This window comes from Salvia splendens, chromosome 14 (genome assembly GCF_004379255.2).
Source record: "Salvia splendens isolate huo1 chromosome 14, SspV2, whole genome shotgun sequence".
Classification (NCBI taxonomy): Eukaryota; Viridiplantae; Streptophyta; class Magnoliopsida; order Lamiales; family Lamiaceae; genus Salvia; species Salvia splendens.
The window spans coordinates 18,445,467-18,517,555 of NC_056045.1; the positions used below are offsets into that span (position 1 = coordinate 18,445,467).

Genomic DNA, 72,089 nt, shown 5'->3' on the forward strand with positions numbered 1-72,089 from the left:
CCCAACATCTAAATCATTTCATGGATCCCCATCCTCTCCCAACAAGTCCAAGCTTATAAATAGTGAAGAGATGAGAGATGGGAAACCCTAGAGCACACCACAATACACAACTCACTTCCTCCAAACCCTAGCCGCCGTCGCCGGCCTCTTTCTCCCTCTTGCCTCGATTTTCATGCCCTAGCACGTGGGAGATTAGGGTTTTGGTTTTTGTTCTTGTTCTATCCTAATTCATAGGATTAGATAAAGACAATCTCGTGTTTGTGTTGGTTTTCCCTATATCTCATATCACTTTTATTTGATTCTTCAAGATCTGCCCACACGGATGAATAATCAAGGACGTGGGAATAGAATGGAAGATTCTTAGTCGATAAATCAAGGATCTCCGGGTGGTGCAACTAGCAACGTCAATCCTATTATGGATCAAGAGGTAACAGTCTTATGTACGTCAAAATTGCATGTTGTATGTGTTTTGATGCGTTTCATCTATAGATCTAGATTAATTGCATGAAATTAGAATCGAATGCATAATCACATGTTTGTTTTCCGTGTCTTCTGTTGTGGTAGTCCCAACACATAACGCACTCGATGACCCGTGTATATTTTTCTTATGCAACGGACTCGCCTTTATTTTTGCTCAAGTGAACGTCGAGTTCAATATGAGTCTTAATCGGCGCGTCATCATAGGCATTGAATTTGTTCAACATTTTCTCAACATAATGTGATTGTGTTAAGATGATTCCGTCAGATGTTCTTAGAATCTTCATTCCAAGAACTACATAGGCTAGACCCATGTCTTTCATGTCAAAATTTCTCTTTAACATGGAAATTGTATCGTTAATCACTTGAGTGTTACTATCCAAGATTAACATATCATCAACGTATAGACACACTATAACATGACTGTTATCGGTGCTCTTAATGTAGACACATTTATCGTATTCGTTGATTTTTAAACCATTTGATAACATCACATTATCAAACTTCAAGTGTCATTGCAACGACACTTGTTTCAATTCATATAGGGACTTTACGAGTTTGCATACATTTTTCTCTTGTCCAAGTACTACTACAAACCCTTCGGGTTGTTCTATATAGATTTCATCTTCTAATTCACCATTTAGAAATGCAGTCTTTACATCCATTTGATGAATCTCAAGATTGTGCAGAGTAGCAATCGCGAGAAGCACTGGGATAGATGTAATCCTTGTTACAAAATAATAGATATCGAAGAAGTAGTGTCCTTCCTTTTGTTTAAAACCTTGTACCACCAGTCGGGCTTTATATTTATCAACTGTTCCATCGGCCTTAAATTTCCTTTTAAGGACCCATTTGCATCCTAAAGGTCGCACCTTCTAGTAGATCAACCAACACTCAAGTGTGGTTTAGCAAAATTGAATCAATTTCGCTTTAAACAGCTTCTCTCCAATGTAACCCGACTGGGCCAGCAAAGGCTACTTTTATTGAGTTGGTTCTTTATCTAACATAAAAGCAATGTAGTCAGTACCAAATGTTTTTGATGTTCTGACCCTACTACCACGTCTTAGTACTGTATCATTTGAATCGGGCCTTGCACGCTTGTGCGATTCAGGTTCTTCATCCACTAATTTAGAACTAGTGGCTTCTTCTTCAATTAACAAAGTGTGAGAAATAACAAACAAAGTATAAAGTTTGTGAAATTAAGACTAGTTTAAAGTTCATGGAAAATACTAAAATTTGGCCAAAGTTTATGATTTTAGAGACCAAAGTCCCTTAGTTTTACACTAACAAAAGATTTATTATTTTTTGTTGTTTTCTGGATTATAAGAGATAAATCGGGCGTAATAGAACTCAAAAGAAGGAATACAGAATAGAAAAACCGAAACTGAATTACAATGAAAAACGAAGCAAATAAACTGAGTCCTCTTTCCACAAGACGAGATACACCCCGGAAGTACTCTCGGATTGGCGTTTCGTCCCCAAAGATAAAACGACTACGTCTCTGGTGAAGCAGCACCGCTATCAGGCAGAGCTCCGTTGAGCTGGATGGAGGAGAGAGCAGAGCTTTCGACAAAAAAACAATGCAGGAGAGGGAGAGAGCTTATTATGCAGAATGCTTGTGATTTTTTTGGTGTAGGAATGCAAGGAATGGCTAGCCTATTTATAGGCTCGGGTCACGCTGGAGAGGATGTAACAGCTGAGCGTTACAAGGCGTTACAAACCGTTACGAGAGCTGGAGAGGCTGATCCTGGACGGACGTATCAGGACACGCTGCGCGTCTAGGTCCGTTCACGACGTGGACTTCATCATGTGTAAGCCATGTAGGCTTTACCGCATCATACTGACGAGGTGTCATCCTGCTTGGCTCGCTGATGTGGAAACGTTAGTGCTCTAAAAAGAACTACACCAACTAGCCTTGGGTCGAACCCAAGCACCGAGCCCCACGACCACCCAAAGACCAATTGCCAAGATCCAAGTCCAAGTCCACAGACACGAGCACGATCTCGGGCTCGAGCTCCAGGCTCGCGGCTCGCGGCTCGCAGCGGGCTCTACAGTCCATCTTAGTCCACTAGAATTATTACATGTAATAATCATTCTTATTAAATACTTATTTACTAAGCTTGTTACTTTCAATGTCAGATAATTAGTCTCATTATAGCTCATTTAATTAGCTCACAATTTTGCGCAACTTTAATCCATTATTTCTCACTCACCGGGAATCGGATTTGGGAAAATGAATATACCACGGTTATCTACTCGGAACGTATATCGACACTATATCATTTAATTTCAAAAAATTAAATGTCTCGTTGGAATTAATAGAGGAAAAGGCCATAGAAACTGGTCATATAGGATTGGTATGGATTTTAATGTGCAATTGGTAAAGTAAGAGAAAATAAGAAAAAGTAGTTAAAATTGTGTAGTAAATGATGTGGCCCATAAATTATAAAGTAAGAGAGAAGGTAAAAAGGGTTATCATAAATGGATATGGATTATTTCTATGCGACAGACAATATAGTAAATATGGTTTATTTCTATGGGACGGAAGGAGTAGTTAAAGCGGAGATAAAGTAATGTAACAAAGAGAATAATATATTCCCCCCGTCCCATTATAAGTGATGGATTTCTTTTGGACACGGATATTAAGAAAATGATATATTGAGTTAAAGTAGAGAGTAAAGTATGAGAGAGGAAAAAGTAAGAGAGATAAAGAGAGAATAAAGTAAGATAGAGACAATAAAGTAAGAGGTGATTGAAGTTTTGTTTTTAGCTAAAAAAGAAAATTGATCACTTGTGGTCGGACAATTCTGCATTATTTCTCTCTTACTTTACCTTCTCTGCACTTTAACTACTTCATTCGCCGCACAATAAGAGACCTATTTCACTTTTATTATACTCCCACCGTCTCATAGTAGATGTCACACTTTCCTTTTTAGTTTGTCCCACAAAAGATGTCACATTTCTTTTTTTGGAAAAAAGCTCTCTCTCACATTAATATAAAATATACTATTTTATCTCTCCATCTAACACACAAAATAATATCTCCTAAAATCATATGTCATTTCCCAAGTGTGCTATCTATTATGGGACGGAGGGAGTAAATAATAAGCAAGCCCCATATTCCACCAACTTATCCTACTCACATTTTATTACTCCACCCGTCCCTCTGTATTTGATTCGTGTTCATTTTTGGGTTGTCACACTGTAGCTAAGTCGTTTTCTTTTTTGGCAAAAAACAACAATTTTTACTCTCTTTTACTTTACTCTCTCTTACTTTATTCTCTCTTTATCTCTCTACCTTTTTCCTTTTCTACTTTATTATTCATTTACTTACCTCACTTAACACAACTTTTCTTAATTCTCGTGCCGAAAAGAAACGTCTCTACTACAGAGGGATAAGGGAGTACAAAGCTAATACAGTATATAAATTGGACTCACATTCCATTAACTTATTCAATCCATTTTTCTTCACATTTCTTAAAACTCGTGCCAAAACCAAATAGGACTCCTATTGTGGGACAGAGAGAGTATTTATTGTTGGGGTTTGGTGCCTCTTGCATAGTGGAAGACTTGTACAAAACAAATAAATCAGATAAAGATATGTTTGACCGATTATGCGATTAATCAATTCATATGTTAAAAAGATAATTGCATGCTAGAACTAGGGATGTCAATGTAACCCGGAACCCATGGGCCGGTCTGAACAACCCGATAAAAATACAAGGTTAGGGTTGCAATTTAACAACCCGAATTTGAAATCGGGATATTCGGGCTGACCCAGTCGGGTCGCCGGGTTGGGCGGGCTGGCCTGGTCGGGTTACGGGTCGGCCCGTCGGGTTGAAGGCTTCTGGACAGCGCGCAGTCTTTGTAGCGGACATAACTTTCTCTACAAAGCTCCGATTGAAGTGTGCAAGATACTCACGCGAAGCTCTTTCGAAGACGTAGAGAATGCTATGCATTATAGGGCTAAAAGTGGATTGTAGAGTATTTCGTATACAAGCAAGATTCTATTCTTGCTCGAAACATGCTTTTTCAGTATACCAAACCTAACATTTATTACTCCCTCAGTCCCTGCTAAGATGACATATTTCTTAGTCGGCATGAGATTTTAGGAGTTGTTGGTTATTGTGGTTAATTGGAGAGACATAGAGTGTATGGAAGTATTAAATGGAAAGAGAAAAAGAGTTGAATATTTAATTGAAAAGAGAAAAAAATAGTTGGTTATGTTAATTAGAGAGAGAAAGTTATCAAATAAAGAAAGTGTGTCATCTTAAATGAGACGAATGGAGTATTATTTTTCCAAAATAAGTGTGAAAAATAAATGTGACATCTAAGGTGGGACAAAGAAGTACTCCCTACGTCCCTCTGTAGCTGAGTCATATTCCTTTTTTGGTTGTCCCACTGTAGCTGAGTTATTTCATATTTTGGCAAAAAGCACCAACTTTTCTTCTCTCTTACTTTACTCTCTTTTACTTTATTTTTTCTTCGTCTTTCCGTTTTTTTCCTTTCCCACTTTATTAATTCACTTTTAACACAATTTCTTAAATCCCGTGTCGAAAAGAAACGCCTCTACTACAGAAGGACGGATGAAGTATATTTTAATTATTATTATTATGTTATTATTATTATTATTATTATTATTATTATTATTATTATTATTATTATTATCGCCTAATTTTAAATTATACTGTACTAGTAAATTTTGTTCTTATTATTTATAATACACAGTGTAATTAATATTTTGACATATTGATAATTATAGTTTACCATTTACTAAATATTACTCCCTCCGTCACACGTTACTTCAGACGTTTCTTTTCGGCACGGGATTTAAGAAAAGTGTATTTAATGAGTTAAATAAAGTAGAAGAGAGTGTAAAGTAAGAGAAAGGAGAGAGGGTAAAGTAATAGAAAGAATAAAGTAAGTGTGATTAGATGTTTTGTTGTTAGCCAATAAAAGAAATGACTCAAGTAACTTGGGATGGATGGAATATATTTTTTAGGTATTTTTATCTAAGTTTATTAGTAATTCTGGTTTAATTATATTTTTATATTATTACTTCGTCACATATACTTTTTGAAATAGTATGAACATTTTTTACTTTTATATTTATATAATACTCCATCCGTCCCACAAAAATATGCACTCTTTCCTTTTTAATCCGTCCCAAAAGAATATGCATTTTCTAATTCTAGAAAGTCTTTTCTCTTTAATGAGGTGAGATTCATTCTGCACTAACGATACTTTAATTATTTTTTATCTCTACATCTCTCTTACTTTACCCATTTTACATTAAAACTCATGCCGTCCCCAAAGTGTATTTTCTTTGGGGACGGAGGGAGTAATAAATTTTTTATCTAAACTAACTAATTATCTATATATTATCATATTTAGTGACAATTAAAATTTAATTAAAGTTTATTATTCTTTAAGTTTTAATATTTGAATATTTTTTATATTTATTTTATACTCCCCCCGTCCGCCATTAGGAGTCTCATTCCTTGACGGCATGGGTTTTAAGAAATGTTAAGAAAAGTGGGTGGAAAAGAGTTAGTGAAATATGAGTCCCACTTGTATATATTAGTTTTAAATGAAATGTGAGTTGAATAGTTAGTGGAATGTGGGACCCTATTACTATTTATGGTAAAAGTGAACCGGGACTCCTATTCGCGGATGGATTAAAATGGAAAAACGGGACTGCTATCCGCGGACGGAGGGAGTATATAGTTTAAACTTTTTTTCTTTCTATATGGAGTGTAAATTATGGTGTATATAAGGGATTTTTGAATTTTAATCTATACTCTCTTCTTTTTCTAATTATTTCTCTCATGAATTAACCAAACTACCCCTACTATTTTCACCACAATTTTAATATTTTTACCCCAATTCTATTTTCACCTCAAATCACCGTCGCCTCACCCTTCTGCTCTGACAAGCTTGAAATATCATAGCTAAAAAGTCTTTCTGAACTCGAGCATATTTATAGAGAGCACAACCCAATGCCTGTCCGTGTCTCTCCACAATACTCTAGATTAGTTGCTGAGATTCAAGAACAACAGAGCCTGCTGATGACACATAAGGTCATGGTGAATAGATTTCAATTAGAGTAGCAGATCTAGGATTCAATCAGAAACGAGGAAACTTGAGAAGAATCTGAAGCTTAGGGGCTTATGAATGAAAGAATCATAAGGGAGTAGTGATGAAATGGGTCAGTTTTCAGTGGATTTATCTCCTGAACTTTTCAGGTCAGCTGTATAAGCTGCTTCCTGGGCATCCATGATCTCTCCAAGCCATTAATCAACATATTAAAAGCAGCTGGGTGGGCTGCAGCAAATTCCATTGAACCAAACAAACATTGTTTATGCAAAAAAGGGCTCACAAGAAATATGCTTTTGAATCTCATATCTGTCAGAGAATGTTTATTGGGTTTCAAGGGAGGAGTCGGCGGTGATTTGCATAATGGGTGAAAATAAGATTGAAGTAAATAAAATCAAAATTATGGTGACATATTAGATGGTAATTTGGTCAGTTCTTGGCGTGAGATAAATTATAAGAAAAAAAAGTAGAGAAAGTAGATTAAAATTCCAAAATCCCTTCGCATACCACAATTTTATATTTGGAAAGGTGTGCGAATTTAATCCTAAATTCTGAAAGACTTAGAGCACCCACAACCATGCTCTTGCCAGCGAGCACAATTATGGGCCCGACCCCACTTTTTCTGCCTACTCTCTGGCAAGAGCACAACACCCATAGCTGTGCTCTTCCGCAAGGACGAGCACAATTCAATTTAAAATTCAATTAAACAAAAACATTTCCAAAAATTTAAAATTCATTAAAAAACCACAATAAATATTACAAATTACAAATAAAATAAAAAAGACATAATTAAAATCCTAAAAATTAAAAATTACATATACTCCGGGTGCGTCCGCTTCTCCTGCCAAACGTTGAGGTACTTGAACGACTTGTAGTTCATGGATTGGTAGGTGCTCAACGCGGCAGTGATGATGTCGACCTCGTTCCGACCGCTCCCTGCATTCCGCTCTTCTTGGAGGAAATAGCCATTGAACTTGCCAATTTCATCTTTGGCTCGGTAGATGGCGTTGTGCACCATACTCTCGATGCGCTCGATTGTTCCCGGCGGCCGGTTTTCATTGTACCGGCGAGCGATGCGCCACCAAAAGTGATCGCCGGATTGGTTCTTGCCAACCACCGGATCTTCGGAGATTTCCAAGTACGCCGTGAACAATTTATCCATCTCCGCCGGAGTGTACAGTGTGCGGACACCGCGAGTAGGAGGAGTCGGAGTTTGGGAGGGGGCGGTCGGCCTAGGCTCTGGTGTCCACCAATATCGCCCTTCGTGGGCACCTTGGTGGTCGATTGGGTATGGCCGGTAGCCACCCTGAACGCCCAAACTTTGGGTTTGAGGAGGGGCTGAATATTCCTTTATCGGACTAGGAAACAGTTGTGAACCGAACCATTCGGGGTTCTAACCGTGGGAGGGCGGGGGGTCATCGCCTTGGCGGGACATTGTTATGTTGTAGGAGTGGAAGAAAGATTGGGAATGGATATGAGAGAATGAAGATGAGAATGAGAATGAGAATAGAAATTAGAGAGTGTAGATGAGAATTGTGTAGTGTGGGGTGAATTTTTGGGTGCGAAAGTCGGGTATTTATAGATGAAAATGTGTATTTTTGGGAGAAAAAAATTTTAAAAAATTTTGAAAAATGATGGAAAACGGTAAAAAACGGATATATTTTTTTTGGGAAGTGGAAAATTTTTTTTAATCGGTTTTTTAAATAAAAAACTGATTTTTAATTAAAAAAAATTCAAAGGCAATGGCTATGCCGTTGCCCAATCGCGTGCCGCCACGTCAGCTGCTCGCTGGCACGGACGTGCTCGATGCATCGAGCAGCGCCGTGCCATCGGTGGTGGAGCTCGTCCTTGCCAGGGGCACGGACGGACGGACGCCGTCCGTCCACCGTTGCAGATTCTCTTATGGAGTCCCCTTTTTCCGAAATCTTTTGAATCAAAATCCAGCTCTAAGAGCATGCACAACGGTGGCGCCGGGCCCCGCTTCCGTCTGCTGCTCGCTCGCTCGCCGCCCCTTTAATTAAAAAACCGATTAAAAATTAAAAAAAAATCACTTCCCAAAAAAAATATATCAGTTTATTATAGTTTTTTACCACTTTTTAATTTTTTTTATTTTTTCCCCCCAAAAATACATACTTTCATCTATAAATACCCCCACTTTCACACCCAAAAATTCACATCAAACTACACAATTCTCATATTCATTCTCCCATATCCATTCTCATCTTCATTCTCTCATATCCATTCTCAATCTTTCTTCCACCCTACAACATAACAATGTCCGGCCAAGGCGATGACCACCCACCCTCTCACGGTTGGAACTCCGAATGGTTCGGTTCACAGCTGTTTTCTAGTCCGAAAACGGAATATTCGGCCCCTCCTCAAACCCAAATTTGGGCGTTCCGGGTGGCTACCGGCCATACCCAATCAACGATCAAGGTGCCTCCGAAGGGCGATACGGGTGGACACCGGAGCCTAGGCCGACCACCCCCTCCCAAACTCCGACTCCTCCCACTTGCGGTATCCGAACACCGTACACTCCGGCGGAGATGGATAAATTGTTCAAGGCGTACTTGGAAATCTCTGAAGATGCGGTGGTTGACACGAACCAATCCGGCGAGCACTTTTGGTGGCGAGTCGCTCGCCGGTACAATGAAAACCGGCCGCCGGGAACGATCGAGCGCAACGAGAGTATGGTGCGTAACGCCATCGGCCGAGCCAACGATGAAATTGGCAAGTTCAATTGCTATTTCCTCCAGGAACAGCGGAATGTCGGCAGCGGCCGGAGCGAGGTCGACATCATCACTGCCTCGCTGAGCACCTACCAATCCATGAACTGCAAGTCGTTCAAGTATCTCAACGTTTGGCAGGATACGCAGACGCACCCGAAGTATATGGGAGGCGTAACATCCTCCTCTAGCGGATACTCCAAACGGTCAAGGTCGGTATCCTTATCCGACGCCGGCTCCGAAGAAGTGGCTAGCCAACTCGCCGGAGCTAACTTGGGTAGCCCCGACGCCGGACCGAGCGGTTCCCAACGCCGACCGCAAGGAAGGAAGAAGGGGGCAGCCAACCGCCGTCGCGCCGAACCCGCTCCCTATGCGCCACCTCCACCCCCGAACAACTCGTTGTGGATGCTCTTAGGCCAACTCAATATGGCCGATAGGTCAACTATAACCCCCACGCAACTTCAAACGCACGAGGCTATGATATTGGGTCTCCAAAAACAATTGGGGTTAGTGCCGCCGGATCAGTAGTCTTCCACGGGTAATATTAGCCAATAATTATGTAATTTTTAATTTTTAGGAGTTTAATTATGTAATTTTTAATTTTTAGTATTTTAATTATGTAATTTTTAATTTTTAGGATTTTAATTATGTCTTTTTTATTTTATTTGTAATTTGTAATATTTATTGTGGTTTTTTAATGAATTTTAATATTATGGAAATGTTTTTGTTTAATTGAATTTTAAATTGAATTGTGTTCGTCCTTCCGGAAGAGCACAGCTGTGGGTGTTGTGCTCTTGCCAGATAGCAGACAGGAATAGTGGCGTCGGGCCCACTAAGGTCAGGGAAAAATACCGAAATGTCGAAATACCGGCCTTATTGTACCAAAAAAAAATCCTGAAAATACCGAATTTTTGGTATACCGTGATTTTCGGTACGGTATGATACCTTACTGAAATATTTCGGTAAGGTAAAGGTATGGATTTTTATATACCGCGGCATACCGAAATTCGGTATATACCGTAATTTAGGGTATATACCGTAAAATATGAATATAATAATATATAAAGTATTTTATATATTTTAAAATTATAAAATTTATTGTGAAATATAATATAATACGAATAAAATATACTAGTATTTAATACCCCGTATATTATTTAAATTACTATAAAATATAAATAGTATTCTAAAAACTCAAATATTCAATTTTTATTGATATTGAAAGTAAGGTATACCGCAAAAGTATGGTATACCGAACTTTGGTACGGCATACCGAAAATGAGGTACGATATCGGTATGAAAATTCTCTATACTGAAAATAAGGTATACCGAAGTTCGGTATACCGAAAATTTTGGTAAGATAAAGGTATGATTTTTTCGCATACCGAATTTACGGTAAGGTATATGATATGGTGGTTTCGGTAAGGTATACCGTACCTATCCACTCCTAGGGCCCACAACCGCGCTCGCTGGCTAGAGCACGGTTGTGGACGTTATAAAAAAGAATTTCTTAGAAAGAAGAAAACAGAATCACATGCTTCCGCGCTTCTCCGGCGCCATAATCATCTCCATCCAACTCACTCTTGCGCTCTGATGATTCCGCGAATTTCTGATGTTAGTAAATGCAGGAAAATACAGATCACGACACAGAGAATTTTACGTGGTTCGATTTACTGAGGTAAATCTACGTCCACGGGGAGAAATGGGGGCAGGTTTGTATTGCTTGATCTGCGAATTACAGCTTACAACACAGACTTGCTATATGATTATTTCTCTAGAGAGATTCTAACCCCTTTCTATCAGATCTAAGTTCTATTTATACATTGAACTAAGATCGTGGCTTACATCATCACTCTAGGTCGTGGAGGTCGTGTAGGTCATGGCCTAAGATCGTGGCCTGAGTTGACGCCACGTGGTAGTGGGTATGTTGGAAGTCGTGGAAATCCTGCATGGGTCCACTAACTCCTTGTTCGGTCGAAAACTGAGACCGAACTGCTTTGGTTGCCGATCTGAGAGTAGAGCTTGATGCCGACCTAAGAGCAGAGCTTGATTGGTTGGCTTTTGCCGAGCTGTAGGCTGAGGCCGAACTCTTACTGAGACCGAACTGCTTTGGTTGCCGATCTGAGAGCTTGGTGCCGACTTGAGAGCAGAGCTTGATTGGTTGGCTTTTACCGAGCTGTAGGCTGAGGCCGAACTCTTTGGTAATGCCGAACTCATACTCTTCCTTGGGCTTTGGGCTGATGGGCCGTCACTGCTGTTGGGCTTGTTTAGTCCGTACCCCATCACTACCCCCCCCGAAAGACGAAGTGAATCACTTCGGCGAAGCGAGTCACTTCGGCATTCTGGATAAAGGTACGGGGGAGGCTGACGTCAGGGGACGTGCCGTGCACGTGACTGCATTAAATGCGACAGTAAAATCCGGCCGTTGAATCCTGAAAAGGTGGGATTCGAAACGGTGTGACGATTTTGAAATCTTCGCCGAATCTGATAAATACCTCCCTTCTTCATCGTTTGAACACCTTTGCTATTGGCTTCTTCTGCACTCTCTATCTTTTGCGTGAAAGATTTTCTTCCGCTTTCAAAAATTTCCTCAGATTTTGCAAAGAGTAAGGACCATGTCTGCTTCTTCTTCGTCTGAGTCTGGTAGCGGTGGTGAAGGGGGTAAGGGGTCTTCTAGCCGGAAAGAATCCGGGGAGAAGACCGTAGAGTATTTTCACAGTATCTTGAGTAAGGATACTGTGATATCCCTTCACGAAAAATACTCTTTTCCTGGGGGGAAGGTTGCGATTCCTGACGACTTTTATAGGGCGGACTCGCCGCCGGAAGGTTACGCCACCGTCTACGAAGCCAGCTTAGAATGCGGGCTTCGTTTCCCCCTTCCCCTTGCCTTTGTAGAGTTGCTAGATTTTTTTCAACTCCCTTTAGGTCAGGTGACTCCGAACTCTTGGAGGCACTTATCGGCTTTTGCTGCCGAACTGCGTAGGCTAGATAAGGATCTGTCTCTGAGGGCAATCCTTAATTTTTTCCAGTTTAAAAGGAAGGGATCTTGGTTTTACTTGGTCCCTTTACAGCCTTTTAGGGCCTTTTGTAAAACCAAATGGCCGAAATGGCAAAATCGCTTCTTTTTTTATAATAGGACTGCGGCTCCTAGTTTTCCCTGGAGAGGGCCGAAGTCCGTTATCCGTCATCCTCGGCCTGAACCGTTGGACGAGCTCGATGGCGAGCTCAACAAGATTCCCATAGTTAGGAAACAATACACGGAGTCTGAGCTCGTCAAGGGCGACGTCGTGTTCGACATCTCGTCTTCGGACGAAGAGGCCGAGGGTGAGGATTTCTCTTTATCTTTATGCTCTACTGCTTTAACGAAGAAAACTAACCTTGCTTTCTTGCTTTTTGGCAGTGTACATGCTGAACAAGGCTACCCGAAAATCTTCGGAGTCCAAGGAGCCGGAGAGAGAGAAGGCTACCAGCTCGGCGCCTGATGCCGAGAAGAATCCGAAGAGGCAAAAGACTTCTTCGGGTCCAAAGAAGCCGGAGTCGACTTCGGCAAGTAGGAAGGGGAAGACCCAGAAGCCCCCGAGAGCGCCAGAGAAAGACGTGGTCTTGGCGCCTTCTTCGGAGCATATTTGTGAGCTATTTTTATGGCCCACGGACTTCGCCGAGGTGAATTGTCTTCTTGATTCTTTGGCTTGGCTTCTGTCCTGTATTTTTGGTGCCCTCTGTTGACTTTTTTCCTTATCCATTTTCAGAGGAACGATATGCTCTCCAAGCTCGTCGCCGTCGAGCTCTCCAAAGCGTCCAACGACTATGCTGAGATGCAGAGGAAGTTGGCGGCTGCTTGTCACCGGGCCGAGCAGGCTGAGGCAAACTTTGAGAAAGCCAGAGCTGCTAGGATTTCGGCCCAGGATGAAGCTCAGTTTGCCAAAAACCAGCTCGTCATCCAGCGAGAGCCGAGAGATAGCAGCTCGGCTTCAGAATCTGCCGCTCCTTGAGGAGCTCGCTTCATCCTCGGTCCTGCTTTCTGCAGACCGAGTCCGGAGTTGTCGAGCTGATCGGGACGAGAACCTGGAGGCTATCTTTGCCTCTGTGGGACCCGTTTCACCCGCTTCGACTTACAACGGAGAGGGTGAGGCCGAGCCGCTGGAGCTGGAGGCCGAAGTCGAGCGGGCCGGGCATCCGGAGAAGGAGGCCGATCAGGAGGCGGAGGCGAGGCCGGCAGGAGGCGAGGCCGAGGCTGAGGTAGCCCAGGAGAAAGAAGCTGTACCAGACCGAGGAGCCGGAGACGAAGCTGGCGGAGTATGATTTCGTCTCCCTTCTCTTAGTCTAGTTTCTTCCTTGTAAAATGGCCTTGAAGCCCTAGTGTAAAAAAATTTTCCTTGTGAATGAAAAATTCTCTACACTTGTCTTCGTATAGCTTTTCGTACTCGCCTTTATTCCTGTTGTATTTTACTATCTGCTCGGTACAGCTGCCGAACTAATATAGCTGCTTTGTACCCAAGGAGATGGAGATACTTCACTGGAAACGGCTGTACTCTTCGGCTTTGGACGAAGCTGAGAGAAGAGCTATAGCCGATCAGACGAAGAATGACGAGCTTCTGGCTCGTTTAGTGAAGCTGGATGCCGATAATAAGGACTTAGAGTCCGATAAGAATGATCTGGAGGCCGAGCTGAATACGACCATTGCTGAGAGGGCTGCGTACGAGGATTACATCCGTGTGCGCGGGGGAATGACCATATCAGATGTTCAGAGTCGAGCTGACGAACTGTGGGAGGAATATAATGTACTCCGGAGGAACAATGCGCTGGAGAGCTCGGCTTGCCAACAAGTCGTGACATCATTGCGGCGCTGGGCCTCTCGGTACGACATAGTTCTTGCCCGGCGTCCCTCAATTGAGAGATTCCTCCGGCATTTCCCGCCAACAGATGCTAGTACTCCAGCTCAAACCTCTGATTCACTTGCTCAAAACCCTACTCCAAGTCAGCAACGAACTCAGGGACAACCGGAGACGTCAAGTCAAGGACGGGCTGAAGTTCGCAGAAGAGCTGTGGTTATGAGTGAGCAAGATCGGCAAATGCTTCGTGAAGAGACTCTTCGCCGCCGAGGTGCTAGGGCTTCCCGGGCTCAGAGAAGAGGTGGCAGGCCGATTAGAGCATCTCGTCGACCTGCTTATTCTGCGGCTGCCTGGAACGCCCGAACTCAGCTTCACGAGGATTTTGTGAATAGATGGCTCAACTTTAGCAACCCTGGACAGTAGAATAGTCCTTTGTAATAGCGTAACGCCATCTCGTAGGGTAGCGGAGTTGTGTGCCGAACAAGATTTGAAAAATGAAATTTTGTTTTCGCTTCTAACACTGTATTTACAGCTTAGCGAAAAATTTCATCGTACTTGTCCTCGGTCTTATGAAGTAAACTTCTTTGACCGGACTTGGTCCTTGGTCTGATGAAATAAACATCTTTGACCGGACTCGTCTTTGGTCTGATGAAATAAACATCTTTGACCGGACTCGTCTTGGGTCTGATGAAATAAACATCTTTGACCGGACTCGACTTTGGTCTGATGAAATAAACATCTTTGACCGGACTCGTCTTTGGTCTGATGACATAAACATCTTTGACCGGACTTGGTTTGTGTTCTAATTTGGCGATTTTTGTCGCCGGGATCGAACTTTCCCTTGTCCTAATTCGGCGAGTTTTATCGCGTGGATCGGACTTTCCCAGTTAACCGAAGTGGTCTCATGCAGTAAACCTCTTTGACTAGACATGGTCGTCCTCGGTCTTATGAGGTAAACTTCTTTGACCGAACTTGGTCGTCCTAATTCGGCGAGGTTTATCGCGTGGATCGGACTTTCCCTTGTCCTAATTCAGGCAAGTTTTATCGCGAGAATCGGACTTTCGTTGCAGTTCGTTTCAGACGAAGTGCTTGATTTTTAAGCCGAATTGTGGTCTTGTATCCTCTTTAGAAGCTTGGACTTCACAATCGTTGGCTTATTGCAGCTCGTTTCAGACGAACTGCTTGTTTAAGCTGAATTGTGGTCTTGTATCTTCTGTAGAAGCTTTGACTCACAATCGTTGGCTTATATATGTTCTAAGAAGGGGATCAGCCTTCGAAGAACAAGATACCTCAGTAACATTTGTAAGAGACGACACGCACCGAAACAGACAAAACACACAGACAAAACGCACAGAGACAAATAAAGACCAAGCAAACCAAAGAAAGCACATTGACCGGACTGTCTCTTACAAATGGAACTTTTTGAGGTTGGAAACGTACCATGTTCGGGGTACTTGTGCTCTTGACACGTGAGTCAATTTGTAAGACCCTTTGCCGAGGACTTCTGACACCCGATATGGACCTTCCCATGTGGGTTCGAGTTCGCCCAGCTTTTCTGCTCGGCTTACTTCGTTGTTTCTCAAGACGAGATCTCCCACTTGAAATTGCAGCTTCTTCACCCTTTGGTTGTAATACCGGGCTACTTGCTCCTTGTACTTGGCTGCTTTTAGGCAGGCCAATTCTCTTCTTTCTTCGGCAAGATCTAGTTCGGCTCTCAGTCCGTCACCATTCATTTCTGAGGAGAAATTGAGTTCGGGGACTGGGTATGCCAATCTAAACCGGAATCACAGCTTCAGTGCCGTACACCATTGAGTTCGGCTCCGGTATGACCTCGGTCATTTCGCCTGCCTCTGACTCCGGCTGCTGTGATTGCTATGCTTGATGGTGCCGAACTGATTGCTCGGCACTTTTAAGCGCAATCTGCGAACACACTTGCTCTTTTTCGATCACCTCGGATGACCGCTATCCCTCCTTTGGTGGGGAAGGTGTTCGGCGAGGAAGCCTCTGATCGCTATGATCGGGCGTCTTTTCGTCTCCTCTAGATGAGCTGTCTTAAGACCGTTTTCGACGGTCTGCCTCATCGGCTCGGGAGAACTGGTCCGCAATGTCCCACATCTCTTGAGCTGTTTGCGGACTGCATTCCACGAGCTTTCTGTAGAGAGCTCCGGGCAGGATTCCATTTTGGAATGCCGAAATGACAAGTAGATCATTGAGATTATCTACCTGTAGGCATTCCTTATGGAATCTCGTCAGGAAGTCGCTGATCTTTTCGTCGCGACCTTGACGTATAGAAAGCAGCTGAGCCGAAGTATTTCGGGCTTCCGCTTTCTGAAAGAACCTCCTGTGGAAAGCATCCATCAGATCTCGGTAGGATCTAATGCTGCCTTGAGGAAGGCTGTCGAACCACCTTCTGGCGTTCCCGATGAGCAGCTCGGGGAACAGCTTGCACATATGGACCTCATTGAGACCTTGGTTCGCCATATTATACTGATAGCGTCCCAGGAAGTCATGAGGATCCACGAGTCCGTCATAGGTTATCGACGGAGTTCGGTAGTTCTGTGGAAGGGGAGTTCGGGTGATATCATCCGAGAACGGAGTCTTCAATGCTCCGTACATGGCGAACCCGACATCTCTTCGGTATGGAGGAGATGGAGATCTCCTGTGATTCCGGTACCGAGGAGGAACAGGAATGTGTCGGGGTTGAGGATTCTTCTTCCTGGAAGACACGGCACTACTGCGGTAGTGACTTTCATGTCTGGATGAGGAAGGAGAATCCACCGTTTTCGTCTTCGGCTCTTGGCTCTTTTGCAGGAAGGCTAAGAACTCATCCTGCTTCTCAGCCAAGAACAGCTTGACAGCCTCATTCAAATCAGGCTGCTGGGAAGACTCAGTGGGACGATTTTTGGAGCGGCTTGTTCCTTCGCCATGAGAACTGGTGGTGGATTTATCCCTAGGCTGTTTTCCAGACCTATGGGATGGATTGGCTTCCTCCTGGTTCTCACGGGCAGGAATACGGGTACTCTGCGATCTGGTATGCATTTTTTGGGTGGAAAAAATGGATCAAAAATTCGCTTTATCACAAATTTGGTTCTCTGTTTCCCACAGACGGCGCCAGTGATGATTCCGCGAATTTCTGATGTTAGTAAATGCAGGAAAATACAGATCACGACACAGAGAATTTTACGTGGTTCGATTTACTGAGGTAAATCTACGTCCACGGGGAGAAATGGGGGCAGGTTTGTATTGCTTGATCTGCGAATTACAGCTTACAACACAGACTTGCTATATGATTATTTCTCTAGAGAGATTCTAACCCCTTTCTATCAGATCTAAGTTCTATTTATACATTGAACTAAGATCGTGGCTTACATCATCACTCTAGGTCGTGGAGGTCGTGTAGGTCATGGCCTAAGATCGTGGCCTGAGTTGACGCCACGTGGTAGTGGGTATGTTGGAAGTCGTGGAAATCCTGCATGGGTCCACTAACTCCTTGTTCGGTCGAAAACTGAGACCGAACTGCTTTGGTTGCCGATCTGAGAGTAGAGCTTGATGCCGACCTAAGAGCAGAGCTTGATTGGTTGGCTTTTGCCGAGCTGTAGGCTGAGGCCGAACTCTTACTGAGACCGAACTGCTTTGGTTGCCGATCTGAGAGCTTGGTGCCGACTTGAGAGCAGAGCTTGATTGGTTGGCTTTTACCGAGCTGTAGGCTGAGGCCGAACTCTTTGGTAATGCCGAACTCATACTCTTCCTTGGGCTTTGGGCTGATGGGCCGTCACTGCTGTTGGGCTTGTTTAGTCCGTACCCCATCACGCTCTTATCTCTCACGCAACACTCACCACTTCCACTTCCACTTCCACTTGTGATGCAATTGTTTCAACTTTGACGCTTCCCAGCCATGGCAATTCCGACCTCTCTCTCCCTTCTCCCCGTTTCCCTCTCTATTCATCCGAAGCCCTTTCTTCACAATCACAATCCTCCCACTCCCAATCGCATTAGGGCTCAATTTCAAAATGGGGCCAGCTTATCGCCCGGTGAAGATTTACCATCCGACTACGAGACCTGGATGCCCAAGCGCGATGCCAAGACTCGCCGCAGGGCAGGCATTCTGCTCCACCCGACGTCATTTCCCGGCCCTTTCGGCATCGGTGATCTCGGCCCCCAAGCCTTCCACTTCGTCGACTGGCTTCACCACGCCGGCTGCTCTGTTTGGCAGGTTCAATAGGAAACAACTTGATAGTCTTCTAAGTGTAAAAAGACTTGTTTTTTTATCAATGTTTTTGGTGTTGTAACAGGTTCTGCCTCTTGTTCCTCCCGGGAGGCGGGCTAATGAAGAGGGATCTCCATACTCAGGACAGGTTTCACAGTTTCATTAGAATATTAGTATTTGAAATTTTCACAATTGAAGGGGTATACATACTACAGAAAGATGACATTTTTCCGATTGTTCAAACTTCATTTAGCTCATGTTCTCACATTTTGTTATGCTCGTATTGTTTCAGGATGCTAATTGTGGCAATACACTTCTGATTTCCCTCGAGGAGCTTGTGAAAGATGGTCTACTGTCAAAGGAAGATCTACCCAAACCATTGTGAGAATTAAGTTATATCGGCCTTTTTTATACTCCGATTTTCTTCTGTAATTTTTGTCATAATTCTTGCAGAGATACAGATCGTGTAAATTACACAGCTGTGGCTGATGTCAAGGAGCCTTTGGTGGCTGAGGTAGAACATTGACTCTCATCTTTTTTAGCCAATGATATATTTGAATTTTTAAAATTAGTTATAAGGAGTACATAGTTATCTATGTTAGTTCAAGTGGATTTTGAATAAGGATTTCCTGAAAGTTGGTCCACCCATTCAGAACTTTGGGCAACAATGCAACAATTGAAATGCATAACTAGTCACAGATGTATATAGTTTAGATGAAAATGTTGAAGAAATTCATGATCTATTGATGAGTGAATCTTGTCTACATCGTTAATTGGACAATGCCAGTGATAGTTTATGAGTTTTCGGATTTCATATCTGATATGCCTGAGTGTTTAATCTACTTGAAGATGATGAATATTCCTTAATCCTTTCTCAAACAAAGTCAACTTTTGTTAGTAAAATTGAACTGAAATCAGCATCATGGCTGGTTTTCAATAATCAGCATCATTCCTTATTATCTTTTATAGCCATTCATTATCATAAGAGTACACCATTGTTTCCTTACATTGTAGGCTGCAAAGAGGCTTATATCAAGTGAGGGAGAGCTAAAGAATCAACTTAATGAATTCCGGAAAGATCCGAGTATTGCAGGTGAGAATAGTCACTCTAGTAAGGAGGTAATTAGAATATGCACCCACCACCTCTTCTATATTTCTTCATGGTTATGTTGCATGCTTATTACTTCAAGAGCCTTGACAAGTTGAAGACACTGGTCATGGTTGGATACAAGTGTCCTTCCTTAAATTAATGGATCTCTTATATCCACTTAAGAAAGGTCATGTTTATCATCTGGACATACATTTTGCTTAATCTTGTCCATCCATCCTCGGTTCAGATTTTTTTCATCTTACTAAATGTTAGAAAGATACATCGTTTTACTCTTTCAACATGCTGTAACTATCTAGTAAAAACACTCACTTGTCCTTATGTATGGTTTTTGTGTCTTGTTCCTGAGAGAGTCTCATTGCCCTAACGGTTGTGTGATTGTGCAGGTTGGCTTGAGGATGCAGCATACTTTGCTGCTGTGGATGATGCTATGAATACATCTAGTTGGTATGAGTGGCCTGAACCCTTAAAACACCGGCATGTGGCTGCTCTGGAAGAAATCTATCAAAGCAAAAAGGAGTTTGTAAGATCTCTTGACCCTTTGGCTCTTTTGGCATGCTTCTTTGCTTTTTTGAAATATGCTTCTCTTCTGCAGATAGACATTTTCATCGCTCAGCAATTCTTGTTCCAAAGGCAATGGCAGAAAGTCCGTGATTATGCTCAGATGAAAGGAATAAGTATAATGGGAGATATGCCCATATATGTAGGTTATCATAGTGCAGATGTATGGGCTAACAAGAAGCAATTTTTGCTGGTGAGATTACCCTTTATTGCCATGCTATATCTTATGATTCAGTGCTTCTATACCAACTTACCATCTATGGTTCCACCAGAATCGAAGTGGCTTTCCTCTTCTTGTTAGTGGTGTTCCTCCTGATGCTTTCAGCGAAACTGGTCAGCTTTGGAACAGGTCGATGCTCTTCTAGAGATTAATATACATAGAATTCTTATTATTTTAATCCTTTGCATGTAACTGTGAGTGAGTGCTCTGGTAACACCCCTGCTATTTTTTTATGCACAATACCATTACCAGCCATATTTGGTTAACTTGGGTAGTTGAATACTGCTTTTGATTTAAAACTCAATCAAACATTTTTGTGCTCTTACCCACTTGAAGTAATGTTTGTACACCCAAGCTATAATGACCGCAAATTGCTGATCAGAGTCTGTGATGAAAATGATCTTGTGTATGACTTTTAAGTATGTTTCATATTGGTGGAGTTGATAGCCTCAAGATACGATCTTCACTGAAAAATTGTCATCTAAGTTATTAAGGTTTCTAAATCCTGCAGCATTGCATGACTTTTACTGTAAAGTTATCTGAACTGGGATCTGATTTTATCTTATTCAACATTATCAATGTCAGTGGAAAACAAAAACACTTGAACTGTATATCAAAACTTGATAACTAAAGGTGAAGCATATCGTGTAATGACTTATTGACTGAACCCTTGTTTTGTTAAAAGCCCTTTATATGATTGGCAAGCTATGGAAAGAGATGGATTTTCATGGTGGACACGGCGTTTGAGACGGGCTCAGAATCTGTTTGATGAATTCCGGATTGATCACTTCAGAGGATTTTCTGGCTTTTGGGCTGTTCCTTCTGGTGAGATGACTACAATTGTAAAAAATTACATGATCCTATTGTTAAAACAAACAATAACATTTCATTACTTCTTTGTTCAGAAGCGAAAGTTGCTACAGTAGGCCGATGGAAGGTGAGATTCATCATTTCACTATTTTTCCAGCATCTTTGACTATCAATATATGGAAAATTAAATAATGTTTTGATTGACAGTAGGTTGGACCTGGAAAGTCTCTCTTTGACGCCATCTTCAGAGATGTTGGAGAGATCAATATTATAGCAGAAGACTTGGTATGTTTGACCAATAAGAAGTTAAAAGTATCATGGTTTTGATTAAAGTATCATGGAATTTCAAAAATTTATTTGAAAATTGAAATACGTATTTTGTCTCCCTTGAGAACTCAATTATTGCTAGCATTTCATCTTACCCTTGGTTCACATTTTGCGTGTATTTCTGCAGGGTGTGATTACTGAAGATGTGGTTGCGCTTAGGAGATCTATCGGAGCACCTGGCATGGCTGTTCTCCAGTTTGGTAATTTGTACTCTTCATTCTTATTTTCTATTTTATTTGTCAGCATGCCATAGGTTACCCCTGATTTATTTCTTGGTTTGGTTTGGTTTCTGTGGTTGGATTCCAGGCTTTGGAAGTGATGCTGAAAATCCCCATTTACCTCATAATCATGAAGAAAATCAAGTGGTGTACACTGGCACTCATGACAATGACACGGTAGCTTTATTTGTGATTCGAATCGCCCCATATCATCATAGCAATTGATTTACAAGTATTTGGTCTTTGCACTAGTTGACCGTTTTCTTTGGATAGAAGCCTTGATTTTTATTTCCAAGTTTCTAACACCAGGAGAGGTTTCTCTTTTTGAGGTCGGGGGAGGGGTGCTGGGGTTCTTTTTACGGTTGTGGGTAGCATTTCATGTTTCAGAATGGCCAAAAGATATTGTGTTTAAACAATTATTTCATGGAGTTTTTGTTTTACATTACATTTTTGTTTTCACTAATTTGTTATTTTCACAGATTCAAGGATGGTGGGATGTCTTGCCAGAAGAAGAGAAATCTAATGTGAGCAAATGGATGAATTCTGTCAACCAAAACTTTGAATGTGGAAAGTTGATAAAATAAGATCTTGTTCTTACATGCTTCTGTGATTTAGGTGGTCAAATATCTTGGTCATATAGTTGAAGAAGATGTCTCATGGGGGCTAATCAAGGCAGCACTTTCTTCGGTTTCACAAACTACCATTATACCAATGCAGGATATACTGAAATTGGGTAGTTCAGCTCGAATGAATACTCCAGCCACTCAGGTAAAGGATGCTTCATCATCATATGCCTGCATCTGTGTGATTACTCTTATGCTATCGTATTTTCAGTATACTTTCCTCAGAATTTACTACTAAAAACATGGACTATGAACAAATAGATAGAGATCTCATGGGCTAGGGTCAGAGAGACTGCTGTAAACTCTCTTAGCTTATAGAAGTGTGAATTTCGAGTGGAAAACTTTCCATTAATAGGGCTGTAAGGGGAAAATTCGCATATACCGTACCCTTGTTTTGTTTCAGTATTAGGATGGTTCCTGTACCTTGAAGGAGGAATAGAAATTGGTTTACGGGAAATGTTGCATCACTCAGAGGAGCAGCTTAACTCGACAAGGGAAAATAGGAATGAAATCAACAATTGAGGGTCATACATTACCTTTGAGACACGCATGAATGATATGACTTCGTTTTCAATGTGCAGTTTGGAAACTGGAGTTGGAGGGTACCACAGTCCACGAGCTTTGATAGCATGTCGTCTGAAGCAGAGAGACTTAGAGAGATGCTTTTGTTGTACGGGCGGATGTAAAAATTGAAGACAGGTAAGCATTTCATAGTTCACCTTACAATGCAAGGAAATCATAATCCGGTAATTGTTAGTACCTTCTCAGAATTCTTTCATCCGGCCTGCTTTTCGTGTCTTTCGTTCCAGGGGGTTGCGGATTCTATATCTGCCACAACAGCTTCAAAACTAGCGAAAGTCAGTAAACTCCTCTGCCGTGACGACATAATTTATCATAAAAGAAGCCCGTTGAGCCAGGTATGTCGTTATTCAGGCCCTTGGCACACAAAAATATGGAAGCTAAAACTGTTTCTACAAGTTTTCTGTAGAATGTAACTCGTGTAATCACATCTTTGTTTAATTAAATTTCTTGCCTCAGCAGATCGGATGGTTTAATTATCATGCAACTAAAGTATACTCTCAAATCAAAATATTATGCAATCTTTACTATTGAGTTTTTCTAAAATCTGACCTCTTATCAATGAAAGTATGAATGTAATCTTAAAATCATAAATGTCTATTTGTATTTATTTGGTTGTAAAATAGGTGCTGTGTGGTATAAATATCACATACTACAATACAACAAAGGTGGCCGATCTCTATTACATAATCAATCATAATACCAACCATAACAACTTAAATTATAGGAAATTACTTTCTCTATTTTTTTCTTTTTCCCCAAAATCATTTATTCCTTTTCTTCCTCTAGTTTTTTTTTCTTCAGAATTTCTTCCAAGTAACGAACTTTATCATCTTCCTGTGCAAGTAATGTTAAGGGTATATACTTAAAAACATATTTTATGTTGCATTTGTCTTATAAACCTAATTTTCTGTAATTTTGGAAAGATTTATTTATCACATGATTTGTCATTTATACTCATTTATTATTTATTTTGTCCTAACTAAAATGACACAGTTTTCTTTTTAATTTGTTCCAAATATAATAATATATTTTTATTTTTGAAAACAACAAAATAACTGTCTTTCTAATTATTTTACTATCTTTTTCTCTCCATATAATACTTATATCCATTTTTTCTCTCCAATTAACATATTAATCAACAATTTTTAAAATCATTATGATTACAAAAAATCTTTTGGTGAGTACCTTGTAGAAGTATAAGTCATTCGTAAATTCTTCCATAGAAGAATGCATATTCTGCAATTGCTCAATATCATGAGTGTTTTTAATAATTTCTATCCAATCTTCAAATTTCTGGGTACTCAAATATGCAAATCCACCAAATAAAGTAGTATCAGCTTAAAAAGGGTCGGTTAATTAGGTGAAATTTTAGAAGGACTCCAGAGTCGAAAATCAAATTATTCAACTCTAGCCACAAGCAATCGTCAAAGCCCTAGATAAATTACAACATTTCGATTACACCATCAAACATACAACAAGAAATGGAGCACCCTATCGCGAATCACGCCTTGACGCAACAGTTAAAGTAGCTGAAGATGCTCCGCCTCGCCTGCACCACACAACAATATCAGCAAGCTACCTATGCAAAATGCATACCATGACACTCGAAGAAGACGAATGACTATAACAAGAAGTCACACTTCTGATGAATTAAAACGAGATTCATGACTTATTTCCAACTACACAAATATAGAATGTCACTTCCCATTTCTGGCTAAATGTTCCGTATTTACACATCAAGGGACCCGTTACCATCTAATTCGACCTACATTATTTCAATTCTATATCAATACGACACCACCACGGACCACCACACGATCTCAAGATATTGAATCATTTGTGGACCTAAGCAAAAGAGATACCGTGTATCTTCTTCAACCCTTCTAAATACACACATCATGATATCGAATGGACCATTGACGCGTATATATTAAGAGCTGAAGCATACCGTTGGGGAGTTGTTCTGATGATAGTCGTGATGATCATTGTGAGGAGCAGCGGTGGTGTCCCTTGTGGTCGAAGGGATTAGTTCTTCCTCGTTGCCAAGACTAGCTCTTGAAGGATCCATCTTGTTTTGCTTCCTCATCTCCCTTATTTTCGAGAAATCCATGGAATAGTCAGGTAATGGTCCCTTTTGGTCCCAGTCCCCAAACTGTGGGACGGATAGCCATGGCGCATTCCTCTACACAATCACCAAAAAGCTTGTGATCAGGAAACAATCAAAAGCCAATTTTCGTTTCATTATTTCTAGCATTGACAATCACAATCTCATCTAATTGCATCTACAAGATATTATTGTTGATTTCGCAATCAATTTTTTTTACCATGTTCGTACAATACAATGACTACAAGATACACCTGTTAATCTCTATAATTGACTCCTGCCTTTCTTAAGCATGTGCTATTGATCTTGATGAAGACAGCTCATGAAATAGAGTTTTATCCTTATTTGCAGAAAACTAAAGCATCATCACTATTTCAATGGAGACAAATCAAAATGACAGATAAGCATAACATGAACATTCACAACCAGGACTCTTCTATCCAAAATAAAAAAATAGCTAGAAATACAAAACAAAACAGTTATATATTTTTAAATTCTTGACTTATTCCTATCCTTTTACCCTGACTTCATCAAGAATAATACTACCAAAGAAAAATCAACAAATTGATTTTCATCACTTCAGCTGAAACACAAGGCCTTTATTTTGAAAGCATTATTTCAACTATATATCTCAGTTTAATTCACTATTTAAAAAATCTATAAAATTCAAGTATTTGCAAAGAATAATTAAAATAAGGAAAAGTATTATCATAAATCTATAGAGCTGTGCATGCAACAACTGCAAATCAACAATCAGGTAACGACAAACAAGGAAAAGTTAAATGAAAGCAAAAAATCTCAGTTCTAATTCAGATTCCCATAAACATCAGCCACAATCAGATCTTCAGAAACATTGAAACACCATAATTTTGATTTAGCACAACAAAAAACACACTTGAATTGCACAATTGAGGAAAGAAATTAGCAATCTGTATAGCTGAAAAGGCTTTGGAAATCCACATACCTCCTTGCGATCTTCCATCTGATAAAACAAAACAATTCCACTAAAGATAATTTTTTCGGAAAAACAATTGCGGCTGGAAACCAGTAGAGAATTTTTTCTGGAAATGAAAATAAAAGAGCCTAAGAATGAGTGGAATTGTGGTGGGATGAAGAGAAATGCGTCTGCCTTTTATTTCAGCAAAGGAAGTGCGAAGTGTGTGTGTCTGGGAAAATTAATTGAATATTATTATAATATGAGATAATTGTTGTAGGATAATTACAAAATGGCCCCTGGTATTTAACACGGTTTTGGCTGCTCTTTACCTTTTCTGGTATTCTAAATGCTTAGCTGTGATTGTGTATGTAGCTGTCTTTTACCTTGATTTGGATTTCGAATGAATAACAATCACAACATTTATTACTTCACGCGTATGCTTTACAACTCAGATATGGGTATAACCACACTTTCACTTAAAATTTGGTTTTGTGGTTGGTCATGTGCTTGCTACTTCATTTATTAATGGCTGCAGATTTTTTTCAAAAACATACTTCATCTTTCCCCTCCTTAATTGGTACCGATGAATTAGCAAAAAATTTAAAAATATAGTATAAAATGGGTGGAAAATATTAGTGGAACATGAGTCTTACTTTTACATATCAATTTTATTATAAATTGTGAGTGGAATGTGGGGTGAATTACCGAAAGTAGTAAAAAGTAAGAATATCAATTAATTGATGACATAAAAAAAGGAAATTGGTGTCGATTAATAGGGGGAAGAGAGAGTATTATGTCATCATTCTAGAAAAATTAGTATTGTTATTTTATACTCCCACTGTCCCACAATAGAAGTCATATTTGATTATAGCACGTTTTTAAGAAATATAAAGAAAAGTGAGTTGAATACGTTACCGGTATATAAGTCTCACTTATATATATTAGTTTTATATTTCCTTTGCCCCACCACAAGTGATCAATTTCCTTTTTTAGCTAAAAACAAAACTTCAACCATCTACTACTTTATTCTCTCTTTCTTACTTTATTTTCTCTTTATCTCTCTTATTTTTTCCTCTCTCATACTTAACTCTCTCCACTTTAACTCAATATATATCATTTTCTTAATTCTCATGTCCAAAATAAATCCATTACTTGTAGTGGGATGGAGGGAGTAATAAAGTGTGAATGGAATAAGTTGGTGGAAATTGTGGCATACTTACCATTTATGGTAAAAGTAAAATATGACTCTTATTGTGGGACGAACCGAAATGGCAAAATAGGACTCTTATTTTGGGACGGGGGGAGTAGAAACGTAGCTTCTTCTATGACATGTCTACTGATGATAATCTTAGCATTACCGAACTCCTAACTGATAACCCAGTACAAACATTTCAATGCCCGAGCCTCCAACTTGCATTGCTTCACAAGTACAAAGGCTTTACAGCCAAAAGTCCTCAAATTTGAATAGCTTCCATGTCTCCAAACCATATGTAATCAGGAGTATCTCCATCACTACTAGATGAAGAACATTTGTTCAATAGCTTCACGGCAGTAGATGCTGCTTCTGCCCAGAACCTCTTCTCCATCCCGAATGCCACAAGCAAGCATATCACCATTTCCGAAATCGTTCTATTTACCTTTTTTGCCACCCCATTTTATAGAGGGTTCGTAGGTACAGTGCGATGCCTATTGATACCTTTAGATTTACAATACTCATCAAACTCCTTTGATAAATACTCCATAGATTTAACTCTCATTGTGGATTTCGATCATATCTGTGATTAGTTGCAGGATCCTGACCTGTTGTTCTTCGATGATCATATTGTTGGAATCGTATTTGGTCAAATGACTTTGACTAATAATAAATGTTACAAGACATTTAATTTTGTGAAATTAAATGCAATAGCGACGATCTACGTTCCGAGTAGATGACCTTAATATATTCATTTTCTTAAATCCGATTCCCGGTGAGTGAGAAATAATATATTAAAGTTGGTTACAATAAAGCTAAAAATGAGCTACGAGAAAAACTAAGGGATTGATTAACTAAGTGTTAATTATCCCACATCGGGGATGATAAACTTCTTTGATAAAGTATTTAATAAGATGAATTATTATGTGTAATAATTATCGTGGAATAAGATGAGTGACAGAGCCCACACGCGCGCGCATGCGTGCGCCACCGCTCGCTCGCAAGCCGCGCACCGTGCACCGTGTCCATGCACCAGGTGTCGTGTGTCGTGTGCCTTGTACCTTGTGCCTTGGCAATTGGTCTTTGGGTGGTCTGTGGGCTGTTCTTTGGAGTTGGTCGTTGAGCGTGGTTCAAGTCCCGCCTATTCTTTTTAGACCACCCCAAACTCCACGCTATCCCCGACGGGTCCTGGTCCACGGCATGTTCCCGCTGGACCCCGACGCATAACGAGAGACAAAAGGTCCCCGCTGGACCCCAACGCATAACGAGAGACAAAAGGTCCCCGCTGGACCCCGATGCATAACGGGAGACAAAAGGTCCCCGATGGACCCCGACGGTCCATGGTGTATCGCGTCGTGTAGCGTGTCCAGGTGCGTCGTGTCTTTTCAGCTCCCAATGGCAAGTGCACCAGTCAGTAACCCCCGGCGGTTACAGTCAAGCCATCATGGCACACATAATGGTTGTTGACTCCATGAAAGCCCAATGGGTGGACTTGGCCTATAAATAGACAATCACTCCATGCATTGCATACGATTGAACACACAATAAACTCATATCATTTGCATAGCTCTCCCCCTCTCTGCATAATCTTCCCGTCGAAGCTCTGCCCTCGCCTTACTCCCGTTCGCCGGAGCTCTGCTGCTAGCGGTGCTGCTACTTCAGAGATGAAGTCGTTTTATCTTTGGGGACGACACGCCAAACCGTGAGCATTACCGGTGCGTATCTCGTCTTGCGGAAAGAGGACTCCTCGACTCGGCTTACATCTTTACAGTTTATAGTTTCTAATTTGTTATTTTAATTCAGTTTATTTCCGTTTAATTTCTCCATTCTTCATTGGGTTGTATTACACCCGGTTAGTGTATCTTTGTATCATAGTCATTTTTTCAACCAACAATCGCAAGACGAGATATACTTGCCGTTGAAGAAGGAGTTTGGACTTTAAATTGAATCTAAAACTTTCGAAACTAATACCTTAGTATGGAGATGGATCACGTTGCTACGTTCGCCGTCGCCACTTTCCCTGGCTCCAACACCGACGTGCCCATTGTTCCCCATCGGGTCCCCGCCATGACCACGACTCCCATCGAGTCCACATCATTACCTATGACTACCCATAACACCATGAGAAATTACTAACCCGTTTGGGTTGATTGGTGCAAACACCTTTGGTGGCACCGATGGTTCCATAAGATCCTTGATAGGATCGATTGTTGGACCTTTCAAGGTCAACACGGGTGTTGGGGCCTTCGGGACCAACACGAAGAATAACGGTTCCACTTTTTGTGGTTCCGCGAGATCCTCCAATGGATCGTGCGTTGGGGCCTTCGGGACCAACACGAAGAATAACGGTTCCACTTTTTGTGGTTCCGCGAGATCCTCCAATGGATCGTGCGTTGGGGCCTTCGGGGCCAACACGCAAATTGACGGTACCACTGTTAGTGGTTCCTTGAGATCCTCTGACGGATCAAGTATTGATGCATTCGGAATCAACACGTGTGTTGGGACCTTAGGGGCCAACACGAGAACTGAGGTTCCACTTTTAGTGGCTCCATAGAATCCTCTAATGGATTGAGTGGCCGAGTCCAACAAGAGAGTTGATGCCTTTGGGATCAACACGACTGATTCCAATGTAGGGGAGATCCCTCGTGAATGTGAATGGTCGGTAAGTCCTATGGGACGTCTTACGTCGTTCCCATGGATAAGGTCGTTGGGCGTGTCCCATTGATCTCAAGGGACGTCTCCCGTTCGTCGGGAGACATGAGAAGCGTTTTGCTCCCGTCCGTGCCTTAGAAAATGTTCGAAGACATTTGGCACACATTGGTCCCAAGGGACGTCTCCCGTTCGTCGGGAGACATGACGGACATTCGACTCCCGTCCGTGGCATGGGAAATATCTGGAGACATTTCTCACCCGTTCGTTCCTTCAAAACGACGGGAGACATTTCACTCCCGTTAGTGCCTTAGAATATTTCAGGAGACGTATGGCACACATCTGTGCTGTGGGAAATGTCGGGAGAAAATTTTGCACCCGTTGGTCACCTGTTCGTCGGGAGACATGGGCTCCCATCTGTGCCTTGGGAAATGTCAATAGACGTTTTGCACCCTTACATCCAATGTGAGATATCAGGAGAAATTTTGCACACGTCTGTCTCTTAGGAGATGTTGGGAGCAAATTTTGCACCCGTTAGTCTCTCGTTCATCGGGTGACATGGGGAGACATTTGGCTCCCGTTCAGATGTCGGGAGAAAGATGAAGCCACCAACCAAGAAGCTTGGTGGAGCCAAATTTATCAAACATGCCAAAGGCAACATAGCCGCCGTGGTAACTGAAGAAGTCAACCACGTCGAGAACAAAGGTGGTTGGTATATCGACACGAGCGTCACTGCCCACGTGTGTGCCGATAGAAGTAAGTTCTACACTTACAAGACTGTTGAGGGGAGGAAGCTCAACATGGGGAACCAAGTCCAAATGTGTTGACTTTGGAGATGTGGTCCTCAAGATGACGTCCGATGTGACAATCACTCTAAGAAAATGCTACATGTCCCGGACATACGCAAGAACATAGTTTCTGGATCAATACTTGTAAATAGGGGTTTAAACTTGTATTTGAGTCTAAAAAGTTCTTTGTGTATAAGTTTGGAAAACCCATCTGAAAATGTTATGTAACCGATGGTTCTTTTTAAACTAAGTGTATCGGCTATTCGCCGTGTTGAAAAGCCATTGGCTAATAATGAAAATGCAAATACTTCCTCCTATTTGTAGCATTATAGATTAGGACACGTGAATCCAAATGCTATAAAAGTTTAGTAAACTTGGATTTACTAAAGACAAAAGAAGTCAATACCCAAAACAAATGTGAGACTTGTCTTGAGGCGAAAATGACTAGATTATCGTTTCATTCTATTGAACGAAACATAAAACCCCTTGAAAATTCACATTGATGTATGTGATTTAAAATTCGTGCAAACTAGAAGTGGTATAAAATGCTTTATCACGTTCATAGAAGATTGCACAAGATGTTCCTATCTTTATTTTTTAAGAAGTAAAGATGAAGCAATTGAAGTGTTCAAAAATTATAAGAACGAAGTCAGAAATCAACTTGGATTGTAAATCAAAATGATTCAAAGAGATAGAGGAGGCGAATACGTAGCCTCGTTTGAGAAATTATGCAACACAAGTGGTATAATTCTTCAAATGGTTGCACCATATTCACCACAATCTATTGGTGCTACAGAACGCAAGAAACTGAACTATTAAAGAGATTACAAATCGTTACTGATTAGTTCAGGGATGCCCAGAACATGTGGGGGGAAACTATTTTGACAGCCAACTTCATCCTAAACAAGATCCTACTAAAAAGTAAGGATGTTACTCTTTATGAGTTTTGGAAGAAAAGGAAGTCATCCTACAAATACCTCAAAGTTTGGGGGTGTTAGACAAAGGTGATGGTTCCTCTGCCGAAAGAAGTTACAATCGGTCCTAACACGGTTGATTGCATCTTTATTGGGTATGCACTTAATATGAGTGCTTATCGATTTGTTGTCTACAAGTCTGAAATACCGACTGCGACCGTAGGAATAACAATCGAGTCAAGAAATGTAGTATTTCTTGAAAAATATATTTCCTCGCAAATACAAGGAAAATGTTGCATCTAATTCTGAGATGAGAATTGAGGATGAAGCCACTAGTTCTTAATCAGCGGATGAAGAGCCAGAATCGTACAAGCAGACAAGGCCCGATCCAAACGATACAATACTAAGACGTGGTAGTAGGGTCAGTACACCAAAGACAGTTGGTCCTTACTATATTGCTTTTATGTTGGATGAAGAACTAACATCGATAAAAGTAACCTTTGCTGGCCCAGACAGGCTGCATTAAAGAGAAACTGTTCAAAGCGAAATTGATTCAATTTTGCTAAACCACACTTAGGTGTTGGTTGATCAACCTGAAGGTGCTAAACCTTTAGGATGCAAATGAGTTCTTAAAAGCAAGTTTAAGGTCGTTGGAACAGTTGATAAGTATAAATGGTGACTTAAGATGAAATTTATATGGAACAACCTGAAGGTTTTGTAGTACCTGGACAAGAGAGAAAGGTTTACAAACTAGTTAAGTACTTCTATGGATTGAAACGAGCGTCGTTGCTTGAAATTTGATAGTGTGATGTTATCAAATGAATTTAAAATCAATGATTGTGACAAATGTGTCTACATTAAGAACACTGACAATGAATACGTTATAGTGTGTCTCTACGTTGATGATATGTTAATCATGGGTAGTAACACCTAAGTGATTAACTGTACGAAAACCATGTTAAAGAGAAACTTTGACATGAAGGATATGGGTCTAGCCGATGTGATTTTTGGAATGAAAAATTCTAATTCAAAGGAATCATCTTGACACAATCTCATTATGTTGAGAAAGTACTAAAGAGATTCAACGCCTATGATGGCATGTCGGCAGAGACACCTATAGAGCTCAATGTTCACTTGAGCAAGAACAAGGGCGAGCCTGTTGCACAAGAAGATTATGCACAGGTCATTGGGTGCATTATGTATTTGACTAATTGCACTAGACATGATATTGCTTGCGCAATGAACAAGTTGAGCCGTTATACGAGCAATCCAAGCAAAGAGCATTGGAAAGCTCTTGTAAGAGTTTTGAGGTATCTCAAGTATACTCAAAATCATGGGCTACACTTTTCGAGATACCCCCGGTACTCGAAGGGTACTGCGATGCAAACTGGATATCTGATAACAAAGACTCACTTTCAACAAGTGGATATGTCTTTACTATTGGGGGTGGTGCTGTCTCGTGGAAATCCACGAAACAGACATGTATAGCCCGATCCACCATGGAATCTGAATTCATAGCTTTAGATAAAGCTGCGGAAGAAGCCGAATGGCTTAAAAACTTCATTGAAGATATTCCATGTTGGTTAAAGCCCGTGCCTCCAGTGTTAATTCACTGTGATAGCCAAGCCGCTATTGGGAGGGCAAACAGTGGCCTGTACAATGGTAAGTCTCGACACATCCGTCGACGACATAATACAGTGAGACATTTGATCACAACAGAGGTGATTACAATTGACTACGTGAAGTCATTGGATAATCTAGCGGATCCGCTAACCAAAGGGTTAAATCTTGATCAAATGAATAAATTGCTAGAGGGAATGTGTTTAAAATCCACAAACTAAAGAATTGTCATAGTGGTAACCCAACCATGATGACTGGAGATCCCAATAACTTGGTTCAATGGGAAAACTAAGCTATGAGAATTCGTGTGAACACTCATCTACATGTATTCCCTAAAGAGTAATAGAGTGTTGAAAAAACTTGTCTAGTGGTGAGGTTAACTCTATGAATTTTAATGATCCCTAAAGGATCTCGTTGAGATGAAGTTCTCAAAGAGACCGAGTATGGCAAGATACTTAACGAGGAATCATCTATGTAAGTGTGAAGTGGGGCCGCTTCAAACAATACACTTATGAATCCAAAGAGGTGTCCAAGGACTGAAATGGACACAAAACGTGAGAACGGATGAGGTTGAGGTGTTTAAGTGTTAACATCATTGTCTCGGTGCACGCCGTGGAGGAATAGTTCAAAGCATCGCGCTACTAGTCCGCTTGTGTATCCGATTGTGTTGACTATGGATGGTTCAAAGCCAAAAACTACCTATCATTATGCTTACATACCTCTTGAGGGTTGAGCTTGTGTCTGCATACATATGCATTTGACAATTTCCACTCATGTGGGGGATTGTTGGAATCGTGCTTGGTTAAATGACTTTGACTAATAATAAATGTTACAAGATATTTAATTTTGTGAAATTAAATGCAATAGCGACGATCTACGTTCCGAGTAGATGACCGTAGTATATTCATTTTCTCAAATCCGATTCCCGATAAGTGAGAAATAATATATTAAAGTTGTTCACAATAAAGCTAAAAATGAGCTATGAAAAAAACTAAGGGATTAATTATCTAAGTGTTAATTATCTCACATCGGGGATGATAAACTTCTTTGATGAAGTATTTAATAAGATGAATTATTATGTGTAATAATTATCGTGGAATAAGATGGGTGACAAAGCCCACGCGCGCGCACGCGCGTGCCGCCGCCGCCCGCCCGCGAGCCGCGCACCGCGCACCGTGCATCGTGTCCCGTGTCTCATGTCACGTGCACCGACGGTCCATGGTGTATCCCGTCGTGTAGCGTGTCCAGGTGCGCCGTGTCTCTTCAGCTCCCAATGGCTAGTGCACCCGTCAGTAACCCCCCACGGTTACAGTCAAGCTATCATGGCACACATAATGACTGTTGACTCCATCAATGCCCAATGGGTGGACTTGGCTTATAAATAAGCAGTCACTCCATGCATTGCATACGATTAAACACACAACAAACTCATATCATTTGCATAGCTCTCTCCCTCTCTGCATAATCTTCCCGTCGAAGCTATGCCCCCGCCTTACTCCCGTTTGCCAGAGCTCTACTGCTAGCGGTGCTACTACTTCAGAAACGAAGCCGTTTTATCTTTTGGGGACGACACGTCAAACCGTGAGCACTACCGGAGCATATCTCGTCTTGCGGAAATAGGACTCCTCGACCCTGCTTACATGTTTACGGTTTATAGTTTCTAATTTGTTATTTCAATTCAGTTTATTCCGTTTAATTTCTCCATTCTTCATTGGGTTGTATTACGCCCTGTTAGTGTATCTTTGTATCAGAGTCATTTTTTCAACCAACACATATCCCATGATAGGGCTTTCCTTGATCAGTTGTTGAAACTGACATGGGTTGTTGGAGGAGAAGATATGATGGAAACCACTTTGATTATGTTCATTTGAATTGAGAAGATCAGAAACATGCATATGGACATGGGAAGCTTGGAAGTATCAAAAGGATATGAGCTTCTAAAAGAATGATAGCTCAATTCGTATACACTGCTGCATTTTTATGTTCGGTTTAAATCTCTGTAGTTGTAAATTTCTCAAGGCACAAATATTGTCAAAAATATTAACACTACAAATAAGTAATACTCACCCACAACAAAAAAGAAAAAATGAAAGAGAGAAAAACCCTTAAACTTCACTTCAATTCTTCACTCTTGCTGGAATATAAGTGCCTCCTCAGCTACTATCCATTCGTCGTCACCAGATTTAACTTGAAACTCTGCACCTGCACAGTTCTAAAAAAGAGGAGACGAACGAGCTATTCATTTTATAGAGACTGCAAGCAACATAGACAAAACTATTGTTGCCAAAACACACCCCACATTATGGATATTGTAGCAATTGAACATTCTGTAACGTTACGTATTATATCGTCACTACCCTTTTACAGTTACTTTTATCTCAGTTGCACTTGTACGATATGAGGATACTCACCGTCGAACAAGTGTATACAAACACAGTCAACCAATCAAACTTTTCCAAAGGTATCCTCTGTTGATCATCGCTTCTCTCCAACAAGAAGGATATCAATGTCGGCATCAGCTGCATTTCGAAATGCCTTGCCCCACCACAGAGCTTGCAGGACCCGGGATTCCCTATCTCTCCAGAAGCCAATAAAGGTTTTCCAGCGTAGGAGTACCTAATGCAGAAAGACAAACATCAAGAGTAGGATGAAACAGAATTTGGCGGCTAACATGCCTTGGTTACTGAGATATGTGTGCATGGAATGTCAGGTCAGAGTCCAGCTTTAACAGAAGGTTTTACCTGAAGCATTGCTCTGGGTAGGCATCCATTCTTTTCATGAACTTGAGGTAAGTTCTATCAGCGTTTAATGCTGTATCATATTCATATTTCTCCTCTCCGTAAGTTTCTCCATCAGAGTCATCTTTACGAATTTTCTCATACTCTTCAATGGAGATTTGGAGCTTAGAACTTTCGGAAATAGCTTTTTTGGATAGCTTCTCTTCTTGAGCATACGTGTAGAAGCACGGCAAAACTGTAATTAAGCGACGTAATCATACAATTAGTAAATTTATAGGAGGTGGGGAATGGGGATACAATACCATTTGGTAACAGTGGAGAAAGCTGGAAATTATTCACTAACATAGTCTCTCATCCACAACTCTACTACAAAATATATGCCACATTATACATGAATAATTTTGAAGTACTATAATCTACTAAGAGGCTAGATTATGCTAAATCAAATTCTTAAGTTTATAACTATCACACTTTAGATAAAAAGAGAATCACATCAGTTAGATACATAATAGAGGTTAATGGAGTTCAAATTCATAAACAAGGATGCCTTAACAAAATGATGAAGCTCACCTGGAATACTACTATCAATAGACCTAGTTGATTGACCAGTGGACATATATTCTTTCCTGGACTTAGCGACGTTATTCTGATTTTTGTCAGTAGAATTTAAACTAGCGGCTTCCGAAAGTTCCCTACTCAACTCCTCTATGTCTATGTCATCATCCTCTCCTCCAACGTCAAACGAACACAGGTCGTCCAGCCAATTAGTTTTTGAACAACAAGAAGAAGATTTAGGTGATTCATCCCCTTTGTTGCTTAACATTTTCTGTACTCGAAGTGCTTTCCAGCTGCAACAGTCAAAATAGTGATAATATCAAATACTCACTCCGTCTCATAGAAATAGGCCGAATTTCCTTTTTCGTCCGTCCTATACAAATAGTCCATATCGATTTATAGCAACTTTTTCTCCTTTGCTTTTATTTTATCATTTATGGGACCCACTATCCACTACATTATTTCAATTACTTTTTCTCCTTCTCTGTTACTTTACCAATCAGGCATTAAAATCTGTGTCATCCTCAATTAGCCTATTTCTATGGGACGGAGGGAGCATTAAAATTGACAGGTATATGGTGGTCTACCACTTGATCTGTCGTCTATGCAATGCGCGTATAGTTTAAACAAAATTTTGGAAAAAGGACCTTACATGGGGCTCTCACATCTTGGAACCATACAGAAAAATACAAAGATTAGTCGCTCATCTATTGTCAAAGACGCACTCGAAACAGGAGCATAGACCTGGAAATAAAAACATTAAAAAACAAGAGAAGCAATTTTAGTGTTCACAAATCTGATAACTGGAAACGCCAAGGACTCATGATCTAAACCTGGGCAACGAGAGAAAGATTGCTCCTACACGTATCGCACTTAAGCAGATCCGGCTTCTCATCAAAAAGTGGAATAGGAAAATCCTGATCAACGGTATAGCAAACCAAAATTCAGGAAGCAGCACATTTTGAAAGTAAGAAATATAATTCTCAAACAAGATTTGAGTTATATACAGGAATGCCTCCGATTTTCGTAGTATATATATCAGCTTCTTCGTAGTTACTCTCAGCCCATGGCCCAGGCATGCCTAAAATGACTCCATCCATGTTTGTTTCTGGATCAATATTTGCCAGAACATTCAATAGTTCAACAACAGACTGAAAATTGTATAATGAATAATAATGCACAGCATCTCAGCTCCACTCTGGAACATCAAACTTCAATTTATGACAAAATTACAAACTGATTTTATTGAAGAACCCTAATTCTAAGCATTTTAGCACTCCACAGTTACTGATATCTCAGACAATCAACTCAATTTCAAATATATAACAAGAAGTGATTGGTAAAGAACAGATAACATTCATCTGGCAGGGCGCTAAATTCAAAAAATAATGGAACAGAAAAAGAAATGAACAAGTAAAGCCAGCAACCAGACATCTCTCTCTACTTAATTCAAACGAAAAAAATGCTCGACAAACCTCAATTACAAAGCTAAGAAGGAACTCGGAATATTTTAACGCTCACAGTAGCTTCTTGAATAAACAAAGGAGTCGTCAAGTTGTTGAGCGTGGTGGGTAGTGGCGGCGAAGCAGACGTCGGGTGGAACGGTGGCGGCGCGATAGGGGAGAAATAAATTTTGCGGTGAAGTTTTGGAGAGTTCGCGAAAATTTAATTTTAATATTTTAATTTACACCAATTTTCTTTTTGTTTTCTTTTAGAGCATCTCCAATGCCGGCGTCAAAATCGCGACGCCGATTTTTCACCGACGCCGGTTCTGACGCCGAACCATTGGAACCGGCGTCGGCGAAATCGGCGTCAAAATCGGCGTGGCCATGCCGATTCGCGCGATGACGCCGGTTCCGATGCCGATCCTCACGGAGCCATTGTGGGTCCCGGATCGGCGTCAAACTGGCGTCAGATTTTATTTTTTATTTTTTTTTTCTGGGCGACAGTGAAGAAGCGCTCGGCGACGACGGAGACGAGGACGGCGGCGAGCAGTGATTTTGTTTTACTTTTTTAAATTAATGTACTTTTTAATTTTTGTACTTTTTTTAAAATTATTGTACTTTTTTTTAAAAATTAATGTACTTTTTAAGTTTTAATATTATTATTCGAATTTTCCGTATTTGTCTCGTAAATTAAATTCCGTATGTTGATACGAGTGTAAATTAAATTATATAATTGTTATTAGTGATGTGGATAGGTAGTGTGAAGGCTATGTGAAGGCTATTTGATGTCCAGTTGATGTGGCAAGCTGATGTGGCAAGAGAATTGTAGTGCTGATGATGTGGCAGTGTGAAGGCTATGTGAGGGCTATTTGACGTCCAGTCTTACTGGAGATGCTCTTATTGTATCCACACATCCTTATCTTTTACTCCGTGTTAAAAAATAGAAACATTTAAAAAGGCATGAATTTTAATGCATAATTGGTAAAATAAATAAAAAAATTAGTAAAGTAAGAGAGATAAAAAGAATAATGAGTAAAATAAGAGAGAAAGAGAAAAAATAGTGAAAGTATAGTTAGTGGATTGTGGGATCCATGTCCTAAAATAGAAAGATTCTAAAGTTTGTATTTAGGAACGACCAAAATGGAAATAGTTATTATTTTTAAGAAGTGGATGGAGTACTAAGAGTATCCACAATGAATGCCCCGTTAGGCACCCGATCAAGCGAGATCGGACTCGGGCATGACCTGGCCTCCATTGTAGGCGCCCATTGCAACGCGACGCCCGAGCCCGACGATTTTGTAAATTTTTTTTATTATTTATATAACCAATATAAATACCCTAACCCTCATTCACTTTTCACACACTTACACACAATATTCTCTACTCTACTCTCTTTCTCTTCTCTTTTCTCACTTTCAGACTTTCAAGAATGGATCCGAGTCAATTCCCAAACCCGCATAGTGTCGACGACGATATGCCGATGTTTGGCGGCGGCGGCGGCGCCGCCCTGTGGCTCGGCCACGAAGACTACCGAGTCGAGACTCTTGGATCTGTAGGGTCCACTTTTGTTTCTGACTCTGAGTTCGATCCATTCTTCAACACCGACGCGTATCGGGTTGAGGACATGAAGCCCAGTTGTGGGCAACCTTCTGCCCCTGAGTCGCCGAGGAGGAAGAAGAAGATGGCGCGAAAGGAAAAGGCGCCAGCCGTCCCACTACCACTCCCATCCGACGAGCCCAACGAAGAGTACGCCACGGGGCGTACTGACTACACCATGGAGGAGTACATGAAGATGGCAACCTGTTGGGTCAATATATCGGAGGATTCAATAAACTCCAACAACTAGACTTCGGCCAAGATGTGGGATCGCATTGAGGCCAGATACAACTCTGTGAAACCGAATTGGGCGTACAAGCGGTCCAAGGTTCAGCTGCGCAAGTGTTGGATCGGCTCAAGGGCCACGACAACAACTTCAGGTATATCTACATGAAGAACAGGGACGGAAGGGGAAGCGGTGAGAGCATGGAGGATGCCATCCAGAAGTCGTGGCCTTAGTGCTCCAGGAGTTCGGTGGTTTTTGCGAGGTGTGCGAGTATAGGTTTATACTTGACGCACAAAACAGCCTTCATCAGGAAACCGATTCGGACAAACGACGGAGGACTGAGAGGATGATCAAGAATTTGAGCCACAAGTTAAATTTAGATGACTAGGTAGGTTTTTATGAATCTAGTAATTTAGTTTAGTATTTTTTTTAATTAAGTAACGTAGTTGTTTCTTAAAATTTGTGGTGTTTAATATAATATATTCTGGTATTTTAGTAATTAAAAATAAAATTAAAAAATAACAATATTAAAAAATAAATGCAAATTGAGTTTAATTGATATGGCGAACACTAGGGTGAAACCATTGCAGAAAAAAGGGACGGACTAAAAAATGCTGATGTGGCAAGCACTAGGGCATCACAATCCATTGTAAATGCTCTAAATACTAATAATAAACCTCAAATTTCACTAACTTATCATATTCATATTTTATTAAAAAACTAATATTTTATTAAAAAACTAATAATACTGTATAAAAGAAAGATTCTTGTTCTATTAATTTTTTCAACTCATTTTTTCTATATTTTTATAAATCAGAGTCAAAGTCAAATAGTTTAAATTAATAGGTGATGAAAGGACTACTTAGAGCATCCGCAATCGAGGCGAGCGCACCGGCTCGCCGATTTTTGGCGCTCGGCGGTCCGCTCGCCGAACTATTGCAGCCGGCGAGCGCCAAATCGGCGAGAATTTCGGCGAGCGCACGCCGATTCCCGGGAGCTCGCCGATCGGCTCGCCCCTGTTGCAGCCTCCCGATCGGCGAGCGACCGGCGAGCGCAATTTTTTTTATTTTTTTTTATTTTTTTAGTTAATGTACTTTTTAAATTTTTAATATCATTATTGAATTTTCCCGTATATGTGTCGTAAATTTAATTCCGTATTTTGTGTGATTGTTTAATTATTTATTTTTAGTGCTAATGATGTGGCTGGGCTATGGCTGGGCTATTGCTTGTCCTGCTGATGTGGCAGGAGGAATTTAATGCTGCTGATGTGGCAGAGGAGTTTGTGGCTGTGCTATGACTGGGCTATTGCTTGTCTACGAACTATTGTGGATGCTCTTTAACTCTAATAAATTTTGTCTAACATATTTCTTCCTTTTGAACACCAAATTAAAGAAATTATATTTAGAGTATAAATTTGAAGAGCTATAATATATGATTCGTAAGTATTTAGAATAATTATATAGAGTCATGTTAACGTGCAAATAACTCTTAATGCATAACTAAGATTAGTTAATTATATTAGATTTTAAAATAAGTAGCAAAATTAATGCTATCAGTATCAATGTAAGTAGATAGTATATCAGCGATAGAGTAAAATCATCATCAACGGATTGTAATGCAGTTGACAGCATGGAGTTGTGGTGACCTTTAGGTAAGGGATAAGATACTTTCGGTCTTAATCTGCAAACTCGGTCAAACAGGATTAGTCTGATTCCATCAAATGCGGATGTAGTACACTTGTGGTCAAACAAAAAAAAATCATCATTCTATTAGAATTTAGTAGTAATTTTTTTTATTCTCGTAATGTAAACATAGTATATTAAAAATAAATACAAAGACAGAAGTATGTGAAATTGTGAACATAATTACACGAGTATATCAATACAATTATATTGATATTTTACAATATGATAATAATAAATTATTTATTAAAATATATGAAAATTTAAATAAAAATCACTCCCTCCGTCCCATAAAAATATGTGCACTTTCTATTTTCGTCCGTCCCACAAAAATATGTGCATTCCATTTTTGGAAAGTTATATCAATTTAGTAATGTAGGTCTCAGTATCCACTAACTCTAATTTAACTATCATTCTCCTCATCTCTCTTACTTTACCATATCATCTCCTCATCTCTCTCTTACTTTACCAATTTTATCTCAATTCCCGTGTCATACTCATTGGTTATATTTTTATGGGACGGAGGGAGTATCAAATTTCATCATTTAAAACTTAAATTTACCTTAAATTTTATATTTATTCAAGTATTAAATATAATTAAATATTTTTACCTTTAATTATCATACTTTATTTTACATATTAAATCATTATGTTTCATCCGTCACTTAGAAATAGGTCATATTTCTTTTTTCATCTGTCCCATTGAAATTGTCTATATCTATTTATGACAATATTTTTCTTCTTTTTTTTACTTGTATGAGCTCCACCATCAATACATAATTTCAACTATTTTTTCTCTTCCTCTTTACTTAATCAATTACGCATCAAAACTCGTGTTAATCCTACATGACGTATTTTTATGGGAAGGAAGGAGTGCATATGGTATTAATAATAAGCACGATTATATAGCTATATTAATCTTATTTGTATAACAAGGAAATTTTTTAAATATAGGTTTTAATTAGTTCATGGGTCCAACTCGCGTGTACCATAATAAAATTTAGTTTATTTTATATATTGAATTTATATTTGACTTTTTTAAAATTAATTAAAAAAATCAAAAAGTTTTTAAACTGCCACCAATTCATGAGAGCATCCACAATAGCGGCGAGCGCACCGGCTCACCGATTTTTGGGCTCCACCATCAATACATAATTTCAACTATTTTTTCTCTTCCTCTTTACTTAATCAATTACGCATCAAAACTCGTGTTAATCCTACATGACGTATTTTTATGGGAAGGAAGGAGTGCATATGGTATTAATAATAAGCACGATTATATAGCTATATTAATCTTATTTGTATAACAAGGAAATTTTTTAAATATAGGTTTTAATTAGTTCATGGGTCCAACTCGCGTGTACCATAATAAAATTTAGTTTATTTTATATATTGAATTTATATTTGACTTTTTTAAAATTAATTAAAAAAATCAAAAAGTTTTTAAACTGCCACCAATTCATGAGAGCATCCACAATAGCGGCGAGCGCACCGGCTCACCGATTTTTGGCGCTCGCCGAACTATTGCAACTGGCGAGCGCCAAATCGGCGAGAATTTCGGTGAGCGCACGCCGATTCCCGGGCGCTCGCAGATCGGCTCGGCGCTATTGCAGCCTAGATCGGCGAGCGACCGGCGAGCGGATTTTTTTTGGTTTTATTTTCAAAACACTATATATACGCGATTTGCACGTCATTTTCATTCGCACCACTTGTTTTAACGAGTACTCTCTCTATCTTAATTTCTGTACAAGATCAACATCGGGGAATGAGCAACGCTGGTGGTAGTAGTGGTGGTAGTGGTGGGGATGCTGAGGAGTACGAACGTTGAATGAACGAAGCGTTAGAGGCCTATACGAACCGTGAGATTGATCGGCTGATGCAGAGGGCCTTGCAGCCAGCGGTACCTCGACCTCGACCAGTTGTCCACCGCCGAACAGTGATTGATCGTGATCACGTAGCTACACATCAGCGTCTATACGAAGACTACTTCGCACAAGAGCCACGCTTCAAATCCAACCTTTTCAGGCGCTGGTTTAGGATGAGCAGAGCCGTATTTATGCGTATTGTTAACGCCTTGGAGCATCGATATTTGTATTTCCGCTTCAGGCACGTTGTGACTGGCAGACCCGGCCACACACCTATTCAAAAGTGCACTTCGGCAATCAGGCAGTTGGCCTACGGAGGCGCGGCAGACATGTGGGACGAGTACCTCCACATTGGTGAGACGACTGCCCTTGAATGTATGAAGTATTTCTGTCATGGCGTGATTGAAATTTTCCGTGATCAGTACCTTCGAAGCCCTACCCTCGAAGACTGCCAGGATCTGATGCAGATGCATGGGGAGAAGCATGGGTTCCCGGGTATGTTAGGCAGCATAGATTGTATGCATTGGGAGTGGAAGAACTATCCCGCTGCCTAGAAGGGGTTCTACACGACCGGCTACAAGGGAAAGAATCCCACGATGATCCTCGAGGCCGTAGCTGATTACCGGCTGTGGATTTGACATGCGTATTTTGGGATAGCCGGGTAGAACAACGACCTCAACGTCCTCAACTCGTCGCCGCTTTTCAACGAGCAGTGCCAGAGCGTCGGTCCAGCCATTAGTTTTGTCGCCAACGGCAACCGGCATGATATGGGCTACTACTTGGCGGATGAGATATACCCTAGGTGCCCGTCTTTGTGAAGACTATCAGATGCGCATCAGATGAGAGGAAGACCTACTTTGCGGAACGGCAGGAGTCGGCGCATAAGGACGTGGAGCGCGCATTTGGTGTGATCCAGTCTCGATGGGCGGCAATTAGGGGTCCAACGCATTTGTGGCATATCGACTGCATTGCTGATATAATGTACGCCTGTATTATCATGCACAACATGATTGTCGAAGATGAAGGTGTACAACTGACTAGTTGGGCCAACGACGATAATGAAGCAGGTCCAAGCCACGGCATGGCCGCCCCCAACGTATGAAGGGGGGTACCGCACGATGAAGCCGGCCTCCTCCAAGCACATGCCGATATGCGCCAAACGGATGCTCATATTCGACTCCAAAAGGATTTAATTGAAGAGTTGTGGGCGCGGAGGACTGCACGACGTTAGTTTTTTTTTAATTATGTAATTTTTTTAAATGTACTTTTTTTTAATTTAAATAAAATTATTGGATTTTCCTGTATCTGTGTCGTAAATTTAATTCCGTATTTTGTGTGATTTTCAATAATTTGTTTTAATTAAAAATCGGGTTTTAATTAAAAAACTGATAAAAATAAAAAAAATATTTTTCCACTTCCCAAAAAATATATATCCTTTTTTTACCATTTTCTACCACTTTTTTTTTTATTTTTCCCCCAAAAATACACATTTTTATCTATAAATACCCCCACTTTCACACCCAAAAATTCACACCACATTCTCTCATTTCCATTCTCATTTACATTCTCTCATCACCATTCTTATCTACATTCTCTCATCTCCATTCTCAATCTTTCTTCCACACATACAACATACCAATGTCCGGCCAAGGCAATAACCCCCCGGACTCCCACGGTTGGAACCCCGAGTGGTTCGGTTCACAACCGTTTCCTAGTCCGGAAACGGAATATTCGGCCCCTCCTCAAACCCAAAGTTCGGGCGTTCCGGGTGGCTACCGGCCATACCCAATCGACGACCAAGATGCCCCTGAAGGGCGATACGGGTGGACACCCGAGCCTAGAGCGAGGTCGACCGCCCCCTCCCAAACTCCGACTCCTCCTACTCGCGGTGTCCGCACACCGTACTCGCCGGCGGAGAGGGAGCAATTGTTCAAGGCGTATTTGTAGATCTCCGAAGATCCGGAGGTTGGCACGAACCAATCCGGCGATCACTTTTGGTGGCGCATCTGTCGCCGGTACAATGAAAACCGGCCGGAGGGAACAATTGAGCGCAACGCCATCTATCGAGCCAACGATGAAATTAACAAGTTCCAGGGGTATTACCTCCAGGAAGAGCGGTCGGCGGGGAGCAAACGGAGCGAGATCGATATCATCAGTTCCGCCATGTCGACCTACCAATCCATGAACTACAAGGCGTTCAAGTACATCAACATTTGGCAGGAGACGCGGTCGCATCCGAAGTATAGGGGAGGCGTAACATCCTCCTCTAGCGGCTCCTCCAAACGGTCAAGGTCGGTATCCCTATCCGACTCCGGCTCCGAAGACGTGATTAGTCAACTCGCCGGAGCTAACTTGGGTAGCCCCGACGCCGGCCCGAGCTGTTCCCAACGCCGACCGCAAGGAAGGAAGAAGGCGGCGGCCAACCGCCGTCGCGCCGCGACTCCATCCGGCGATGCTCCCCACCCCGCTCCCTTTCCTGTTCCCTATGCGCCACCTCCACCCCCCACCAACTCGTTGTGGACCCTTTTGGCCCAACTCAATATGGCCGATAGGTCAACTATGACCCCCTCGCAACTTCGATCGCACGAGGCCATGATATTGGGCCTCCAAAAATAATTGGGGGTAGTGCCGCCGGATGAGTAGTCTTCCACGGGTATATTTTTAGCTTTAATTATGTAATTTTAATTTTTAGGATTTTAATTATGTAATTTTTAATTTTTAGGATTTTAATTATGTAATTTTTATTTTTTAGGATTTTAATTATGTCTTTTTTATTTTATTTGTAATTTGTAATATTATTTCGGTTTTTTTAATGAATTTTAATGTTATGAAAATGTTTTTATTTAAAATGAATTGTGCTCATCCTTGCGGAAGAGCACAGCTGTGGGTGTTGTGCTCTTGCCTAAGAGCGGGTAGGAATAGTTGCGCCGGGCCCACAACCGTGCTCGTTGGCAAGAGCACGGTTGTGGGTCCTCTAAAAGGATATAGGTTGAAAATTTTGTAACATATGTGTCATATTTTATATATTAATTTTATAATAAAATGTGAGTGAGAATAAGTTAGTGAAATGTGAGTTCCATTACTATAAATGATAAAAGTCAAAGGTGACAAATTGAAGAGACGGAGTGAGTAACTTTTTAATTATATCAGTTATTGAAAATAATATTTAGAGAGGACAAAAATAGAAATAAGTAATAAATTTTAAAAGAGCGAAGAGAATAATATTTTAATTATATCAAAGTTACCGAAAATATTTGTAGTATCAGTTAGGGGGGGTGGTGTTAACAAAAAAAGATGAGTATATAAGAGAAAATGAATTCGAATATTAGTGATAAAAGCTAGATTGTCGAGAAAAGCAACCTCAACATTGAAAGAACTGGAATACCTCTAAATTGTGCAATGAGAACATCCACAATAGTGGACGAGCGACCGGCGAGCCGCTCGTCCACTATTGCAACCGGCGAGCGGCTCGTGGATGAGCCAGACAGACGACCTCTCGTCCGTCGGATTTATCGGTCGTCTGCTCGTCCGCTATTGTGGGTCCTCGACGGACGAGATCATTTTTGTATTTTTGATTTTTGATTTTTTTTTACTTATTTTTTTAATTTCAACTCTGTATATCCGGCTCATTGCACTTCATATCATGCACAACGATCGTCGAAAATGAAGGCCTAAAACATAAACATATCATACCGTCGGGCCGGGGGCACTCCGCCTCCCGGACCCCCGTTCGGCTAGCAGCAAACTATAAAGATTCAAGGAATACTAAACTTTGTTTAAATTGTTTTTTTTGTTGCATTGTATTATTTTAATTTTTTTATTTAATAAAATTATTATTGCACTTTCTCCCCCCATATTCGTGTCGAAATTTTAATTTTGTAATTGCGTATTTGTGAATTTGTGAATTTTTATTATTGTGCTTGTCCGCCGGGATGTCCTAGTGTTTGTCCACTATTGTGTAGTGGGATGTTCTAGTGATGTGGCAGTGGGGTGGGAAGTCCTAGTGACGTGGCAGAAGGTGTTTTTGAGAAGTCCTAATACTAGTCCGTGGGGAAGTCCTTCCTATTGTGGATGATCTGAATGTAATATTTGATTTTGCCATGTAATTATCAATTACCACAAAAAAAAATCCAATTCAGTAGATTTACATATAGGATGATCGGTTTCAACTACTCATACCTAATTAAATCTCCATGACCGCGTACTTGTGTTAGTAAAAAACCGTTTGTTTAAAGTAGCTTGAATTAGTGGAGCACGATGTGAATTAACGGATAAGCTACCTTGCTAATCTAGAACTAAGTCATCCAACCATCACATTATTTTATTTAACCCAATTTCAATCTTTATATATTCTTACACTCCAAAACATTAATGCATATAAATACAGTCACTCTAGCTTTGTTCCTCTTATACTCCAATTTTATCACAACCCATTCCTAAATTGCACTAAAAAAATTTCAATCAAGATGGTTTCAATAGGGTATCTAGAAATGTTGTTACCATTGGCAATTGTATGCCTTTTCTTGGTTTGGTGCTGGAGGAACATGAATGGCCTACCTTGGAACTGGCCCTTGCTCGGGATGCTCCCGAGCCTATTCTGCCACGTCCAGAGGGTCCACGACCGCTGCGTGGACCTTCTAAGCGCCGTTGGCGGGACCTTCCTCCTCAGAGGCCATTGGCTCGCCGACATGGACATCGTCCTCACGGCCGACCCCGCCAACGTCCACTTTGTCATGAGTTCAAACTTCGCCAACTTCCCCAAAGGCCCCGAGTTCAAGAAAATCTTCGACGTCCTCGGAGACGGGATATTCAATTCCGACTCCGAGGCGTGGAGCGCCCAGAGGAAGCACGCCCGCTTCCTCATCGGGCACCACCGGTTCAGGAAATTCCTGATCGAGACGACGAAGGAAAAAATTGAGTCCGGCCTCGTCCCCGTGCTGGACCACTTTTCGAGCAACGGTATCGTGTTTGATTTGCAAGATTTGTTCCAACGGCTCACGTTCGACACCACGTGTCGATTGGTGACCGGTTTCGACCCGGGATGTTTGTCGACTGAGCTGCCCGACGTCCCGTTTTCCCGGGCCATGGACGAGGCGGAGGAGGCTATTTTCATGCGCCATTGCCTGCCCGAGACGGTTTGGAGGCTTCAGCAGTTTCTCGGGCTTGGGCACGAGAAGCAGATGACTCGGGCACGGGCAGTGCTCGACCGAGTCATAAACAAATACATATCGATGAAGCGCGATGAGTTGTTGAAATATGGAGACAAAGGAGAAGAGGGGATTGATCTGCTGACGTCATACATCAATGGATCGGAGGCGGAGGCGGGGATGGATTGCGACGATGATGTGTTCCTGAGGGACACGATATTGAACCTGATGATAGCGGGGCGGGACACCACCAGCTCCGCGCTCACGTGGTTCACGTGGCTTGTGGCGACGCACCCGGAGGCGGAGAGGAGGATCCGGGAGGAGCTGGCCGGGGTGGCCGGGGGCGGGAAGTGGCGGCTTTTTGGGGCGGAGGAGGTTCGGAGCCTTGTGTACTTGCACTGCGCGCTTCTGGAGACTCTGAGGCTGTACCCACCGGTTCCGTTCCAGCACAAGGCCCCCGTGGAGCCCGTGGTGCTTCCGAGTGGGCACGGTGTCAACCGGAGTATGAAGGTAATGATAGAGATCCATATGGTCACATCCTAAAACCAATTAGTGATAATGAAACTTAGGGATGTAATCGAATCAAATGCATACTCTAAATATTGTACAAACTTCAAACTATGATCTGACACGTTAGATTTCAAGATTAGATGTCAACAGATGACAAATAACATTCAACAAATGACGTTGTGTTGATATTTCCTATTGACGTTATTTGTCATCTGTTGGCATCAAATCTTGAAATCTAATGGTCTAGATAATAGTAGTTTGGAATTTGTAGGAAAGATGCCGTTTGTATTTTAGGTCGTTAGATTTCAAGATTTGATTTCAACGGATAACAAATAACGTCAACAGAAAATCTCAACATTGTCAACCGATTGACGTTGTGTTACGTTGACATCAGATCTTGAAATCTAACGGTCTAGATTATAGTTTGGAGTTTGTAGGAAAGATGCAGTTTGCATTATATCATTACCCAGGAAACTTATATAGTTGTTTCTAAATATATCACCAACAGGTGATGTTCTCGCTCTACGCGATGGGGCGGATGGAGTACATGTGGGGGCCGGATGCTGGCGAGTTTAAGCCGGAGAGGTGGATAACGGAGCGGGGCACGGTGAGGTATGAGCCCTCGTACAAGTTCTTGGCCTTCAACGCGGGGCCGAGGACTTGTCTTGGAAAAGAAATTGCTCTGACACAGTTGAAATCGGTGGCTGCGGCTATCATCCATAACTACGAGGTTGAGGTGGTGAAGGGTCACCCTGTTGCCCCTAATGTGTCTGTTATTCTCTACATGAAGCATGGGTTCAAGGTTAAGGTTAACAGGAGATGGACTAGTTGAAATTATGGTTGTTTTTTTGGGAATATTGTTGTATATGTTTGTTCTTTTTATGATTAATTATTTTTTATTTGTGATACCCATTGTATTTTTTGTTTTATCCGTGGATCTTTATTTGCAAATAAAGTTGATTTATTGAAAGTTTTGGATGACAAGTGGATTCTAATTAGTTGTTGCAAATTTGTTACTTTTTGTTTGCTATATGCAGAATTTAAATAATAGTAAACGTTTAATTAACTGAGCTTATTTTAATCCTCGCATATTTAATTATGATGGGCGCCATCAATTCTTATTGTCAACTATAGAATCTAGTGGTGAATATACCGTCAGAGACTCAGAAATGTGTGATAATGTCTAAAATTAAAGGTTTTGAGTTTGAATCTATTGTAACGTAATTTTTAAATTCATATTTATTTATTTATAAAAAAATTGAGTTTCTAATTAATTATTTACGTCCTAGCAAATTTTAGGAATCTTGAATTTAATTTTCCCAAAGTAGAACTATATACATCGGCTTCACGAATTGAATAAATGTTTGTCTTATCTTGCTCTTGGATTTCTAGAAAGTTTTAATGTTAACCGTTATGCTCATAGTTTACAATGAAATATGATGGTGAGCTTAGATTAATTAAATAAAATTGACATACAGAATGGAGAGACATTGGAATTGAAATGTTAAAAAATGTACAAATAATGTTCTATATTAGTAGTCCATATAATAAAGATAAGATGCATGAATGAATTGGAAAATTCTGATATTCTCAAAGGGTATACGAAGATGCGATTCATTTTGTGTTAGTACTATAATTTTACCACCCGCAAAAGAAAACTTGAAGCTATGTTGAAATTAAATCTTGTTAAATAAGTACACGTTATGATTGTCAATTGCTGCGTGGTGCTACCAAATTTTGGATGTATAAGTTTACCAACCTTATCACTGTTTTTCAGGTCTATATAGGAGTACTAATTATTTTTTACGACTTGTTGCATTATGGTTGAACTAATTATAATTACTTCAACCATGCTAAGCCTGCTAATTGACAAATTTTAGATCAACTGATGATTTCATTTCATAAAAATTAATACTGTTATAACTAAATTAATTTTCAATTATAATTTTACTATTTGTTATTATCAACATAGCTGACCTAATTGTACCAAGTTTTTCGTTAGAAACCCAATTTCTAACCGTAACTAAATCGTCCCATGTTTATTTCTTTAAATTGGAGTTGTTTTGCGACCCTCAACTTGATTGTTTTTTCCATACTCCCTCTATCCCACATTAGGATTCTCGTTGGCTAGTCTACACTCGTTTTATAAAAATGATAATAAATAATTAAAATAGAGAAGTAGTAAAGTAAGAGAGAATAGTGTGGAGAAGATCTCTTTCTTATTTTACCATTTTTCCACTTTAATTATCTATTATCATTTTTATAAAACAAATGTACAAAAGCCATGGGACTCGTAATGTGGAACGGGGGGAGTATTATATACTCCATACTACAACAAAAAAATCTCGTTAAGGACGTTTTTAATGCATTAAAGGATGCAAAATTGTGTTTCTAAATATATCACCAACGATTCAAAAAACGTCTTTATTGTTGGTGTCCAACTAAAATTAAAGGATGCATGTGAAAGCATCCTAAAAAGTAAAAAACTTAAGTTGATTTATCTCTAATTAGAAACGCTTTCTTTTGCGCCTTAAATTATACTCCCTCCGTTCCACGGTAGTTGAGTCATTTCATTTTATGCACTCGTTTTGGAAAAATGATAATAAATTGTGACAACTCAACCCCTATGACGTATGCACTTACTATAAATAAATTCCTTAACATAAAAGCAATCAATACACAAATCTAATTCATAAAACACTCATATTATATAAATTCAAACCAACACTTATTCGATACATATTTCAAAATATCTTATAAAGTAGTGGAACCCTCTCACCACTCTATATACTATACATTTATCTACATGCAAAATAATGAGGAGGAGAAGGTTGCCAATATGCGTCAGCCGCCGAACCTGATAACACTTGGAGTTCCTATAACCCACGTCAGCCAAAACTTACTGTTATCTTATTCCTGAAAATTTTAGTGGTTTATATGAGCCACAACTCAGTGTATATAAATTTCCACCTTTAATGTCCCATGATACAGACATCAAGCATATTCTTTTATCAATACATATAATCAGAAACAATATATAACATAATTTAAAAACAAACCATTTCATATTCATATGCATATGTCACTCTATTCAGTTTATTATTCTGTAACAGTCAAGTCTGGGATCTGCCCGGGATACCTCTATGACCCGAAGGTCCCTCTGTAATTGGACTCATAGGTCCCTCTGTATTTGACCCGAAGGCCTCTCTGTAATTGGACTCATAGGTCCCTCTATATTTCAGATCCAGTACAAGGCTGTCACAGATCCTCTTTAATCACATGATTCATGTACTTTCAATACCATATGTAAAACATCAATTACATATTTCTATCATATTCCATCAAATTATCCAATATATCTAAACAAACATTTCAATTTCAACGATCAAATATTCATATCATATTCAACCATCAAAATCAAATAATTCATAATCATATCAATTTCAACCATATAATCACATAATTCATTCCAATTCAACATATAACAATCAACCACATATCACATGTAAAACTAAAAGTGTGATTTATACACACCTGATTAGGACAGATAATCAAGCCGTGCCCTTGTCCCTGTTTCTTGATCTACGTTCCTTGATCTTCTCAAAAATTCATAAGTGTAGGATTTCTCTCTTCCCCCTCCTTTTTTTTAATCTCTTTCAACTCCTTTATATATATATTTACCGAAGCTTACTTCATAAGCTAAGTACGAAGCTTACCTCGTAAGCTAAATACGAAGCTTACCTCGTAAGCTAAATACGAAACTTACATCGTAAGCTAAATACGAAGCTTACCTCATAAGCTAAATTAATACAAGGAGTTACTTTCTTTTCTTTCCCTATTCTCACTACATATTACTTTAAATCTCATGCACACATTTTCCATGCACAAGACACTTAGTATTAAGCACACATACACATTTACATAACTAATATATATATATAATAAAATATGTAATTATGCAATATGATGTATGATTTGGGTCACGGATGTCACATAAATAGTTAAAGTGGTGAATGGGTAAAGTAAGTGAGAGAATAATATAGATAATACTCTTATCTAAGTTATTCTCTCTCTTACTTTCCTTTTTCTATACATTAACTATTTATTATCATTTTTCTAAAACGAGTGCAGAAAATAAAACGATTCAACTACTGTGGAACGGAGGGAATAGTTATTTCTTTAAAATTTCAACGCAAGTAATTGAATCTCAATTTCTGTGTCTTTAAAAGTTAAGTTTTTTGTAGTGATAGACTGATAGTAATATTCTGAAGTTATTAATTAATATGGACAATATTATAAAATAGTGTTGTTCCACTATTTTTAGTTTTGGGTAGGATAAATAATCATAATGATTAAAATTTCAAAATTCAACCCATCTTTTAATATCTTCTTCTGAATACACTTTTACAATCATAGGAGTATTTATTTTTATTAAAAATATTTATTATATATAAAAGTGAGTTACTTTTTTAATCTTCCACTATTTAAAATAGACCTTCGTAGATAAACTTAAATGTAATAGGAACTGAAAGCAAGTTTCTATTGTTCCAAATAATAAACGATACACAAATTTTAAAATCATTAGTAACTGAAAAGATAAAAAAATCAAACGCATTAGACGATAATTTAAATCCTTCACAAAAGAAATTGAGTAACGAAAAAAAAATGAAATGAAATGAAATAATTAGAAGAAAATTAAAAAAATGTTTTACAAGTAAAATTGAAATATACTCCCTCCACCCTACAATAAGAATCACACTTTGCCATTTTTATCCGTCTCACAATAAGAGTCACAATTCATTTTTACCATAAATGGTAAATAGGTCTCACATTCCACTAATTCACTTCGCTCACATTTTATTATAAAATCAATATATAAAAGTGAGTCTCATATTCCACTACCTTTTTTCAATCCACTATTCTTTACCTTTCTTAAAATCTGTGCCCACAGTAAGAGTGACTCCTATTGTGGGACGGAGAGAGTATTATACAAGAAAAAACCCACAATAAGAGTCACACTTTGCAATTTTGATCCGTCCCACAATAAGAGTCACAATTCATTTTTACCATAAATGGTAAATAGGTCTCACATTCCACTAACTCACTTCGCTCACATTTTATTATAAAATTATGTATATAAAAGCGGGTATCATATTCCACTAAATTTTTCAATCCACTATTCTTTCATTTCTTAAAATCCGTGCTCACAATAAGAGTGACTCTTATTGTTGGACGGATGGAGTATTATACAAGAAAAAACAAAAAAAAATAGATGTACACCAGAACTCGGTCAAAGGATTTAGAATATTGATTAGAGGAATAGATACAAATTTAGAAATTAAAAAAGGATTTAGAATTGATTTTTGTCACAAATGTACATAAATATTTCATAGGATTTGGGATTCGCACACTGCACTTTATCGCTTTACCACTCTTTATTTTTTACACTATTCCTATTTTCCCCCACCTGTCATAAACCGACATGAATCGATTTTTTCGCTTAAGTCGCCCTTGAGACAGACTTTATTCTTCTTAGTCGAGGCAATCACTTTATTAACAAAAATGAAGTAAGTTTGGGAATAGAATTAAATCAATATGGCAAAACAATAGGCTAGGGGAAAAGTAGAGTGAGAAATCGCGTGGAAAGATATTGGCAAGGCCCAAATTTACTGACTACACTCCACTCCACTCCCTCCATCGATAATAGATGTGATAAATAGATGTGTTTCGTTTTGATCACTTATTTTAAAAATACGATAATAAATAATTGAAGTAAAGAAAGAATAAAGTAAAAGAAATAATAATGTAGAGAATAATAGTCTTCTCTATAATATTATCTCTCAGGGGCGGACCCAGTAAGAGGTGGGGGAGGGCTTAAGAGCATCTGCAACGGTGGACGGACGACGTCCGTCCGTGCCAGCGGCACGGAAGACGTCGTCCGCCGCTGGCACGGCGCTGCTCGATGCATCGAGCACGTCCGTGCCAGCGAGCAGGTGACGTGGCCGGACGTGATTGGGCAACGGCATAGCCATTGCATTTGAATTTTTTTAAAAAAATCAGTTTTTAATTAAAAAAACCGATTAAAAAAAATATTTTCTCACTTCCCAAAAAAAATATATCCGTTTTCTACTGTTTTCTACCCACTTTTAATTTTTTTTTAATTTTTTCCCCCCAAAAATACACATTTTCATCTATAAATACCTCCACTTTCACACCAAAAAATTCACACCACACTACACAATTCTCATCTACATTCTCTCATTTCCATTCTCATCTACATTCTCTAATCTCCATTCTCAATCTTTCTTCCACTCATAAAACATAACAATGTCCGGCCAAGGCGATTACCCTCCGGGCTCCCACGGTTGGAACCCCGATTGGTTCGGTTCACAACCGTTTCCTAGTCCGGAAACGGAATATTCAGCCCCTTCTCAAACCCAAAGTTCAGGCGTTCCAGGTGGCTACCGGCCTTACCCGATCAACAACCAAGATGCCCCCGAAGGGCTATACAGATGGACACCCGAACCTAGAGCGAGGTCGACCGCCCCCTCCCAAACTCCGACTCCTCCTACTCGCGGTGTCCGCACACCGTACACTCCGGCGGAGATGGAGCAATTGTTCAAGGCGTTCTTGTCAATCTCCGAAGATCCGGAGGTTGGCACGAACCAATCCGGCAATCACTTTTGGTGGCACATTTGTCGTCGGTACAATGAAAACCGGTCGGAGGTTACAATCGAGCACAACGAGAGTATGGTGCGCAACGCTATCTACAGAGCCAACGAAGAAATTCAAAAGTTTCAGGGGTATTACCTCCAGGAAGAGCGGTCGGCGGGGAGCGGCCGGAGCGAGGTCGACATCATCAGTTCCGCCATGTCGACCTACCAATCCATTAACTACAAGGCGTTCAACTACCTCAACATTTGGCAGGAGACGCGGTCGCATCCGAAGTTAGGGGAGGCGTAACATCCTCCTCTAGCGGCTCCTCCAAATGGTCAAGGTCGGTATCCCTATCCGACGCCGGCTCCAAAACGTGGTTAGCCAACTCACCGGAGCTAACTTGGGTAGCCCCGACGCCTGCCCGAGCGGTTCCCAACTCCGACCGCAAGGAAGGAAGAAGGCGGCGGCCAACCGCCGTCGCGCCGCAACTCCATCCGGCGATGCTCCCGAACCCGTGCCCGTTCCCGTTCCCGTGCCCTATGCGCCACCTCCACCCCCACCAACTCGTTGTGGGCGATTTTGGCCCAACTCAATATGGCCGATAGGTCAACTATGACCCCCTCGCAACTTCGATTGCACGAGACCATGATATTGGGCCTCCAAAAACAATTTGGTGTAGTGCCGCCGGATGACTAGTCTTCTACGGGGATATTTTTAGGTTTAATTATGTAATTTTTAATTTTTAGTATTTTAATTATGTAATTTTTAATTTTTAGGATTTTAATTATGTTATTTTTATTTTTTAGGATTTTAATTATGTTTTTTATTTGTAATTTGTAATATTATTTCGGTTTTTAATGAATTTTAATATTATGGAAATGTTTTTATTTAAATTGAATAATAGAATGGTGGGACCCTTGTGCTCGTCCTTCAAGAGAACAACTATGGGTGTTGTGCTCTTGCCTAAGAGTAGGCAGAAATAGTGGCACCGAGCCCACAACCGTGCTCGTTGGCAAGAGCACGGTTGTGGGTGAGCCTTACCAAAAAAAAATCTACCTTTTTTTCAACTACCAAAATCTTAAAAAATTTCGAGAAACATCACTAGCCCTCACCAAACTAATGCTGTTGAAGACTGAATCTTCGAAAATTAAATGGATAGGAAGGGTTAAAATAACATGGGAACAAAAAGTTGCGCAGGAAAAAGAAGAGTAAAGGCCAAATGGGGTCCTAAACATATGAAGTTTTACGATTTTGGTCATAGACATTACGTTTTGAATTATTACAACCTACACATTTGAACTTGGGCCGGAATCAGTCCATTTTGGACGGCTCCGTCTAAAAGTAACGCTCAACGGCTGTTAAGTCGATTTTGACCAAATTAAGCATTTTTATTAGATTTTTCAACACATTTACATGAAGCAACAAAAACTCTCTTTTAAGTGTAAAACTAAATTGTCCCACATCGAAATCACAAAGAAACTTGGAGTTGAAAACCTATATATAAAACTACCATTTCCCACATCGAAGTCACAATGAAAGTTGGAGTTGAAAACCTATCTATAAAAGGTTTACTCAAGTAATACAAAACTTTTTCACCTAGTGTGAAGTATTATATTCTACAAAATATAATCCACTAATTCACGAATCTGTCTTTTAGTATGGGCGACCGACCTAGACGACCGAACTTTCGGTCGTCTCACTCGTCCGCCCGATCGGTCGTCCGCCTGCAATGGGTGCACAATCGCGGACGAGCCCGATATTGGTCGATCGGGCGGACGATCGTTCATCAATTGCGGATGCTCTTAGGGTGGATTTGGATTGGAATTTTGGAGGAGCAAATTTGAATGGATTTGTTTGGAGAATGTTTTTGATATTTTAATTTAATTTTTTTTAAATAATAATTTTTATTTTTGAAATAATTAAAAAATCTAATAAAAATGCTTAATTCGGAGTCATTCCAAATGGACTGATTCCGGCCCGAGTTCAAATGTGTGGGATGCAATAATCAAAACGTGGTGTCTAGGACCAAAATTGTAAAAATGTCATGTTTAGGACTATATCTGGCCCTTATTCGAAAAAGAATAACAATGGCTGCAGCGCGAGGAAGAAGACAATTCTAATAAAATTAATATAATATTATTATAATAAAAGTTTTCTCTATTATCTTGGGAGTTGTCGTGTCGTACTTTTAAAATATGGCTTCAGTTAATACTTCATCCGTCTGCTATTAGGAGTCTCATTCCTTGACGTCACGAGTTTTAAGAATTGTTAAGAACAGTGGATGAAAAAGAGTAAATGGAATATGAGCCCCATGTGTATATACTCGAAAAGAGTAAATGCCAAAATTGGTCCTGAACATATGCCCATTTTACGATTTTGATCTTAAACTTTATCTTTTGAATTTTTGCATCCTGAACATTTCAAATCAAATCACAATTGGTCCTACACTAACTGTTCCGTTAGTTTTTAACGGTCAACGGATGTAATCCTGATTTTGACCAAATTAGACTGTTAATTATGATTTTTTACTCCCTAATTATTTCCTTAATTATTTTAATAAATATTCATTTAAAGTATGAATTAAATAAAATGAAATATTTCTGGTCTCTGGATTTGTGGCGGGGGGAGACAGTGGTGTATCCAACATAGAACAAGGGGGTGGGGATGGAGGGGGCGCTCAGGGAGTAAAATGAAGCAATTTTATTTCATTTTATTTATTTCATATTTTAAATGAATATTTATTAAAATAATTAAGAAAATAATTAGGGAGTAAAAAATCATAATTAACAGTCTAATTTGGTCAATATCAGGATTACATCCGTTGACCGTTAAAAACTAACGGAACAGTTAGTGCATGACAAATTGTGATTTGATTTGGAATGTTCAGGATGCAAAAATTCAAAAGATAAAGTTTAGGACAAAAATCGTAAAATGAACATATGTTCAGGACCAATTTTGGTCTTTACTCTAGTTTTAAATGAAATTTGAGTGAAATGAGTTAGTGGAATGTGGAACCCTATTACCATTTATGGTAAAAGTGAACTGAGACTCCTATTCACGAATGGACTAAAATGGAAAAATATGACTCCTATTCGCGAACGGAGGGAGTACATAATACAGGAAACTAAATGTGCTGTGTTAATTTAGTCAAAGAAAAGTAAAATGTGATGTGTTAATTTAAATTTTTGTTTAGTGGAGATAAAATTCCAAATTGATTACTTAGTTTTAACTAAATGAATGCCGATTAAATTATGGAAAAAAATGTTTTGTTTTCATAATTTTTCATGTATACTAGTAGTACATTATTATTATGTGAAATTAAGAATGAAAATATGAAAAAATTGTGCATTAAAATTGTTACTAAATTTATATAGGATATTGTGATTTATTATATAGAATTAATTTTACCTACTACTTTATGGTAACATTTTGATTTATGTATAAAATTGAAACTAAATTTATATAGAAGTACACCCTACCTTCGTTTTTGAAAAATTGAAATTTTTGAAACCACATATGTTCTATTGAAAAATTATGAAATTAAAGAAAAGATAAAAAGAAAAAGTGATTGAAGTATTCTTAGTGGAGAATGAGTTCTATTTCATTTGAGAGAAATAAAATTTCTTAAAATAGAACCATTCTAATTTTAAGCGTCGAACTAAAATAGAAATAGTTTCTATTTTTAAAAAAACGGAGATAGTATAATGAAGCCCCTACAACCAAAATTTTATGCGTCCGCCCCTGTTATCTCTCACTCTACTCTCTATTCACTCTAACTATTTATTACTACACTTGTCTCGTAAAAATATGTACAATTTTTATTTTTAACCGTCCCATAAAATTATAAGTATTCCCTTTTATGGAAAATTATCTACAACTCATTATCTATATACTCCCTTCGTCCCACTAAAGATGACTCACTTTTCTTTTTAGTTTATCCAAACCAAGATGACTCATTATTATAAATGGAAACACTTTTATCTCTACTTTATTCTCTCTCTTACTTTATTCTCTCCACTTCACACACAAAATATAACTGCATAAAACTCTGTGCTGCCCAAAAAAGGGATCATCTTCATTAAAACGGAGGGAGTATAAGTGTATAACAATTTATTTACGGCTTGTACTAGCTAAATATATCAAAGGTCCAATGGACTCTATATAAAGTTGGACTTGATCCCACTAATCTGACAATTTTGTTTCATTTTTTATCGTTCAATTTATTTTATTCTGTTATATTATACTCGCAAATCTAAGTTGTAATTAAGAGAAAAAATTTAAAATGATCAGTTTAGTTAAATAATCAATTTTTTTGAAGTTTCACATTGTAATATTTTGTATAAATGAAAATTTATAGATCTTGTTACCGCTTATTATCAATAAAATTTTATTTTCGGGATTACAGAAGGCAAATTATATAGATCATGTTACTACATTTAGAAGTTTCATAAATTTAAAATATTAACTTAATTATTAATAACAGATAAATTTTTGTAATTAGTTAATAAAATAAAATTGAAAGCAAAACGCCAACACCCATATTTAATATTTGTTCGTTTCATTTACCAAGAAATATATATCGAATATAATTAACAAACTCTTAGGTCTCGAAGCCATTCATTTCTAAAAAATTTAATGTACGTGTGTATTAGTGAAATATTGCATAAATAGAATGAAAGAAATGCGATAAGCTTTTTTAATTTTATCCATGCACTTATTTGATAAAGACATGTGACTGCTTACAAAGTAGAAAATGAGTGGAAGAAAACAAAACTAAAAAAGCTGTTGATACAATGAATGTTGTGTCTATGAAGGTCCTACAAACTTGAAAACACAAAATTCTAGTCCTTGTTTTGTCATTAATGTTTTTCATTCTCTTCATACACAGCAATTATTGTAAACAACATGTGTAATACATATTCTGGTGATATATAAAATTACTTATTTCGATCAAAAAAATTATTGCATTTGAAAATATTACATGCAAATATGTAATTGATGCAAACTCAAAACCATATATTTACACTGCACATTTCAAAATAACCTACCACATCTGAATCACTACTTAGGTGCAATTTAATGAGTTATACATGAATACTAGTACTATATGTGTGGGTTGGAATTGGAATCGGAATCGGAATCGGAATCGGAACAGTGCTTCACAACCGGTTGGTGATCTCGATACCTACAACGTCGGCATCAAGATTCCCCGATCCAGCCTGAATCTCCTTCAACATGGCTATGACTTGGATCATTGTAGGCCGATTCAACGGCCGATCATCCAAACAAGAGCACGCAATCTTCAAATGCTGCAACAGCTCCATCTCCAACTCGGGATGCCCCGCTATCAACTGATGATCAAACACACGGGCGACCTTCATCCTCGCACACTCCTTCACCCAACCCACCAGATTATCGTCCCCAAAATCCGACTGGTCCGTGGGGCGCCTCCCCGTCAGGAGCTCCAGCAGCACCACTCCATAGCTATACACGTCCCCCTTAGTCGTGCATCGGAAGCTCTGGTAGTACTCTGGGGGCACGTACCCTGGCGTCCCAGCCAGCGTGCTCACACTTAGATGCGTGTCGACCACACTCTCCATCACCCTCGCCATCCCAAAATCCGACACCCTCGCCTCAAAATTGTGATCAATCAGTACATTGCTCGACTTCATGTCTCTATGAATGATGTTCGGCTTGCAGCTGTGGTGGAGGAAGGCCAACCCCCTGGCCGCCCCAACCGCCACCCTACGCCTCATGGGCCAGCTCAGCTTCTTCAGCACCCCTTCCAGGCTCCCGTGCATCATGTACTCGTACACAAGAAGCCGCTCCTCCCCCACCTTGCAGTACCCTAACAACGGCACTAGGTTTCGGTGCTTGATCCTACCTATCGTCTCCATCTCAGCAACGAATTCCCTATCACCTTGCCCACTCACATGCTTCAGTTTCTTCACCGCCACCACAGTCCCATCCTTGAACACGGCCTTGTACACGTCTCCAAACCCTCCCGAGCCAATGAGGGCGCCACTGTGGAACCCGTTCGTGGCCTCCACAAGATCACCGAACGTGAGCCTCTGCACAGGCCTCTCATCAAAAGTTGAGAGATTAACACTCAGCGCTTCGCGTGTCCACACCATGTTACCCGATGAGTTGGATTGCTTCTCCGGGTAGGCCTCCCCACCCGCCCCCTCCTCCCTCCTCCGCTTCTTGTTCCTCTCCATAACCACAACCATAACAACAAATACGCACAACAGAGACAAGGCCAGCCCCATTTCCACACTCCCTACAAGGGATGCTTCTCTCCTCTTAGGCCTGGCCCGGTTTCCTCCACCCGATGCTGAGGAGCTGCACGGGCTAAGAGGGTATCCACAAAGTCCAGAGTTATTCACAAATCGATAATCCGGGAATGTATCAAGTGGAGCAGATTCCGGAATCTTCCCACTCAGATTGTTATTGGAAAGATCAATATCTCCGAGCCTGAGACTAGTTAACGACGGTGGGATGGTTCCATTCAACGTATTGAACGACAAATCAAGAATCGCAACGTTTTTCAAGCCTCCAAGCTCGTCGGGGATAGGCCCGGATAGGCCATTATGCCCCAAGTTGAGCACAAACAAGTAAAACATGGAACCAAGCTCTACTGGAATGCTACCAACCAAGTTATTATACGAAAGGTCGAGAAATATCATGGAACCATTGTGGTTGAAATTAGGCTTAGTGATGCCCCTCCACACGAAGCCAACGGTGCAGGGATGCCTCCTCGACACCCTGCTCAACCCCTCATCCCTAATGCCTCCAAACTCGAGCAGATTCCCAGCTCCGTGGCAGTGGTTGCTGCCGTTGTTCTTGATGTACACGTAACTCTTCCCGGTCAGCAACGCCACATCAATGTAGCCGGACTGCTTGAACAGATTAGGTGGAATAGTCCCATTCAAGAAGTTGGTGTTGAGGTCGAGCCAAATCAAGCTCCTGCAGTCCCCCAACTCGCCCGGGATCATCCCGGATAACGAGTTGTTCCCGAGCTTCAGAATCGCTAGGTTCGAGAGACGGCCCAGAGAGGCCGGTATCTCACCACTCAACTGGTTGTTGGACAGGGAAATCCAGTTCAACTTGGTGCAGTTGCCGAGGGCACCAGGAATTGAACCTCTCAAGTAATTGAAATCAAGAATGAGATTCTCCAAGCTCCGCAACTGCATCAACTCTTGTGGGATTTCGCCGCGTAATTGATTAAACAGCAAGATCATATCTCTGAGCTGGAACAGAGAGCCTAAGCTAGGTGGGATTGTCCCAGTCAAATAGTTGAAACTGAGATCAAGGGAGGCCAAGTTAGAGCAATTGCTTAAACCCTCAGGTACAACACCAGTTAGCAGATTGTTCTGAAGGTACAACACCTTGAAGCTGTTCCGTGGATCTTGACAAAGCTGGGAAGGGATCAAACCAGAGAGACTATTGGAGCTCACATCCAAAGTCTCCAACTTTACCAATCCGGAGAGAGAATCCGCCACTGGGCCCACGAAATAATTGAAGGACATCTTCAAAACCCTCAATCTGCTAAGTTTCAAGAATGTCTCCACCGGAAATTCGCCAGAGAAGTTGTTGACAGATACGTCGAGGACCTCAAGAAGAGAGCAATTGCCAAGATTTTCAGGCAGTTTTCCAGTGAAATTGTTTACAGACAAATCCAATTCCAGAAGAGACGAGCAAGAATGAGAGGAAGACAGCGGGAAAACACCATGGAAATGATTCTGTTTAAGGTAGAGAAACTGCAAGCTCCCAATTGGAACAGAAACTGCACCAGTAAGCTGGTTATTAGTAAGATTAAGGAATCTGAGTTTCTCGCAATTGGACAAAGAGGCCTCTACTTCTCCGTAGAATTTGTTGGAAGATAAGTCTAGATGAATCAAATTCTCACAGCCGCTCAAAACCGGAAATCCTGTAGAGAAATTGTTCCCCCTCAACGACAAGTGCCGAAGCTCCGGAAACTCAGTGCTCGACAAAAGCCAAGAAATCTCATTTTCTCCAGCGATTTTGTTGTAAGAGAGATCGATAAATTGGGCCAACATTAGCCCCGGCGGTGGGGCTTGTTCATCAAAAGGGGTGATGAAATTGCCAGAGAGGTTGAGGGATACCAAATTGGGGCAGAGGCGGAGAGCTGAAACGTCGGAAATGGGCCCGGAAATCTGGTTTTGGCTGAGGTCTAAGTGAGTGAAGGAAGCGGGGCATGAGAAATTGGAAAAGGGGCGGATTGCGCCGGAGATGTTGGCGTTTTTGAGGAGGAGGGATTGAAGGTGTTGGAGGGGGAGAAGGAATTGGGCGAGTATGGAGAAATCGGTGTGGAGAGGAAGGTTGGAGAGGTGGATGGAGGAGACGCGGGAGTGTTTGCAGGAGACGCCGCTGAAATTGCACGGGGAGATTGTGGGCTGCCAGTTTGGGAGCTGGTCTGGGTTGGGGAGTGAGTGCTTGAAGGAGAGGAGGAAGCGTGAGTCTCCGTCTACGGCGGCGGTGGCGGAGGAGGAGAGAGATAGGATGAGGAAGAGGAGTGGGCGGAGATAGGGGTGGTGGGGCTCCATTTTTTTCCAGCAAGACTGGGTTTATTATGGATAGTAGCTAAGCCATTGATGGGAGATTTAAGATAGATTGGTGAAATCAATGTATGTTAGAATTATGAGGGAAGTGGACAGGGTGACAAATTTACAGAGCTGCCATGTGACACATCTCTCTCTCTCTCTCTACATGTAATGGTGGTTAGTTACTGTGTCAATTGGTTTCCGATGGGGTGGGGATCAGTCAGTCACTGTCACTGCCACTGTCACTGTCACTTCTATACAGGATTCTATTTACCTTTCATTTGCATTCAATTTTTACTCTTTAATCATCACTATTTCATGTTTTCATCATGTCACAAAATATTGAACTCCAATAACTCTCGTCTCAGGTAGTTTGTTTTGTTTGGTATATTATAAATTTGTGAATGCAAGGTTACTTTGTCGTGTTTCGAGATTTCTGCTATTTTAAATTTAATAAAGTACTTCTCCATTTCATGTAATAGAGTCATTTTTCTATTTATGAAAATTTCAAGTTAATTGAGTCATTTCTATTTTTAACAAAAATAATTCTCACTTTTTACTTTATTCTATCTTCATCTCTCTTATTTTATTCTCGTACTTTTTCCATCATCCATTTAACACACTACTCTTAAACTCCGTGCCGAAAAGAAATGTCTCTAATAACAAGGAACGAAGGGAGTACATCATTCAACTAAATTAATACACTCTCATTCTATTATAAAATCAATATACGAAAATAGAATCCACCGACCACGCTCTACTAAATAGATTATAAATGATGAATGGAAGAAGTATATATATGTTTAAATGAAGGATTTTATAAAATGAACTAAATATAAACGAAAAATGAAGTTAATTTTATCTAATAAAGTCAATTTTTTTGACACCGATTTTAAGTAGTGATATTTACTGGTTAAATGAAAAGATAATAAAGTAGAGCGAGACAAATATATGGAGAAAAAATATGAGAAAAAATAAAGTAAGAGAGAGATTGAATGTTGTTTTTTTATCATAAAAGAAAATGTATCACTTGTAGTGGGACGACCTAAAAAGAAACACGCCTCACTTATAATGGAATGGATGAAGTATGTATATAGGGTGTTAGGTTTGCATAATTGTATCTCGGGATTATATATGTAGTGTGTTTGGTTCATCAAATTCAATCCCAAAATTCAATCATAGATGGATAATCATGGTATAATTAGTTATAGCTAACCCCTATGACTAAAATAATCTAACTCAATCATAGATTATATCTTAGTATTATTTTATCCAAGAAACCGAACACCACCATAAAGAACTATTTACATATATATGTATTTTAAAATAGGATAATGTATATTATCCAATCCACGAATAAGACCAATCTTACACAATTAGATTTTAAAATGAGTGGATAAGATTAAAGCTTACGGATATCAATAAATAGAAGATAAAATATAAATAAAAGGGTAAAATAGTAAATCTGTTATGACATAATAATTTTAAAGTTTTTTAAATATCAACATAGTATATTAAAAATATCAACACAGTGACATGAAAATTTCAACATAAGTACCCGAAAATATCAATACAATTTTATTGACATTGTACATGCATTATATTGAAATTTTTTGATGCATTTATTGATGTAACTGCTTATTAACATATACGAAAATTGAAATAAAAGTTATAAAATTTCATCATTCGATCATCGTCGGAACATATGCAAATGAGATCTTGGTAGGATCCTTATGAAATTACCTTTAATTTGATATATTTTTAACAAAAAAATAATTTAAATCGAGAGAATGACGTAAATTTAAAGTTTTAAAATGATTTTGAAGAGAGAGAAAGTGGTTAGTTTTAACCACCATACATAAAGATTGATAGTAATACCCTTTAAATATATTTAATAATTGTTTTTATTTAAGATATAATCCATTTGACATTGTTGAACCACCAGATCTCCAAATCTAATAACTAAGATTAATTATTAATTTAGAATTAGTAATTGGTTAACAATTCATCATAACCCATTTAAATAATAATTATTTATTAGTACTCCTTCCGTTCTACGGTAGTTGTAATAATAAAAGTTAAAGTGGAGAAAAAATAAAGTAAGAGAGAGAATAATGTGGAGAAGAGTCTTATCTGCATTATTCTCTCTCTTACTTTACTATTTGTCTACTTTAATTATTTATTTTCATTTTTCTAAAACGAGTATAGAAAAAGAAATGACTCAACTAAGGAACGGAGAAAAAAATTTCCTTAAATAGAATTGGTCTATTTTGGCTATATTTTCAGCCACAAACTCAATTTTACAATCATATTATAAAAAAAAGAATTCTACTTCATATTACTTCAAAATTGAAAATTAAACAAATTTAAATCTAAAATTACTACTCCCTCCGTCCCTCAGTAGTAGAAGTATTTCTTTTCGGCACGAGATTTAAGAAAAGTTGTGTTGAGTGAGTTATGTAATGAATAATAAGAGCATCCACAATAGTGGACTAGCACACGGACTAGGACTAACCGCTAGTCCTTGCGCTAGTCCACTACTGAGACCGGCTAGCGGGTGACGGACAAGCCCGAAGGACAACCTCTTGTCCGTCGGATAAGGCGCTAGTCCGCTATTATAGGCTCCCGACGGATTAGCGCATGGACTAGCGGTTTTTTTATTATCGTGTCAACCCATTATCGACCCAACCCAATAAGGTCAAACAGAAGAAAGTCAATCCTTTGTTAATCCTTTGTTATCGTGTACCTAAGAAAAAAGTCAATCCTTTATTAATGATAGTAAGTTAGCTTAACACGATACGATAACGACTAAAACATGATGTTATTATATGATTTAAACATGATATTAAATGATAAAATAAAAAATTATCAAATTAAAATAATTATTTCTTAATCAAAATAATAAAATTGAAGTATAGTAATATTATATCTGAATAATAAAATTAAATAATTTAAAAAATTACTTTTTAATAAAATCTAAGCATAATATTTTCTTAAAATTCATAAAAAAGTTAATTAATATTTATTAATTAATAAAATTAAAGTATAGTATTTTTTAATTAATTAAAATTAAAGTATAATAGTATTTTTTTAATTAATTAAAATTAAAGTATAATAAATTTTTTAATCAACAAAATAACTAAAATTAAAGTTTAATATTTTTAATTAATAAAAATAATTATTTTTTTAAAGTATAACCCAAATCCGACCCAACCCGTTATCTTCGGGTTCTTATTGGGTCGACCCTATAAGGACCCAAATCATATGCGTGCGAGTTCGTGTCGTGTTAATTTCGTGCGAGTTTGTGTCGTGTTATCGTGTCGTATAAAAAATTGTCAGCCCTAGTCCTAGTGCTTGTCCACTATTGTGCATTGGGATTGTCCTAGTGATGTGGCAATGCAGTGGCTAGTCCTAGTGACGTGTCAGGAGGTGTTTTTGGCTAGTTCGTCGGGATATCCGCTCTATTGTGGATGCTCTAAAGTAGAAAAAGAAAAAGGTAAATAGATGAAGAGAGAATAAAGTAAGAGAGAAGAAAAGTTGTTGCTTTTTGCCAAAAAAGGAAATGACTCAGCTACAGCGGGGCAATCCAAAAAGGAATACGACTCAACTAAAGAGGGATGGAGGGAGTATATATTTTAACTTCCAATTTTTGCTCGAGCTCCTCGATCAACATGGTCATCAAGTGGAGGCACTTAACCTCAAAGAAATGGGAAGTGTATGTGTTACGGACGTCCTCCGTAACGTGACCGGACTGCAATCTTCTCGCAAGTTGTTGTGATCAAACCTTCGTCGTGCTCGAAAGAAAGCTCACGAATTTGTTGTTTCACGGACGTTCTCCGATGAGCAGCTAATAGGGAACGAAAATTATTCTTATTGTTAGAGTCAAGTTTAGGGAAAATATGATAGGAGTAAAGGATGTTAACAAGAATGAGCACAAGTCGTGCTCTAAAGAAATGCTTTAGAAGAATAAACTCCTCCACATATGACTTGACAAACTACCCTAAGAGAATAATAATGAATCTGGAAATAATATCTCGGCTTTATTTGACTGAATTGGAATAGACAGAAAATGAATAGCAATACAGGAAAGGGAAATCCTCCGTAGAGGCCTAATCCTCACGAAGGAGACCTACGAGAAAAGTCGTCCAATAATCTGATCTCTCCAAGATATCAGCTACTCCTACTGAGTACTGACCCACTTTATATAGGTGGCTAAACAAGTCTACAATAATTCAAATAACAATAAAATCTCTTAAATTGAACTTACTAATCAGGCGAGATAATCTTGGGATTTCCCCACTAACTGCTTCCCTATTATTTTGGCTAAACCACTCCCTTCCAACCAAGAGAGGGAAATTGACAAGAATGAGCACAAGTCGTGCTCTATAGAAATGGTTTAGAAGAATAAACTTCTCTACATATGACTTGATAAACTACCCTAAGAGAATAATAATAAATCTGGAAATAATATCTCGGCTTTATTTGACTGAATTGGAATAGACAGAAACTGAATAGCAGTACAGGAAAGGGAAATCCTCCGTAGAGGCCTAATCCTCACGAAGGAGACCTACGAGAAAAACTCGTCCAATAATCTGATCTCTCCAAGATATCAGCTACTCCTATTGAGTACTGACCCACTTTATATAGGTGGCTAAACAAGTCTACAATAATTCAAATAACAATAAAATCTCTTAAATTGAACTAACTAATCAGGCGAGATAATCTTAGGATTTCTCACTAACTCCTTCCCTATTATTCTGGCCAAACCACTCCCCTTCAACCAAGAAAGGGAAATCCTCACTAAGGAGCACAAGTCGTGCACAAGTCGTGCTCTACAGAAATGCTTTAGAAGAATAAACTCCTCCGCATATGACTTGATAAACTACCCTAAGAGAATAATAATGAATCTGGAAATAATATCTCGGCTTTATTTGACTGAATAGGAATAGACAGAAACTGAATAGCAATACCGGAAAGGGAAATCCTCCGCAGAGGCCTAATCCTCACGAAAGAGGCCTACGAGAAAAACTCATCCAATAATATGATCTCTCCAAGATAGAAGCTAATCCTACTGACCCACCTTATATAGGCGGCTAAACAAGTCTACAATAATTCAAATAACAATAAAATCTCTTAAATTTAACTAACTAATCAGACGAGATAATCTTGGTATTTTCCCACTAACTACTTCCCTATTATTCTGGCCAAACCACTCCCCTCCAACCAACATCCGTATCAACTGCCTCACTCTCGAACTGCCTTGCCCTCAAGGCTCAGTTAAAATTCGAAACACATCACTGTGTCCGGTGGAGGTTCAAACTAGTAGCCAGAGCATCGAACCATAGAAGATTGCCAACTATATGTAGGAATCGCAGCATGAACAGATAGGAGAATGGAGCGCCCGCTGATGAAAATAGGGAATCTGGAACCACCATGGGTGTGGACCGGTGGCCAGCAGTAGGAACTAAACATCGCAGCAAGGTTGGGAATGGAGACCGAATCTGCAGAATATCGGGCTAGCAGACAGCAGCGGTGCTGTCACCGTGGCTAGTGTAGGCAGTGTGGTAGAAGGTGGTAAAGTCCTACGGACTGGAGGTAGAAAGGCATTCTGTACTGGAAGGGGCAGGGGTACGCTATTGTCTTTAGTGGTACCAAGATCAGGGTGGTTTGTAGATGTTTTAATAGCTGGTATCTCGTGATGGGCTGTTGTAGGTGGACTAGAGGGCAGCAATGGTGCTGTTACGGTGGGTAGGATAGCTGCAGTATTATTGCTGGGTGTGGATGGAATTTTTTGCTGGATTTTGGCAACATGGACAGTAACAATGGTATCGTCATTGCTGTACTTGGATGAATTGCTAGTGACGCGGCTGTCTGATGGGATGGTATCGCCAAAACGTTTCAAGAGCTCTTGAACAAATTTGTCCCACGATAAAGAGGGGCAGCGATGAACGAGCAATTGCTTCCATGGCTTGGCTGGTCCGTCTATGGTGGGCATGGCGACGTCGACTCATCTATGTGAAGGTGTTTTGTTGAAGAAGAAATATTGGTTTGCCCGCGCGAGCCATACGAGAACCTCAGATCCATCAAACTTCGAAAAGGTCATTAATTGGGGAGCAAGAGAAGCTCGAAATTCCCACATGAAGTCGTCTAACTTAGCACTCAAAGCATCGATTTGATCTGCCGTCTTTTGGGAATGCAACTTCATCACTACTATAGCCTTTTCCAATCCGTTGAGAGTGTTCACCATAATTGTTAACCGCACCAAATTGATAGGAGTAAAGGCTGTTGACAAGAATGAGCACAAGTCGTGCTCTACAGAAATGCTTTAGAAGAATAAACTCCTCCGCATATGACTTGATAAACTACCCTAAGAGAATAATAATGAATCTGGAAATAATATCTCGGCTTTATTTGACTGAATTGGAATAGACAGAAACTGAATAGCAATACAGGAAAGGGAAATCCTCCGCAGAGGCCTAATCCTCACGAAGGAGGCCTATGAGAAAAACTCGTCCAATAATCTGATCTCTCCAAGATATCAGCTAATCCTACTGACCACCTTATATAGGAGGGCAGCTAAACAAGTCTACAATAATTCAAATAACAATAAATTCTCTTAAATTGAACTAACTAATCAGGCGAGATAATCTTAGGATTTCTCACTAACTCCTTCCCTATTATTCTGGCCAAACCACTCCCCTTCAACCAAGAAAGGGAAATCCTCACTAAGGAGCACAAGTCGTGCACAAGTCGTGCTCTACAGAAATGCTTTAGAAGAATAAACTCCTCCGCATATGACTTGATAAACTACCCTAAGAGAATAATAATGAATCTGGAAATAATATCTCGGCTTTATTTGACTGAATAGGAATAGACAGAAACTGAATAGCAATACCGGAAAGGGAAATCCTCCGCAGAGGCCTAATCCTCACGAAAGAGGCCTACGAGAAAAACTCATCCAATAATATGATCTCTCCAAGATAGAAGCTAATCCTACTGACCCACCTTATATAGGCGGCTAAACAAGTCTACAATAATTCAAATAACAATAAAATCTCTTAAATTTAACTAACTAATCAGACGAGATAATCTTGGTATTTTCCCACTAACTACTTCCTATTATTCTGGCCAAACCACTCCCCTCCAACCAACATCCGTATCAACTGCCTCACTCTCGAACTGCCTTGCCCTCAAGGCTCAGTTAAAATTCGAAACACATCACTGTGTCCGGTGGAGGTTCAAACTAGTAGCCAGAGCATCGAACCATAGAAGATTGCCAACTATATGTAGGAATCGCAGCATGAACAGATAGGAGAATGGAGCGCCCGCTGATGAAAATAGGGAATCTGGAACCACCATGGGTGTGGACCGGTGGCCAGCAGTAGGAACTAAACATCGCAGCAAGGTTGGGAATGGAGACCGAATCTGCAGAATATCGGGCTAGCAGACAGCAGCGGTGCTGTCACCGTGGCTAGTGTAGGCAGTGTGGTAGAAGGTGGTAAAGTCCTACGGACTGGAGGTAGAAAGGCATTCTGTACTGGAAGGGGCAGGGGTACGCTATTGTCTTTAGTGGTACCAAGATCAGGGTGGTTTGTAGATGTTTTAATAGCTGGTATCTCGTGATGGGCTGTTGTAGGTGGACTAGAGGGCAGCAATGGTGCTGTTACGGTGGGTAGGATAGCTGCAGTATTATTGCTGGGTGTGGATGGAATTTTTTGCTGGATTTTGGCAACATGGACAGTAACAATGGTATCGTCATTGCTGTACTTGGATGAATTGCTAGTGACGCGGCTGTCTGATGGGATGGTATCGCCAAAACGTTTCAAGAGCTCTTGAACAAATTTGTCCCACGATAAAGAGGGGCAGCGATGAACGAGCAATTGCTTCCATGGCTTGGCTGGTCCGTCTATGGTGGGCATGGCGACGTCGACTCATCTATGTGAAGGTGTTTTGTTGAAGAAGAAATATTGGTTTGCCCGCGCGAGCCATACGAGAACCTCAGATCCATCAAACTTCGAAAAGGTCATTAATTGGGGAGCAAGAGAAGCTCGAAATTCCCACATGAAGTCGTCTAACTTAGCACTCAAAGCATCGATTTGATCTGCCGTCTTTT

The 72,089-nt window shown here is 39.8% G+C and overlaps 4 protein-coding genes and 1 long non-coding RNA gene across 5 annotated transcripts; 2 read left to right on the top strand and 3 right to left on the bottom strand.

Moving 5' to 3' along the window:
* Window positions 1-17,971: 17,971 nt before the first annotated feature.
* LOC121765242 (4-alpha-glucanotransferase, chloroplastic/amyloplastic-like) lies at window positions 17,972-23,245 on the top strand. The gene is made up of 17 exons (XM_042161310.1): window positions 17,972-18,344; window positions 18,424-18,486; window positions 18,631-18,719; window positions 18,792-18,852; window positions 19,353-19,431; window positions 19,833-19,969; window positions 20,042-20,200; window positions 20,280-20,356; window positions 20,913-21,052; window positions 21,133-21,164; window positions 21,248-21,322; window positions 21,492-21,564; window positions 21,671-21,759; window positions 22,062-22,106; window positions 22,198-22,350; window positions 22,787-22,904; window positions 23,015-23,245. The coding sequence occupies exons 1-16, from the start codon at window positions 18,027-18,029 to the stop codon at window positions 22,889-22,891; spliced, it is 1,695 nt and encodes a 564-aa protein (XP_042017244.1). The 5' UTR covers window positions 17,972-18,026; the 3' UTR covers window positions 22,892-22,904; window positions 23,015-23,245.
* An 11,663-nt stretch (window positions 23,246-34,908) lies between these two features.
* On the bottom strand, window positions 34,909-37,936 carry LOC121765831 (programmed cell death protein 2-like). Its single transcript, XM_042162086.1, has 8 exons — window positions 37,760-37,936; window positions 37,292-37,392; window positions 37,118-37,201; window positions 36,937-37,028; window positions 36,300-36,577; window positions 35,733-35,964; window positions 35,403-35,607; window positions 34,909-35,203 (listed from the first exon to the last, which is right to left on the bottom strand). Exons 2-8 carry the CDS (start codon window positions 37,382-37,384, stop codon window positions 35,117-35,119), a joined length of 1,071 nt encoding a protein of 356 aa, XP_042018020.1. The 5' UTR covers window positions 37,385-37,392; window positions 37,760-37,936; the 3' UTR covers window positions 34,909-35,116.
* Window positions 37,937-39,158: 1,222 nt separating this feature from the next.
* On the top strand, window positions 39,159-49,739 carry LOC121764284 (alkane hydroxylase MAH1-like). The gene is made up of 3 exons (XM_042160329.1): window positions 39,159-39,511; window positions 47,486-48,755; window positions 49,264-49,739. The coding sequence occupies exons 1-3, from the start codon at window positions 39,159-39,161 to the stop codon at window positions 49,585-49,587; spliced, it is 1,947 nt and encodes a 648-aa protein (XP_042016263.1). The 3' UTR covers window positions 49,588-49,739.
* A 1,702-nt stretch (window positions 49,740-51,441) lies between these two features.
* Window positions 51,442-52,383, bottom strand: LOC121765034. Its single transcript, XR_006042706.1, has 2 exons — window positions 52,290-52,383; window positions 51,442-51,671 (listed from the first exon to the last, which is right to left on the bottom strand). It is a non-coding gene; the product is annotated as an uncharacterized LOC121765034 (long non-coding RNA).
* A 7,954-nt stretch (window positions 52,384-60,337) lies between these two features.
* Window positions 60,338-64,114, bottom strand: LOC121765676 (systemin receptor SR160-like). Its single transcript, XM_042161885.1, has one exon. The coding sequence runs from the start codon at window positions 63,977-63,979 to the stop codon at window positions 60,572-60,574; it is 3,408 nt and encodes a 1,135-aa protein (XP_042017819.1). The 5' UTR covers window positions 63,980-64,114; the 3' UTR covers window positions 60,338-60,571.
* Between the last annotated feature and the right edge of the window lie 7,975 nt (window positions 64,115-72,089).

Coding starts and splice junctions, on each gene's coding strand:
- LOC121765242 (XM_042161310.1), top strand. CDS start 18,027: ATGGCAATTCCGACCTCTCTCTCCCTTCTCCCCGTTTCCCTCTCTATT. Junction 19,432..19,832: donor GAAAGATCCGAGTATTGCAG/GTGAGAATAGTC, acceptor GTGATTGTGCAG/GTTGGCTTGAGGATGCAGCA. Junction 21,165..21,247: donor CTACAGTAGGCCGATGGAAG/GTGAGATTCATC, acceptor GATTGACAGTAG/GTTGGACCTGGAAAGTCTCT.
- LOC121765831 (XM_042162086.1), bottom strand. CDS start 37,384: ATGGATGGAGTCATTTTAGGCATGCCTGGGCCATGGGCTGAGAGTAAC. Junction 37,029..37,117: donor ATCTTTCTCTCGTTGCCCAG/GTTTAGATCATG, acceptor TTTTATTTCCAG/GTCTATGCTCCTGTTTCGAG. Junction 35,204..35,402: donor TTGTATACACTTGTTCGACG/GTGAGTATCCTC, acceptor CCTCTTTTTTAG/AACTGTGCAGGTGCAGAGTT.
- LOC121764284 (XM_042160329.1), top strand. CDS start 39,159: ATGGATCCGAGTCAATTCCCAAACCCGCATAGTGTCGACGACGATATG. Junction 39,512..47,485: donor ACTGACTACACCATGGAGGA/GTACATGAAGAT, acceptor ATATAAATACAG/TCACTCTAGCTTTGTTCCTC. Junction 48,756..49,263: donor GTGTCAACCGGAGTATGAAG/GTAATGATAGAG, acceptor TATCACCAACAG/GTGATGTTCTCGCTCTACGC.
- LOC121765676 (XM_042161885.1), bottom strand. CDS start 63,979: ATGGAGCCCCACCACCCCTATCTCCGCCCACTCCTCTTCCTCATCCTA.